Source organism: Adiantum capillus-veneris, chromosome 18, assembly GCF_014529385.1.
Source record: "Adiantum capillus-veneris isolate H3 chromosome 18, ASM1452938v2, whole genome shotgun sequence".
NCBI lineage: Eukaryota > Viridiplantae > Streptophyta > Polypodiopsida > Polypodiales > Pteridaceae > Adiantum > Adiantum capillus-veneris.
Window position 1 is genome coordinate 122499018 of NC_140948.1, and position 72089 is coordinate 122571106.

The window sequence follows — 72089 nt, forward strand, 5'->3', positions numbered from 1 at the left end:
GTATCTGATTCTCTCCTTTGCGTGGTGTACATGCTGCATTTGGTGTCGCATGCATGAGGCCTGCGGTCTCCGATTGTGATTGATTGGTGCATGCGTGTGTTCTACACATTGCGTATCTCCTTCCCGTGATGCACAACGGTGCTTCTCGTCTCCTTGTCAATAACAGCGTTCTTGTTTTCGATATCATAATTGTAAGTAAGGGTCATTTAACCACCACTCCTTGTTAATTAATCACTATTAATTATACTAATTGTAAATGATCACAATGCATAAAACACTTATCTTTGGGTAAGTAGTCTTCTTCGTGTCAGATTGATTGGAGTGTCGCCATAGCTCTGATACCACTGCTACAAACGGAAGGCATGGCGCCCCTGCAAAATATGCGAAATAGCATACTACAACCATAAAACAGACTAATCGACATACCTGACAACCACATAGACGCGTAATCGTGAGATACACGAACAGAGAGAGATAGAGTACGAGAGAGAGGAAGAGAACATGCGTAGGCGCACCTCCGAGAGCGGAGTGCTACGCCTTGCAAGGCGAGAGAGAAGAGAAGAGAGGGGAGAAGAACTACGCAGACACTGGGTGCAATCTCCCCCCGTGCAAGAGTGACCATTTCCCTCTTGCACGTATTTCATTTATAGATTTCTTGAATGGTCAAAATGAGTACAGACTAGCCGGCCGGTCATAGATGGCCAAAGCTCATAAAAGAGCACTTGAATAAATATACATAAAATGTAATTTCCTTTTGCAATAGCGTAGCTCGGTCAAGCCTTTTCCACCTGTCAGTTGCAATAAATAGTAAAATGTCAATACCATAACAATGTGTAACTTATAGGGCCATGAGGCAACTCTCTCTCTCTCTCTCTCTCTCTCTCTCTCTCTCTCTCTCTCTCTCTCTCTCTCTATCTCAAACAATGCCCCCCCATGAACATGCCAAAGCACAAAAAAGGAATTGCTGGTCAATATCTTGATGTTGGCAGATTTTGCAGCCACTTACTATTTTGTGGTAAGGCTAATGCAATGTGTATTCACCTATGAAAGAACTAGTGTGTAACTTGTAGGTCCATGAGGCAGCTCTCTCTCTCTCTCTCTCTCTCTCTCTCTCTCTCTCTCTCTCTCTCTCTCTCTCTCTCTCTCTCTCTCTCTCTCTTACACACACACACACACACACACACACACAAGTTGGCTTATGCTGCCACATGTCGAAGGCTTGTACTAGGACAGATTTGACAGATTTGGTAGGGTTGTAAGCCTTTGTTAATGTATCTTCATGAGAAGGAAGTGCTGAAATAGGGTTTCAAGGAAACACACACAGCTTGGAGAAGATGAAGAAGCTCAAGGCACACAACAAAGATTAGTATAAGTTAGCCCTAGAGTGATGGGCATATATACAATGCACAGGGTAAAAAACCTCCTGCTGAGGGAAAAAAATGCCCCGGTGGTCCTAAGTGTGTTCACACACATCACTATTGCATGTATGTGGTAACCAATCCCCCCCCCCCCCCGGGAGTGATTCGGTGAATCAGAGCTAGCACATAGTGTATAGGGAAATGCCATGCCCTGAGTGCATGATCACTCCACAGAGGGGAGTAAGCCCAAAGATTTGCAAAAATCTTTGAACTTCTCACGAGGCAATGCCTTTGTGAACAAAATCTACAAGGTTGTCTTGTGTTGGCACAGAAGCCAAGCTGATCTCTCCTGCCGAGAGTCTCTCCCTGACATAGTGATATTTCACCTCAATGTGCTTTGTGCGAGCATGAAAAACTTGGTTCCTTGCAATTGTCAGTGCGCTCTAACTATCAATGTAGATGATGATGGCAGTGTCCTATCCAACACCAAAATTAGCCATAAGGCATCTGAGCCATACACACTCAAACGTAGCTGTGAAGACTGCTCTGTACTCAGCTTCACAATTAGAAGTGGCCACATTAGTTTTCTTCTTGCTCAACCATGGTATGCATGAACTACCGAGCATGAGACAAAAACCACTTGTGGACACTTATGTGTCAAAACAACTAGCCCATCTTAATATGAAAAAGTATGTAAATCGGGCGGCAATGATCCCCCCTTGGGATAAAACAACGCAATATGTAAAGTGTCACTCAAGTAGAAAAACATCCTCTTGACAACCTACCAATGCTTAGACCCTAGGCTATACATAAATCTACTGACCTATGAGACTGTAAACTGAATATCAGGCCTCGTGTTGCATACATAAATAAGGCACCCAATAGTAATTTGAAATAGAGTGACATCAACGGGATCACCATCATCATGAAGACTCAATTTCAAACTATTTCCATGGGAGTAGCAATAGGTTTGCAGTCGTCAAGTCCAAACTTACATAGAAATGTCTCTATGTAACTTGTTTGACACAAGGCAATACCACCATCACCCTGTTTAAATGGTATGCCCAAGTAATGATGCAAAAACCCCAAATTTGAAAGAAGTATTCAAATCAGCCTCAAATTTAGCAATATGTGTCTCATCCAATCCAATGATCAACAAATCATCAACATAAAGAACAATGATGAGAAGTACATCACCCTCGTGCTTTACATACAAAGTGCTTTTTGTTGGACTATTACAAAAGCCTCATTTAACCAAATGAGTGTTAACTTTCTCATACCAAGCATGAGGAGATTTCTTCAACCCATACAAAGCTTTCTTACATTTGCACACTTTATCTTCTTGTCCTTTTATGACAAAATCACAAGGCTATGTTACATAATCTTCCTCAAATATGTCACCATTCAAGAACGTAGTAACATATTTGATTGATTTACATCCCATAAAAAATGAGCTGCCAATGCACATAGAAAATTCACAGTAGTCATAAAAAAAGTGGGAGCAAAAATATCTTCATAATCTATGCCTTTCTGCTATGCATAACCTTTTGCAACAAGCCGAGCCTTATAGCGATCAATCTCACCATTTGACTTACATTTCAACTTGTAAACCCACTTTGACCAATGTCCTTTTTGCCAGGAGGCAAATAACATAAAGTCCATGTGTCATTTTCTCTAAGTGCATCATATTTTGATTGTGTGGTAGCCATCCAATTTTTTGAATTCTATGCATCATCAAAAGACAGAGGTTCCTCTACATCACATAAGCTAGAAACAACCAAAGCATAACAATACAATCTGATGCATAAGATGCATGGTGAGAACTTGAACAAGTACGACTAGACAAAGGTGCATCCAACTTACTGTCACGCAAAGTATGCACTAGCCATTTTGGCATACCTCTAGCCTGCTCATTCTTAGTCCTTTTCACGTCAAGTACAACATCATGTACATCCGCATCACTAATAGGCTGATCCGTAGCATTTTTCGAAAGCCCCATAGGCTGTACACTTCTCATTCAAAGTTACATTCAAGTTTTCACCACTAAAAAGAGGCAACAACTTGTCATAAATGTCAAGTGAGCTTACATTACTGTCTCTAGTACATGATAACAAGGACTCAACAGAATCTTCCACAAACACAACATCTCATGAAACCAAGATACATTTTGTTTATGGATGGTACAACTTGTAACCTTAGCTTTCAATACGGTAACCAACAAAAATGCATTTAATAGCCGTATCATCCATTTTTTTACCTTGCGTTTGTGGCACCAAAGCATAAGACAAATAGCCAAAAGTGGGCATGTGATCGATAAATAGCTTCTTATGATGCCATGCTTCATAAGGAGTCATAGACTGCAAAGATTTTGTAGGACACATGTTAAGTACATGAGTAGCACACATGATAGCCTCAAGCCAAAACAAATGTGGCAAAGCTTGACTTTTGACCTTACATTGTGCCATTTTTGTAAGCGACTTATTTTTCCTTTCAACATTTTCTAAGGTGTAAAATGGCGCTGTACATTGGTGTTTTATCCCATGACTTGCCAAAAATGCATTAAACTCATGAGACATATACTCCCCCCCCCCCCTCAATCAGAACGGAGGGTGTCCATAGTACATTTAGAGACATTTTTAGCCATACCCAAAAATTGCTTGAAGCACATAAATACTTTGGACTTAGCTTTCAGCGGATACACCCATGCATGCTTGGAGTAATCATCAATGAAAGTCACAAAGGAAAGGTAATTTCCCAAGGAAGGAGTTTGCGTAGGCGCACAAACATCACTATGCACAAGTTGCAATTTGCATGTAGCCCTAAGTGAACCATCCTTTGGGAACTTTAAATGTTGCATATTACCCAAAATACAACCTTCATAAACATGCTTCACAGGTGCTTCAAGAGACCGCAAAGAAGCAACCAATCGATTTCTGCAAACACAACAAAGTGGAAAAATTCACATGCCCAAAAGATGCATGCCAAAGTTTTACATCTCAAACAACCTTAGAATCCACAGCTGCATTTGCAAAATTTTGTCCACACTTGTCATACAAAGTGAGCATATATAGCCCACAACATGAAATGCCATATGCAACAATTTCATCACCAAAATTGAGATCATGAACTGTACATATGTCATCCACAAATTTCACAACAAGACTAAGTCTAGCAAGTGCAAATACAAACAAAAGGTTCTTTTTTGTCCTGGGTACATAAAGTGCATCAACAAGTATGAAATAACTTCCATTCGGAGTAGTCAACACAATTTTTCCAACTCCCTTGACCGGATAAGAGGCATTGTTGACACAAGTGGTTGTATTCCTATGAGGAACAACCTTGAGAGAGGTAAACAAGTCACGATGTGATGATATGTAATGTGCTTTGTGGCACCACTATCAAAAGTACGACACATGAGAATCTGAAACAACTGACATACATGCATCATGGAAAAAAGAATCATAAGTGCATTTTTCACTAAATTCCCACTCTACATCTACATCAACATCACAATCTCCTTTCGTAGAAGATTCTACAATAGCTGCACTTGTAGTGGAACCCACCTCTTTCTTCTTGGCCTCCTTTGCCTTTAATTTAGGACACTACTGAATCAAGTGATCATTGGCATTGCAATAATGGCAACACATCTTCTTTTTTCCTTTTTCACCAAAATTCCAAGAAGAAGTGTTGCCAACAGAAGCCTTAGGAACAAGTGATTTTCCACTCGTGAAAGAACCATGAGAAATGGCTACATTGGTGTTACCACTTTTTCTTTGAGCAGCAACAAAAGCCTGTTCAACTGCACACTGCTTATCCCTGTTCTTTCTTGAAAGTGACTCTTGCAACAACAATGTGCATAATGCATCAAACTTGTCAACATTAGGATTTCCTTGGGTTATAAGAAGTCTCCAAGTACTAGCAAAAGTATGATAAGAACGTGACAATGCATCAAGAACAGTATGCACAAGGGAACTATCAAAAATGACTTCACCTAGGAGAAATGAGTTCCTCGTTTACATCCTTGATACCAGCAAGGAAAGTTTCCATGTCATCTTCCTCGTGCATAATCTTTGACTCCAACTCTTTATGCAGCAATGAAATTTTAGCCTCATTGCTACTTGCATAAAGTAGTACTAGTTAGAATATCCCAAGCCTGTTTAGCTGATTTAATTGAGTTGATGTGAGGGGTAGTAGCACGTTTCATAGATAATGCAATTATGCATGAGCTTGCGCATCTCTAACATCCCAATGAGCATGTTCAGCCATAGGCAAAACAACTCTAGCAGCAACAATCCTGCCACCAAAACTTGCAACATCCTCAACAAGCCTACATCCACAAAATCAAGATGCACGTCAATGTCACACACAACATCCCAAACTCCCTTTGACACAAGAAAATATTGCATCATGTAAGCCCACATTGGTAATTGTCCCCGTCTAATTTAACCTTAGCAACAAACATTTTGAACACATCTGTGTTGTTGTCAGCCATGTTGAGTGACTTGAAAACTACCCGAAAAGAGGAGAAATGAAGCGAGACTAATGCATGCTATATAGCACAACCTGAAGAAGATTGTAAGGGACCTAATATGCAAGAAATAACACTGGAAAAAAAATTCCACAAAGGGACGAAATTGCTTACGCATTATTGCATGTAGTGGAAACGGAGGCCGAAATGACCTCGAATGAAATTCTTGACATGTTGATGCTCACTAAAGCTCCCCAAAGTAATTTTTGACATGTTGATGCTCACTAAAGCTCACCCAAATCGAAGAAAGTGAGCAGGCGTGTGATGGCAATGCTAACGACTAGGCTCGGTAGGACGCAACCTACTCTGATACTAATTGCTGGAAATAGGGTTGCAGGAAAACACACACAGCTTGGAGAAGATGAAGAAGCTCAAGGCACACAACAGAGAGTATTATTTCCTAGATCACAATGGAAATATAAGTTACCCCTAGAAAGATGGGCATATATATTATACACAAGGGGAAAAACCTTCTAGTGAGGGGAAAAATGCCCCATCGATCCTAAGTGTGTTCACACACATCACTTCCACATGTATATGGTAATAGGAAGGGAGGAATATCTTGAAATTTTCAAGGCATTTTTTTCATGGCTTCTTTAAAACATATTTAAGGGGGATTTATATAGGTACCACAATGACGATAGTCTTCATTGCTTCTTCAACTCACAATGATTAAATTCTATCCCAAGTCACGAGTAGGTCCCCACAATCTTTTTCATTTCTTTTCGTAAGAATCTGCGTAGATGCTTTTAGAGAGTTTTTCTCTGGGTTCAAAGGAGAAGTGGTGATTTTTTCGAGGGTAGTAGTGCTCGGGAAAAATGTGTCAGCTTAATATCGTGCTATTTTCAATTTCCAAAGTACCGCTCGATCGCAAGGGGAAAAGGAGAAAAATAGTGTGGAAACCCAAAAAATAGATGGGTCTACACCCTCTCTATCTCTGGTCCGTTTTGCCAAGTTTTGATCCGACCTTTCTCCTATCATTAGCAATCGTTGGAGATATTTTTCTTGGCTGCAAACATTGTCTTGCAAAGCATGCGAGACAAGTGAAATTTGATATGTCTCAGGAAGGGAAATGTGATGTTGGTTGAATTTTGTGCCATATCATTGGCGCCGGCACCTTACCTAGCCTCTTGCTTTGTGGTGGTTGCTTTCAAAAGATGCCTCCATTTCAAAACTATTAATCCACATTTTGGTAGTATGTGCCTACGATTAAAAAAAAAGAAAAGATGTAAGAATCTCATGAGATGCCTTGAAAAGAAATGGGTGGAAGCAGTGACGTGGATGGAGGAAAATGAGAGGGAAGGGGGGGATCAGGTGGCGTCGATTTGGTCCTCAGGGGTTAACCTTCAAGGCGAAGCAACGTGATGGCGATTGCGCACAAGGGGAAGGCATTGCAGGGCAATAGCCAAGGACCTACTTTTTTTTTTCTTGTTTATGCTGACATTCAGAGAGCACTAAGCAACCGATGGCTTCATGGTTATCGCAACGAATTTGATGTAGCTGACACTACCAGTTCGATTCCAGCTAGGGTAAAGGGGCCAATAGCGTTCAGGATACCAGTACAAGGACACTTGTTAGAAACAAGTAAAGACCACAACAAAACATTTAAGAGACCAAAACAAGGTTACTTTCAAAACGCGGCAAATTTTCCAAATTACGAATCCCAGGTGCACACTTCTGGGTCTCGTGCATCACTTAAACCAATGATGTCAGATTCATCATACAGTAGGAGTCCCCTCAAAATAACTTCACGACCGCCATCTATATCCAGATCGAGTCATCTTCATCATGGCAGCGTGCTATTCATTAACAATCCGCTTCCTGCACATAAACAAATTCCTCAGCAGTTGATACTTCTTGATTGCATTAGTTTAACAACAATCCTACACAAAATCACCAAACATCAGGCACACGCCTGCATTTATCCTTAGCTTTACACCCCTCTCAACATATAAAGCACAGTAGGTTGCACTAAGGAGTCTACACACAACCAAAATCTTCTTCTTACCTCATGTATCCCATCAGAAACACAGAGCTTACATAACTTACCTCAGAGAATGCCTGCACACATGCTTATCTTAACACCCATCTGAGCATATAACACACAGTAGACTGCACCGAAGTGTGCACACAACCATAATCATCACCTAACCTCACACACCAAAGGTCTGCATACAACTACGCTTGTAGGTTCCCATCAGATACACAGAGCTTACACAACTTCCCTCAAAGAATGCCCCAGTTTATCTTATGGCTAACATCCCTCCATGTGAGTGCAAGTCTTGCCTTATAGAACGACATCCTACGCTTGAAGGTTTGCTTTGCACATCTCTCTTACTACACAGGGGAGGTGGACGAGTTTGCTGTTGTGGTTGAGTACATGTGATACCTGTCTTTATGTGCAAAATCCCTCGCAAGAAATCTCCATTCATTTCCCCAAAAGTAGACACTACAATCACTTCTGCAAAGGCACCAAGTCCTAAAACCAGCCCACAAAAGCCTGCCCCAAAAAGATAATTCTCAGTGAAGGAGTACTCGCGTTTACTCAAAGACATACCTAAGTAGTGCGCTCAGCTTTCCCAGGTATTTGAACCATTTGCAAATATTTGTCAAGTATTTTTCAAACCACTTCATATTGTGAGCTGTTTCATTTCTCAAGCATCATATCACATGATATTAACAAAAGAGTGTAATTCAACAAAATAGATGTTTATTGGTTGCATCATTTTCATCTTATCTAGAGATTATTTCCATCTGATCGAGTTATAATATCAATCAGCTCAGCTCATGTATGCTAATCAGCAAACCCATCCTAAAAATTATATCTTGTCCTGACTTACATGCTTATTGACGAAGCCTTGTTCTAATTCAGACATGCTATTGTATACAGCAAGATGGCAAAGAGGAAACAAACCATCTTGTCACCTAGAGGCACAAGAACAAGCAGGCGTCGCAGACTTGGTATGCAAACACCAACAAAGTTGTTCTCGAGGGAGTCAGAATGCAATAATAATACTTCAACAAAGACATCTTCGAAGGCCAGATTAGAAAGTTGCAAGCAAATCAAGCAACCTCCACTAGCTCTCTTGGCCAAGCCTACGTTTCCAAAGCCAAGGATTGCAACAATCAGAACCCCTGCACCAGAAAGTACTCCTCCAGATAAAGCACAAAAACCACCATCGAAGCAGCCTACAAAGCGCACACAACTCACATGGACGGAGGAAGACATGGCAAAAGCTCTCAAGGCACGGGATAATGGTCTCTCCCTAAACAAATGTTCCCTTCAATTTGGCATGAGTCGAACAGCCATTTCCAATTGGGAAGAGGGGAGAACTCAAACCAAGAAGAAGGGCCCCTCAACTCAATTGACAACAGAAGAGGAGGATGCATTACTCAAGTGGATATTCTTGAAGTGTGAGCCAGGGCATGGTGTATCCGTTTTAGATGTGAAACTCAAAGTGGCAGAAATATGTCAAACCAGGCACACACTATTTTCAAACGGAATTCCAGGTAAAAGCTGGTGGGATAGCTTTCGAAAACGCCATCCAAAATTGGTTTTTCGTGTTTCAGAGGGGCTCGATCAATCAAGAGCAACACGCTTTAGACCAGAGATAGTTAAGTCACTTCATGACAATCTTCAAAAATTGTACAACGAGCATAACTATCCACCAACCAATATTTGGAATGCAGACGAGACAGGTTTTCAAGGGTCTAGGGACAAGGGGATGAAAGTTCTTGCAAGAAAGGGTTCAAAAGCTGTCTACGGAATTACATGCAACTCTAGAGAGTGGATGACTGTGTTATGTTGTGTTAATGCTGCAGGTCAAGCTATTCCATCATTCTACATCTTTAAGGGAAGCAGAGCGACTGGCAACTATATAGAGGATTGTGAAGAAGGGGCTGTAATGGATATGCAGAAGAAAGCGTGGATGACAGGTGAGTTATTTCAAGCATGGCTCAAGCACTTAGAGAAAGCAATTACTAAAAGCATAGGGAAAAGTAGAAGACATCTTCTAGTTTTAGATGGTCATGGGAGTCATGTGTCATTGGAAGTTGTTACCAAAGCTTGCGAATCTGGGATATACATACTTACATTACCTGCACACACATCACATAAACTACAACCTTTGGACTTCTCTGTTTTCAAGTCTTTGAAGACTCACTTTCGCAAGGAAAGAGACATATGGCAACAAAGGACATGTTCAAGACAGGCAACAAAATCAGTGTTGGCTTCAATAGTGGCAAAGGCCATTTCCTCTTCATTTACTGAGTCCAACATTAGAGCGGGCTTTCGAGCGACAGGGATTTGGCCTCTAAATCCTTCTGCTGTGGTATTTGAAGGCATGCCTTGCAATCATACCAATTTGACTGATGATCCTAGTTCAGCTATCGAAGAAGACATCTCGCAAGTGCAGTCAACCCCAGTACACGGAAATATTGAGGATGAGGCTATCTTAACATTGAATGATTTGGCAATTCAATTTGACCAGAACTTATTTGCAACAGATCATGTTACGACACTTGAAGACATGCCTGATCCTAAACGGCATGAAACAACTAATTTAGTGAGTTATACACTACTCTTGGAGGAAGATGAGGAATTGTGTGGAAATCAATCAACAGGTTTTGGAAGCCAGCCAACAGATTTAGGGGGAAATCAACAACCAGATGGACCAGACAATTCTCACATACATCGCTCTCAGCATTTCAAATCAGCTTCACTGGGGATCAACTATGAATGTCAAGCAAGCCAGTTTGCAAGTGAAAACACTCCACCTCCGTTGAACACTGAGGAAAGGGTGCGATCAACAGGTTTTGGAAGCCAGCCAACAGATTTAGGGGGAAATCAACAACCAGATGGACCAGACAATTCTCACATACATCGCTCTCAGCATTTCAGATCAGCTTCATTGGGGATCAACTATGAACGTCAAGCAAGCCATTTTGCAAGTGAAAACACTCCACCTCCATTGAACACTGAGGAAAGGGTGCAGTCAACAGGTTTTGGAAGCCAGCCAGCAGATTTAGGGGGAAATCAACAACCAGATGGACCAGACAATTCGCACATACATCGCTCTCAGCATTTCAGATCAGCTTCATTGGGGATCAACTATGAACAACAAGCAAGGCAGTTTGCAAGTGAAAACACTCCATCTCCATCGCACACTGAGGAAAGGGAACGCGTGATTGAACTTCTACGTATTCCCTCGACTGAAGTTTGCATTAGGCAAGTGAATAGAGAACCATTCGTTGACTTTACAAATAGCTTGATACTTACTTCAACACAATACATCAAGAGCATGAAGGCCAAGAACACAAAGAAAGAGGAAGTAGCAAAGGCAAAGGAGGAAAAGAGACTAGAAAAAGAGGCAAAGAAGAAACAAGCACTTGCAGAGAAGGAGACATCACGTCAGAGGCGAGAAGACGCTCAACAAGCAAAACAAGCAAGGCGGAATTGGGAAATCCAACAACAACAATTTGAAAATCGCTTGCGTTCAGTATTATGGGAAGGGGGTTCTTTGAGAGGCCTTGTCTACAAGCCACTTCACATGGATCAACCATTCCATGCTACTGCTCGTAGAAGACGGTTGGAAAAGATGCGTCATGCACGCTTGCAACATCATCAATTTTGAGCAAACTCTTTTGAGTCTTGATCTGTTTTCTTATCTATCCTAGCCAGGCTTTCACATTTGGTATTTTGTATTTTGATGTCCTTACCAAATAACAATCGGCTGTACTTTGGAATTTATTTTCCTATCGACACTATTCACTATGTTTAAGCCAACCAGAAGGGCACTTACTTTGTCCCTATTATGAGGAACTTACACTTCTATCTTTGACATATGGCATTGTCGTCTTGTACAAACAAGCAGGAAATTGTGGCTTTGTAGTCCAGACCCCTCTGCGATAGAGCCCGAAAGGTTATTGTGAGCGAGGTCCAACACCTCCATATACCGAGCATTTTGGCATATATCAATGGGCATCTCCCCTGTTAGAGAATTTTGCCTTGCCCAAAACCTAAACAGTGGCTTCTCTGGAAAATTACCATCTTTTGCAAATTTGGGCTCGCATGCGAGAATCCTTTCAGTGGTACATTGTTGTTAAGATGATCTCTATCGCTCACTACAAGCATAAATGCATAATGTTAAAGTTAAGACTTCATAGATTATGCTATAAGCATTGTGAAAGACTTCCACCTAGTACTTACATCTCAAAGTAGTTAACAAGAACAAGCTTCAACTTCATTATAGCTGAGTGAGAAATTCTCACCTCCATTCAGCCCTTGCGTCTTTGTCTAATCTGCGTTGTTGTTTTCTCTATGACGACAAAATCACAAGGTTTTCGACGTCTAAGAGCTTCGACAAGCATGTCCAATTTCCCAAACCTGGCAAAATCATCCCTGTTACATGAGATTTGGTCAAATTTATGGTTATGACATTCTTCTGTGAACTGTGAAGAATCGGAATTAATACCTTGTTGTGATGCATAGGGATTGTTCCCTACCCATGAAGAAGGCAGTAAACCCACAAGCTTGTTGTCATTGAGGCGACATTTGGCCAGAGAAATAGCCGATCCAAGAGCTGGAGTAATTGTGCCAGGTCTCCTTTTAGCACTTGAGAGCTTGATGCCCGTAAATCTCGAGGCTTGAGGTGCTTAATCTTTAGACTTGAGGCAAGTAAGCTGAGGGCACGTAAGCTGTGCAGGCTTGGTATGCTCCCACGGAGCATCACATTGGTGAGAGTCACGAGAGTCTTTGAAGCTGTGAGGTCGTCGGGTAAGGGATTGTCCTCAACTTGCGAGGGATTGTCCTCAAGAAGCTTCTTGATTTGCACTTTGCGCTGCAGGGGTCTGAGCTCGTCCAATCCGCGAGATTGTCGAGATTTGAGAGGCATCTGTGTGTGAGACGATTGTAGGTTTGAATGCAGGGCAGATTGCGCCTCCAAGCAAGGTTTCTTCTTCATCTTCTTTGTCAGGCATATACTGCTTTTATCATGAGGTTTTAGCTGTGTGTGTCAGTGCACGCGCTCACACCCACAGTGCTTTCTCTACAATGCTTAACACCTACAATGCCTTCAGCACCACAAGGTCGCCAGCGTTTGTCTTTGTTGCTGTAAATTGCTGATGTGAAGCTGTATTCAGAAAGTTGCAGTAGGAGGAGAATGACGCGGAGAACCTCAATGGCAGAGCTCAGCTCCATGCCAGGCCGTGAGCCATGAGTTAGACTGTTGGACATGCAGTACATATGTCGGGTGGAAGCTTAATTAGGGAGCACCCACGAAATATGAGTGGTACTCACCCATCCTTGTACTGGACACTTATTACACCATGGAGTGAAAGCCACCTCACACAATGCAGGGGATGCGTTGTCACGCCATTGGCCCTCATTTTTTTAACACATGAATTTGTAAAACCACAATTCACAACACCTACCCTCACCATTCAACCACTAACTTACCTCCACATGTAGAGGAACACCTAGCGATCCTAGCCAATACCCTAGATGTCAAAAATTTTGACATCTACCTCCCCAAAATACCTCCCTTTCTTAGGTGGCACTCTATTGGCCCCTTTACCCTAATGCATAAAAGTTTTATAGGTAAGCTCTTCATAAAGGGGAGCGATGGGATTCGTAGGAATCTGTGTACAAATGAAAATAATAACGAAGTCTATCACAATACAAACGAGAGAAGAAAGCAATGGGAGGAAGCGAGCGAAGAGAGTCTTCTGCCTATTCTCGTCTACTTCACGACTCTGCAGCTTCCATCGCCGAGACGCTCACGGTTAGTACACCTTGTTTTCTCTGACATAGGTCTGTGTGTTTTCATTTTTTTGCGCCATTCCTCGCTCCTCAGCTTCAGAAAGGGGCGCTTATAGCTGAAGTACGAAATACTGCTGTTTGATATGCACGGAAGCTCAACATTTTCGGAATTTCTGCATTCAAACCTGAGTGTGCTAATGCTGGTATGCCATATATTTTGGCTGGTTTATGACTGTGTCTGTATCTCATAGGATCGATAGGATCCCTCTACATCCATGTTGGCCAGTTTGAGTATTTTTACCGACGGGGTGTGTAGTCATGACAGTTCATGCGAGGCATATTTCCATGCCTGTCTGGTGGCTTCTGCTGCTTGACATGGTAAACACATGAAAGTAACAAAATTATGCATTGCTTCAAGATGGTTTATCTGGGTAGTAAACTTGTTAGTACTGCTCATGGTAACGTTCTAAATAGCTTCCTTACCAGTACAACAAATACAGGAGAAAAACAGCCAGTGATACGGAGTTACAAAAGATGAGTGATATCCCAACTTCACAGCGTCTGGCATATATAAAGACAAGATATTGCTTTTTGTAATTGTTACTTGCACAATTTTTGTTTCTCTTCTACAGCCATTTTAAATTATTTGCATGCTTATAATAGTGCCAAAGTTGTTCATCGTATCGTGCAACCCTTGCACGGGGTAGTCCTTAAGTTCTGAGTAACTCATTTGATGGATATTTAAACGTGACCAACGAGAGGGCCCAAGGCTAAGCAATTAGCCCATGCGGCTAGCAGGCCCATCAGAAGAATGGAGGGTTTCAGTATTTCTTCAAGATTGCCAGTAGATGCTCAAGCAAGACTCTATGTAAACATCATCAAGCAGTGATGTTGATAGTGCATCGTTATGTGGAAGTTTTATGATTCGTGTGGGTGTGTCATATGTAATCCAATGAGTTGTTGGCAAGTACAGACACTTATTTGAGCTTTATGGACATACAGAACTGTTTGCACTCGCAAACTGGCAATCTATGTCTGCTCAAAGTACAAACATTTTCTACTATGGAGTACATTTCAAAGTTACACTTAATGCGTAGTAGCTTTATGATTTAAATTGAATTGGGTGAACTTGTGCATGCTTTCAGTTATTTGCTGAGCCTGCCCCTGCTGGAGTGACAAAAGTTGAGTGGAAAGAAGCCATCACTGCAGCTGAAGGTGTTGTGAGGCATGCAACTACAGGTGAAATGTCTGCATAGTAAGGTTGTCGAATGCTAGTCTTCATTTTTATTATGATGTGTGTGCATGGGGTGTGTCTGTTGAAGTATATATGGATACTTATTACCAAATTCAACAGCCACTAACATCAGCGAGGATGTTTTAGTATTCTAGTTGATTCTATGGACGATGCGTCATGATGCTTATGACTATGTTATCTTGAGAATGACCACCATGGCTTCATGCATAAACACGTAAATGTTGCATTTTTCTTTTTACAATGTGAGGAAGAGTCATACAAATATTTGTTTATGCCATTTTAACAAATTCGTAAATTTTGTATTTAGTTATTGTTATACCAATTGTTTTGTAGTTGCGATTATTCTTTGTATTGGAATATAGTACTTTATTCCAGGCTTCACCATGAGGAGACATATCTTGATGGTTATATTGGTCTTATGGGTGACTGCCATGAGTCTATAGCTGCACTTTCCTTCATAAGTGAATCTGCGCTCTTCCTGGATTCATCTAAGTATGTATAGAGTGGACCTTATTTTACCCATACAGACATGTATTTGTAGTGCAAGTTATGTTAGACCACAACAAGGAGCACTAGGAGGAAATGAAGGGTCTGATGAAGTGAAGAGTTTTGCTTTTGCTTTGAAGCCAAAGAAGGATGTGTTACTGGTTACAATGATATTGATTATGTAGGAAATGTGAGTCCCAATCATGTCGTACATCAAAGAATGTACAATAGATGTATAGATAACATTGGCAATTTCTGACCTTTTCCCGTCAAATTTGGGACGAACCTCTTCGCTAGAGGCAATGGAGTACTTATTTGGCACAAGTTTGTGATGTGGCACCAACTTAAAAGATGGGCCTCGAGGACCAAGGGGTTAAAACCCGACCAACTTACGTACACCGGCCGAGGGGCCTAAACCTTAAAATGACAAAAGTGTAAGGGCTGCAGGAGATTTCCACGGTTTTCACTGGATGCCACGTGGCATTGCTGTATGGAAAATCCCAGAAATTGCGCTAGCTGATTTTGAGCTTTTGGCGCCATGCTTTTGAGAGCAAATGCTTTTGAAGACCAATGCTTTTGAACTTGAGCCTTTGGGGCTTTGCTTTTGGCAACCCTTGTATTGTTTATAAGTGTCCTAAGGGCCACTCTTCCAGAGAGCATTTGGACGTAGAGTCTTGGAGAGAGCTGGACCCTCTGTGAGTTGTGCCTTTGTGAAGTAATAATAAAGAAATACCAAAAAAGGCGCCAATCTTTGGGGCTAGTGCGTATGGGGACAGAACTCCGCCGTTCCATGTCGACTCTCCTCTTCTCTCTCTATCTATATTGAAGTTCAGTTCAATTATTTGTAGTTTTTGTTCGTGTGTTGCTATTGATGTCTCGCTAGTGTCCAAACTTGTAATAGTGGCATCAAAGCTCAAGTGATTCTTCTTCTATGAATGATCCGATCCTTTCTGTAGCACACGTGGGTTCTAGTGGAGAATCCGACAAAGACGACACCTAAGAAAAGCAAAATCCTAGCGGGAAACGAAGGAAACCAATGGGAGTAAGCCTTATTCCGAGTAGTCGAGAGATGTTGGCAATTTTGTGGCAGGGAATCTCGACAAAGCAGAGTACAAATGTCACGTGTAGGTTGACACATGCATGAAAACATTGATCAAGTACTCCAAGGACCTGATCACTTGAAGAATTATCCGCTTGACGAGATGCACTCTAGATGGCATGAGGCCGTCCATTCTCGGCTCAAGTTGGTAATGAAGTAGAAAGTAAAGCCAAGTGCAGAAACGATACTCATAGAAAGAGTTTGATAAAGCTCTTGAGAAGAAGACAAACTAGTAGATGAAAAGCATGAAGCATGCAAAAGAGAAAATCAGCAGATTACCCATGATATTTGGGCCGGAAATCGATCTTGGTGGCTAGCAGATCCAAGAAACGTGTTCGTTTCGAGGATGACCCAAATTTTTCATTGTTTTCAGAGAGTTCTGCGAGTTTGCCTTCTTCTAGTTCATAAGAGGATGGGAAAGCGAAGAAAAAGCAAGAAAAGCAAGAGAAGGAGATATAAGAAAAAGTCTAGAAAGCACAGAAAGCAAGTCCAAAGGAGGTGATCTCATCCTCTTCTAACAGTTCAAAGAGGGGAACGAGACCAAGGAGTTCAAGGATGGGGTTCAAGCAGGCAAGTTTGACACATTTTCAAGCTACAAGGACACCCATTGAGCCCTTGAATTCATACAACAATTTGATGTTGCTTTTTCGGGAGGTCGTTTCTTAGAATGTTCCAAAAGGTACAAAGAGTGACATCTTATTTGAAAGGAAATGCACAGATTGGATTGTTTACTCTGTCGTTGTATAGAGGAGCACCTAAGAAGTGGATAAAATTCACTTCAGCATGGTTAATGGAAGAGTATGAAGAAGATGTCATCACGGCTTCGCATCATCTGAGAATGACGAAGGAAGACACTTTGGATGGAACCAAGAAACCGGTGTGTAGCTGTCACGTGACACATCTAACCCTATGTGTACGTGGACAAGCTACTTCATGACAAGGGTTCAGTTCAGTTTAGTCAGTCTAGAATAGGAAGTGATCTGGCACGTTTGTGAGTGTGTTCGCAGACCGTGCATGTCCAGGCACTTAGAGCTGATGCATATCCTCTGGTTGCACACATCATGATCATCAGCATCTCGAGCATTTTCCAGTGCATTAAACCTATTTTCCCTATTTTTGACATTTTTCACTTATTATTTTTAAGTGACTTTTGTTGGGAACTGGGTAGGGCAATTCGACTAAGTGAATATATAAGCAAACCTAGCGCTAGCACTTATGGGCAGAAGAGCAAGGAGAGCACATGCACCCGTTGCAACAGGCCTTTGGACAGCTTCTCAAGCAAGAACCCCCCAAGAACCCTGGCGTTTTCAGCAATGAACCAGCAGCATTTTCAGCTTTGATGCCTGGCGTTTTCAACCCTAAAGCATCAGCGAATTCAGCAAGCAAGACCAGCGTTTTGAAGACAGCCTTCCAGCATTTTTGAAGCAACAAGACCAACGTTTTGAAGGCTCAGCACTTCAGCGATTGAAGCCAGCACTCAGCGTTTTAAAGAACCTCAGATCACCGATTTAAAGAACCTCAGATTAGTGTTTTTCCCAGCAGCCCTAGCGTTTTTGCATCAGCCTGACACCTCAGCATTTTTGCAGATCTTTGCGATAGAACCAACAAGTAGACCAGCGTTTTCAGTTTTCAGCAGTTAGATCCCGCAGTAGAACTCCCGAACCACGCAGATCTCACCTTCCCGCAGCAGATCCTCGCCGCACGGTCAGATCCCGCGAAGTTTGCAGATTCAGCCCGGAAAACGCAGATTTTGGCATCTGCGTTTTCAGCGCGTCAAAATTCAGCAGATAGAGGTTTGCAGATTTCAGCCCTTAGCATTTTCAGATTTTAGCCCGTCTCGTTGTCGTCCTCATCGTCGGCAAGTCCAAGCATTGTAGAGATTTGTGCAATCAATAGTAGACCGCTCTTGCCACAGAGAGTGGGGCCTTCGGAGGAGGGTTTGACAACATTCTGGTGTCGTATTCTTCTCTCTCTATTTCTCAGTCTCAGCACCTTCATTCACAGTGTTCACCACTTTGTTTGTGTCCATTGCACTCTCTCACTAAAGGAATGGAAGGCTCTCCCTTCCGTAAGTAAAAGGAACCCTTGAGCACAGTTCGGAGCACTCATCTTGAGCAAAGTTCAACATTCACTTCCGCTGCACCTTACAATAACCTCACTAGTGGGCTGTAAACTTTGACTCTCACCCAATCTATATGTTGCTTAACTTTACCTGTACTTTACAACACAAAGTAACTTCACAGGTAAACCTGGTAGTGGAGTTCAACACTTCAAAACAAATCACGACTTGATAGCTAGAGCGCTCCCAAGTAGACAATGACACCCTGTTGGCCCCAAAGACTGGTGCCCCTTTCGGTATTTCTTTACTCTTATTGCACTTGAGAAAAACCTGTAAACTTCTACAAGTTGTTTCACTTTGACTGGGCTGAAATTCCCCTACTCTAGCCCAATTTTGGCAACAAAATGGTAGTAGAAGTCTCCACGGACAAAATCCCAAGTAAATGGTGATTTCCCACGCACTTTAGAGCGCTTTACGGAACTTGGCAAGAAGTTATAGCACACTGAATTCTTTGTTTTTGGTCTCCAATTTGAACACCTGTTTGGTGATTCCTTAGCTTCTCAGAAGCTCCTGGGACTTGTAGGCATCAAAACTGCCCAAAACGCTAAACCTGTAAAAAAACACAGCAGACTGTTATTCCCTATTTTGCATCATCTTGAGTGGAGCAAACACGTTTATGCGTGTCTCAGAAGGTCTGGCATGCACTGGGGCAGTTCCCCTTTGAATTTGATGAGTTTTCACGTAAGAAAACTCTTTGTTTTTGCAATTCTTCGCGATGGAACTGTGTGTACATGTGGGGGATTAGCAATTAGCTAATAAAATTCCTGTAAAGAAGGCTCTTTGCCTTGGCAAATGCGCATCAAACACAGAATTGTACATGCCATTTGAGAAGCCCAACTAGTGGGGCATTACCATATGTGCAAAGGGGGGGGAGAGATGCGTGAGAGAAAATCATTGCGCTACATGAGACAAGGGAGAAGGCAAGCTTTCCATTAAAGTTGTGATCACCTGCACCCACTACTCACTCACACACTGTATTCACTCATGATAAAAAATCAGCCCCCTTCTCACTTTTGGGCGTCCTCGCTTGGGATAAGATATTCTGGAGTGTGTTGGTGTGCATGTTGCTCCCCTAGTGCCATGTATCCACTTTGCTCATTTTGGTTTAATTTCTAGTATCCACCAACTTATCAAGTCCTATCGAGAGGCCTAAATGACTAATTGAGCCTAGACACTTCTTTACTAGTCAAATTTTAGTACCGATCGGCCCAACTATCTTGTGGCTGCTTGGCCTTGACTCCTGTAGGTTAAACTCTCGGCCAACGGCCGTTTCACAGTGGCTATGCAATCCGGGCATTTGTGATTTCAGTGCCGATCGGCCCAACTATCTTGTGGCTGCTTGGCCTTGACTCCTGTAGGTGAAACTCTCGGCCAACAGCCGTTTCACACTGGCCATGCAATCTGGGCATTTGTGATTTCTAAAAGAGGGTCTCAAAAATTAAATAAAAATCAAGGGAAGGAACCCAAAAAATAAAGCTAGTGGTTTTCATAGCCTCATGACAATGACTATTGCAAGAGGTTTTGGGATATCTTTTTGCCAATGTTCTCCATCGGAGGATCACTTTCAAGAACCAAGTTGAGCAGTTTTGTTGCGGTCTACCCAAAGAGATACGGTGAGTTTGCTTGCAAAAGAAGTTTGATTTCATTCAAAGACTAATAGGTCATGTCAAACAGGGTTTTGGTATGCATGTCGACTCATTGACCTATCCTACGGACAAGCCAGTGTCCACCTCAATGGGGCAAGAGTCTTCCAAGAAAAAGAAAGAACCAAGGCAACCAATTGTTAGGTCATGAGAGAGTTCCGAAGAACTAAGGGAACCAACTGATAGTTCATTAGAGAGTTTCGAAGAAGCAAGGGAATCAGCTAATAGTTCATCAGAGAATTTCGCATATTTATATTGATGTACCAATGGATAGGGGAGGCCAGGACAGCATCCGACAGGTCCCAGGGTACAAGAAGCAGAACAGGAAAGGTAAGCTAGGTCGACTGCGAATTTGGTCAAGGGCAAGATTTTCTGGTTCTCGATGCAAAGTGGATGTGCGAAGAGAAGCTATGTTCAGTTTTGAGCTGTATGTCACAGGGCGGGCACCACGTGCCAATAGAAAAGAATAGACTGAACAACTTTAAGCACTTCAAATAACAACTGAACTGAAGTGGAGAGAGAGACGACACGCGACACGGAGTGGCGGAATTCCACCCCAAAGAGTATTGGCCCCAAACCTTGGCGCCCCTTTCGGTATTTCTTTATATTGCATCATCAAAGTACAAGCCGGTACTCCAGACTTTGCACCTTCTCCAGGAAGCATGCCAGAGAATGAGCCCTAGCCTCATATTTAAAAGCCCTTGGCTTGAAAAGCAGTTATAGTAAAAAGCCTTTAAAACTCAAAAGCTTCTGGTTCAAAAGCAAAGCCAAAAAGCTGCCAGCGCAATTTACGAAAATCCGTACAGCCTGCCACGTCATCATGTCAGCGCAATTTTCGGAATTTGTCTGCTGCCTTAGGGTTAGGGTTTTTTAGGGTTTTTGGCAGAAATTAGGGTTTGCAGGTTTTAGGGTTAGGGTTTCCAGCAGTTAGGGTTTTTGGTTTTAGGGTTAGGGTTGGACAAAATTAGGGTTTCGGGCAGAATTAGGGTTTTTGCTCTCGGGCAACCACGTCATCACTTTGTGACACTTCTTCTGTTGCTTGTCCTTCTTAGGGTTTAGGCTCCCCGGCCACATCTGTAAGTTGGCTCCATTCTTTAGGCCTTGACACGTCAGCAGTTTGTTACACTGTACCTTGAACCTTTTGGATTATTAGCAGTGTCTATTTCGAAAGTTACCGACACATCAGCAGGTTGAATCTGGTGCGGTGTGGATTGCACAAGAGGGGAGCCACTCCACTCGTTTGTCACAGATTGGCCAGATCGAATAAAGCCACTAATGTCTCTTTGAGATTTTAGGGATACTGACAGACTAACAATATTTTGCGGAATGACTTTATGAAATATGTACTTTGAATCGTAAATTTCCTAGATTGAACATGCTCTTTCATGTGTGTAGTGTTAAGAGTATGTGTTGGAAAGATGAAAGGTTTGCAGCATTTTGTCTAATGAATGATTTGAACTTAGTGCATCTAGACATTTGTTAGAGATCAATGGGATCTGGATGTGATGGCTAAGTGAATATGAAGTGAATGTGATTCTAGTACATCAAATTTCTCTATGGATGAAATTATTGGATACTATTGAGAGTGCATCAAGAGTTCCGGAAAGATGAGATGGCTACTTCGGGATCTAGGTGCATCAAGAGTTCTGAACTACATGAGATGGCTAGATTGACTGATTGAAACACGTTGTTTACTGTAAACTAAGTGTGTGATTTGTGAACTGCATGCTCTGTGAATGTATTGTCTTGTGGATATGGTCATAGGCATGGTTTGCTTGAAAATATAGAAGAAGGATATGAAGCTAATAGTAACGAGATTTTGCAGATCAAGACATCCGTGAAAAGATCAGCATGGTGTGGATGTGATTGTTGAATATCATGATTTGTATCTTGGACCCTTGACAGAAATGTGATTGATCAATGACTGATGTCTTTATGCAAGTGCTGGAAGCGTGCAGTCTAGTGCATGGGTACATAGAGTTGGTGTCTACTGAAGAAATTTTTTGGCCTTTGTTTGTTTTGCAAGCGTAATCAAGGGTGATTACAATTCTCTCAAGGGGAGGTATGTCACAAGCTTGTGACGTGGCACCAACTTAAAAGATGGGTGAGAAGACCAAGTTTTAGGAGTTTAAAAACTCAAACGTGACCACCTTATGGACACCGGCCGAGGGGCCTAAACCAACCCTAAAATGACAAAAGCGTAAGCACTGCACAAAATTTCTGCAATTTACATTAGGATGCCACTTGGAATTGCTGTACGGGAAATCCCAGAAATCGTGCTGGCTGATTCTAAGCTTTTGGTGCCATGCTTTTGAGAGTAGATGCTTTTGAAGACCAGTGCTTTTGAACTTGAGCTTTTGGGGCTCTGCTTTTGGCAACCCTTGTACTGTTTATGAGTGTCTCGAGGATCACTCTTCCGCAAAGATCTGGACACAGAGTTTCGGAGAGAGCTGAACCCTCGGGGTGTTGTGCTTTTGTGAAGCAATAATAAAGAAATATTGGAAGGGGCATCAGTCTTTGGGGCTAGTGCATCGGGGGACGGAACTCCGCCGTTCTATGTGGACTCTTCTCTTCTCTCGCTATCTCTATTGAAGTTCAATTTAGCAATGTGCAGTTTTTGTTCATGTGTTGCTATTGATTTCTTGCTTGGAGTGTCCAAGCGTGTAACATATTGGCTTCCCACTCTATATTGAAATGTTAAAGTACTTGCGGATGTACTCTTCATGTGATAAGTAAACAAGCTTCCTACCCTTTGCTTCGTGTGGAAAATTGTACAGAGTAGTCAATTCTCTCTTAGTATTCTTTGCACATAAATCTTGAAAGGCCTAATTAGAAATAGTCTCGACCATTGTCGGTGCGCAAACACGTAACGTTCTTCCCACACTAATTTTGTCACCCAAGTGATATGGTGACTATGACATATTTCTATACATGCTTTATGTTAGTCCCTCGCCGGATCCATCCTGCACACATTGGCCTGACACAGTCCATACACATAAACGAATGTAGAGGGCTGACGTAGGAGCACCTCCCAGCCATGGAGCGAGTACGGGCTCACCCCTAAACCTAGGAGCTTGCAACCAATGGGCTAGCCTCTACCACAAGGACTGGTGTCCTATACCACCAAGCCGTCACTGATACGGGCGTACATGTAGAGCTGCCAAGGACCTAGAGTCCAAGTGTGGTGATCACACAAGGTGGCTCACTAATGAGCCTTGGATCCTATTCATAGGATTCCTTAACGGGCCTAACCATAGGGCCATGTTTACACGTGGCCGGAGATAGCTCATGCGACCATCCTTATGTTTGGAGACGTAACACTTCCCCCCTTATTTTTAATTGATTCCCTCAGCAATATTCTCGATTATAAAACCAAGAAAATAACTCTTCAACGATTTTATAGATTCCAGAGTAGCACTAGACTCGTTGATGCTTCTAGTTGATCAACTACTCGCGAAGGAAGCCTTTCAAGTGGAATGAAATGAGCGGTGTCCTCGAAACTTGGGACAAGGAACGATTGGTTCATCTTGTCCCAACTGCTCCTTCAATCGCCCATCATTCGACGATTGCGCACTCTAGAGGGGGTTGTGACTTGTGGTTTGCTATGGACACACCTATGCACTCATCAGAGGAGTTCACACAAGATATGACCATGCTCATGGCATATGGGATTCCGACATTCCCAGAGAGGACACCACCATCTTGGATAGACACTTACCACTTGATCTCGACAGGTCAAATCACTTGCTTACACAGGAGCATCTACATGGACTTAAGGAGAGGATCTTGGATCTCTTCTTGGACAGGTTCATTGCTTCGATCTACAGCCTGGAGCCACCTGGCCACACTAGGCTATAGGTTCATGCATTGACAGGATTCCGGTCTTTCTCATGACGGTTCCCATTTTCTCCAGATGTTTTGACTACAGACACCACATATCCTATTGGGCAGGACACTTGCAGGTCTATTGGCACTTCTTTTATGACAAGGAGTTATTTTCACACTCAGCTCGGGACCTTCACGCAGTATCTTCACCCTATATTGGCGAAGTACAACAGTTTGCTACACAGCTCGTGACGGAACTTTACCATGGAGATTTCTTGGCGGTTGGGACACCCCAGATTGCTGCTACACTCGCGGAGTTTGTCGGTGTATTGTCCTTCAATGGACATGACAACAGACATCTTCATCGTTTGCCTCACATCTTCGGGTTCATGCGATTTGTTCAGCATCATGTGCTGAGAGGGGGTGTTAAGACTTACACCACTCTATTGCTTCTGTTAGGTGGGGATGATGATGGAAACCAAAAACGCTGGGGTATCTGTGGCGAGGATGGAGACCAAAAACGCCAAGGGTGCTGATGGGGGTTCCTGCTGAGAAGGTGCGTGTTGAGCGGGAAGCTCCTGTTGCCTCTTCTGCCAGAAAGTGCTAACTTGGGTTTTGCTTATATATTAACTTAGCAAAATTGCCCTACCTACTTTTGTTGGAAAGTCACTTAAATTAATAAGTGAAAAATACCAAAAATAGGGAAAATAGGCTAAATGCACTGGAAAATTCCCCTGATTGAATTTGATGGATTCTGAAGGGAATACTGATGATCATGTTGTGTGCAACCAGAGGATATGCATCTATACCAAGTGACTGGGCGTGCACGGTCTACGAATAGACTCACAAAAGTGCCAGATCACTGCTAATCTAGACTGACTGGACTGACTGAACCTTGATCATGCTGTAGCTTGTCCACGGACACATAGGGTTGGATGTGTCACGTGACATCCCCTCCTTTTCAAAGTGGGGTACTGGTACCGAACTGTATGGCGTCGAGGGAGATCGCCAATAGCATCCGGAATCCTGGAAGGGACTCTTCGCCGGCCCACTCTGATGTGTGGGTCATGCGGTACTTGAACTTCATAAAGGTTTGCAACGCTTGCTTCTTTGGGCCGCGTCGAAAGCGACAGTCTTCTGTGGCTCCTTCGATGCTTCAGCTTCGTCTAGAGTCGTGCTGCTCCCTTCTTCAAGAATCTCCACGACTGAAAATTCCTGAAACCATTTCCAACACAAAAACATGAACATACCTATTCCATGTAAAGTGAGTGGAAAAAATCCTCCTCAAAGATTGGGCATGCAATGTAGATGAACAAAGAGACGGAGTGACCACCCGTTCATCGAACACATGCAAACAATGAGATCGAATCTTTCTCTTATGATCTAGAGCAATCAATTGTGGCAAAACACCATGGAAATGCCCACGCTTGGTGCTCATACTTTCATGTGCTCGTTCGGAAACTGTGTCATGCCAAGGAAGAGACATGGAATGTGACTTCGTTACATACATACTTTTCAGCTTTTCATGAAAAACCCGCATACATTCGTGCTCATCCATGAGAGAAACGTGCTCAACATACATTATGTCATGCCTAGGAAAAGGGATCACATAACGATGCTGACTAAAATACAGGAAACGATCACGAATGAAACACTCGAACAATGCGTGCGTATCAATCATGCGAACACATATTACTTCCTGTGAGGGTTCTGTGGACCTAGGCTCGAGAGCCAAGATCGGTTCTTCCTGAATGATCGAATCGTCCTGTGGGGGTTCTTTGGACCTCGACTCGAAAGCCAAGATCGGTTCTTCGTGATTGATCGAATCTACAACGAGGTTAGCTTCGCTAGAAAAAGCATCCACTAACACATCATCCTTGTGAATAATCACATCTTCTTTATGCAACGCATTATGCTGGTGAGAAATCACACCTTGATCATGCAAATCATCATGCTTGTGAGAAATCACATCTTGATCATGCAAATCATCATGCTTAGCAATATCATTCAAATCATCATCATGCTTCCCACAATCATGCAAATCCTGTGTGTCATGCTTTGGAGAAGAAGAGACTGAGAGGGTCTTCTTTTCCCGAATCTCTTGCATCTGTGCTTGAGCTTGAGAAAAGAGTCGCAAAAACTCTTCCCTTCTTGCTTTGATCTCGTGATCAAATTCTGCTTGTCATGCTTGGTTCTCTCGATCAAATTCTGCTTGTCTTTCTGCGCACTCACGATCCAATTTGGCTTGTCGTTCTTTGGCTTCCAAGCGTGCTTGCTCGCGCTCACGCGCTATGGCTGCCATTCTTGCTTCGCGTTGTAAATTCTGTTCCATAAACAACAGCTCCAACTCCTCCATTGGAGTTAGTGCAATCGTTGTCGTAGATGGGGAAGGGGGAGGGTCAGAAAAACCTCCTGGTGGGGAAAATTCTTCTTCGCCTCTCTCATGCTCATCACCTCCAAGCGAAGTATCCATTCCGCTTCGAGTGATGATCATTCGGAAGTCGTGGGTTCTTGTGGGTTCTTGTGGTATTGGGTTCTTAAGTTCACGAAGAACTTGGGTTCTTGAGGGTCTTGAGTTCTTAAGTTCACGAGGAACTTGGGTTCTTGAGGTTCTTGAGGTTTTCTTTCACTTGCAAATCGTGTTTGAGAAGGATCTTCTCTTCACCCGAGTTCTACTCCTTTTCGCGGGCGCACCCCTTCGCGGCCTTGCGCTCACACCAAGGTTGCTTTTTCCCACCTCACGTCGATTGGCCGGCCACTAAGTGCACGGTCCGCTCTCAATGAGTGAAAAGAGACACAAGGGGAGGTTGGACAAGCCCTTCCTTCTTGGGATTCCTGTCACTCTTCAAAAAACACGATTAGGAATCGACACGCCCAAGCAAACTTGGGTTCGTGCGACCGCAACAAGCAAAAAAATTCTTGTGATTCTTGTGGTTCTTTCCTTGAGTTATACAGAACACTGCCAAAGCTCTGATACCAATGTTAGGTGCAGCGGAATGATTGTTTGCGCTTTGCTCAAGATGAGTGCTCCAAACTGTGCTCAAGGTTCCTTTTGTTCTTATGGAAGGGAGAGCCTTTCGTTCTTAATGGAAAGTGCTATGATCACAAACAAAGTGAATGGACACTGTGCGTGCAAGTGTATGAGACTCAGAGAGAGAAGAGAGATACGACACCAGAGACGTTGTAAAACCCTCCTCCGAAGGCCCCACTCTCGTCAGCGAGAGTGGTCTACTTATTGATTGCACAAAGTGGTACAATGCGGATGCAATGGACTGATGCAACTTGGGGACTATGCAGATGACGACGACGACGACTTTAGGGCTGAAATCTGTGGTCTTCTATCTGCTGAATTTCGGGACTGTTTTGGGTGGCTGAAAATGACTGTTTTGGCTGCATTTTTATGGGCTGAAAATGGGGTTCTTCTGCATTCATCTAGGTCGTGTCTAATGCTGAAAACGCTGTCCATCTGCTTCAAATTGGGCTGAAAACCAAAAACGTTGATGGCTGATTGTAGCGTTAGTAAAAACGCTGGTCAATTCTGGGACTGTGGCGGTGAAGCAAGCTGAAAACGCTAGGGCACTGCGGGAGATGCTGAGGATATGCAAAAACGCCAGGGCTAGGTGGGGATGATGATGGAAACCAAAAACGCTGGGGTATCTGTGGCGAGGATGGAGACCAAAAACGCCAAGGGTGTTGATGGGGGTTCCTGCTGAGAAGGTGCCTGTTGAGCGGGAAGCTCTTGTTGCCTCTTCTGCCAGAAAGTGCTAACTTGGGTTTTGCTTATATATTAACTTAGCAAAATTGACCTACCTACTTTTGTTGGAAAGTCACTTTACCAAAAATAGGGAAAATAGGCTAAATGCACTGGAAAATTCCCCTGACTGAATCTGATGGATTCTGAAGGGAATATTGATGATCATGTTGTGTGCAACCAGAGGATATGCATCTATACCAAGTGATTGGGCATGCACGGTCTACGAATAGACTCACAAAGTGCCAGATCACTGCTAATCTAGACTGACTGGACTGACTGAACCCTGATCATGTTGTAGCTTGTCCACGGACACATAGTGTTGGATGTGTCACGTGACAGCTTCACAGGTCTAGGACATGCATGTACGCCTAGTGTGACTCCGGGCTTGCCACCCTTTGCATATGCATTTAGACCAACGAAACCGCGAAACGCGTTTTGGCAGGCCTGAAACGCGAAACGGGTGAAATGGCCGAAACGTTTCACCTGCAGGGTAAACGCTTGGAGTGAATCGACTTTTTTAAAAAAATCCCTTTTGAGAATTTGGGCATTAAATAGTTATTTATTTATTATGTATATGCTATTTCAAGGTTAACATAGCATGTGTCTCTCCTCACTGTACTGTGAACACCTATTTTGTCTACACAACACTATATATACACAAAATTGGCGTTTCGGTCTGACGCTTTAGCGAGGCCTTAGCCTAGGGTGAAACGTTTCGGGGTGAAATGTTTCTGGTCTGAAATGTTTCGGGGTTACGCTGATTTAGACTGCATCATTGTCCGGCTGCCCACCTTGTTCGTGCGTCCTCATATTTCATGTATTTCTTTTTTGGGTCGTTGGGTATTTTCCAGGCTTTGCCCTACCTCCCCTTGGGCACCTATTTATGGGGCCAACGGGTACCCACTTCCACAGATCACAGATCTCATCTAATTGTTGTGTATTGGGTCTTCTGCTCATGGTAGTCATGGGGGGACTGATCGCTCCCTCTTCACCATATCTTGCGTTTGTGTTCTCTCTCTCTCTCTCTCTCTCTCTCTCCCCCCCCCCCCCCCCCCCCCCCCCCCCCCCCCCTCCCCCACGCTTCCGCACACGCGCACTCTCATACCATCTGGGTAACCTGTGTCAAAGGAGAGGAGTGACTCCCCTCTTGTGCAGTCCCATCTGCACCAGATTCAACATTCAACCCTGCTGATCTACGAGATCTCTCGGTATAGTCAAAGCTAGACTGAAAGCCGCAAGGTAAAATTCCAATATTTGAGGAGTATCTGCTAGGTTCTCCTCCTCCATCCACGCATTCAATGCCGGGTAGTTCTTGACTAAGAAGCGCCGTTCACTTTACCTTTCTCTTTCCTTTCCTTGTGAGCCAGTATCTCTTCCGGAACGAGAATCTCCTCTCTCTCTTCTACTTCGTGTTGCTCCTTAGGCTCCTTGTCGACTAGCACCTCATACTTGAAAGATTTCAAGAGACTCACATGAAAAGCATTGTGACTCTTCCAATATCTGGAAACTTCAGTCTAAAGGATACAACATTTATCTTCTCTTGAATCTGGAAAGTGCCATAGTACGGCATTCTTAGCTTCGGAAAAAGCCGCTCCTTTCCCTTTCGTTCCTTAGACGTGCTTTCTCAAGTAGTAAGAGCACCCAATCATCTTCCTTCAACTGCAAGTCGCGTTGATGTCTATTAGGTGCCTTCTTATGCCGTGCTTGAGACTTCTCAAGAGCCTCTTGAACCTTGGCAAAAGCAGTGTTCAAATCTCTTGTATACTACTGATCCGCTTCAACAATCTTATCCTGGGTCTGGGGAATTTTTTGATCTACCAGCTAATTCCCTTTTCCTTTCTTTCCTTGTGCCCTGGGACCTGTGGGTAGCTTTGCTAGCATCCCTTGTCCATTGGCACGTCAGTTTCAATCATCGGACCCCTGAGACGCACTATTATCTGATCCCCTTTCTCCGAAATCCTCTGATGAACTTGCATCTGGCTCCCTTAGTTTGTCGGAAGCTTCGGATGTGCTACCATTTGATTTTTTCCAAAATCTTGTGATGAGCTGTCATCCGGTTCCATCTCGAGTAAATCTCATCAATCGGGTAATTCTTTAGGTATTTCGCCAATTCGGGTCTCTGGAGTACTTGATTAATCTTGTCACACGTGTATCAACCTGCAGTTGACGTTTGTACTCCGCTCTGATAAACTTTTCCGCCAAGAATTGTCCAAATCTTCATTCTTTTCTTGAGTACTTGCGCCAAATTTCAACTTTTCTTTGCTTGCCCACCGAGAGGTGTTATCTCTGTCAGATTCTCCGCAAAACTCGTGTCTAATCCGGGGTTCTTTATGGCTTATGCCTTATAAGACAGAGCGATGAAGACGGGAGTGCGCCCAATGCGCGATGAAGTAAGGGTGGGAGTGGCTAATAAATCCGGTCGGGCCACGAAGATTCTCTCACAAAAACTTGCGTGTGCTGCAAAAAGGATCGGATCCTCCATAGGAGAAGAATCTTTCTGAGCTCTGATACCATTGTAACAGGCTTGGACACTAGGTGAGAAATCAAAACCTGCGTGTGCTGCACAAAGGATCGGATCTTCCATAGGGGAAGAATCTTTCTGAGCTCTGATACCACCGTAAGAGGCTTGGACACTCCAAGTGAGAAATCAATAGCAACACACGAACAGAAACTTCAAAATCACTGAACTTTTATATATATATATATATATATATATATATATAGAGAGAGAGAGAGAGAGAGAGAGAGAGAGAGAGAGAGAGAGAGAGAGAGAGAGAGAGAGAGAGAGAGAGAGAGAGAGAGAGAGAGAGAGAGAGAGAGAGAGAGAGAGAGAGAGAGAGAGAGAGAGAGAGAGAGAGAGAGAGAGTTGATGTAGTTCTGTGCCCAGAGGTATTGGACCCCAAGTCTGGCGCCCCTTTCTGTATTTCTTTATCATTAATCATTGTAAAGTACAACTCCCGAGGGACCTCCGCTCTCAAACTCTGCGTCCAGATGCCCTGTAGAGTGAGGCCCCAAGGGCTCTTATAAACAGTACATGGGATACCCAAAAGCAATCAGTTCAAAAGCACTTTCACCCAAAAGCTCTGGTCCCCAACAGCTAGCGCTGGAGATCCCCAAAAGCATCCAGCGTAATTTGCGAAAATCTGTATAGCTTGCCAGACCGTGCAACGCAAATTGTGGAAATTCAATACGGCCCTGCCACGTTAGCATCTGTACGATCTGCCACGTCAGTATGTCAACGCATTTGACAGAAATCCCATTCAGGGTTCAAGCTTCTGTCTTTTAAGGTTTCGGGCACCACGATTGGTGCTTCATAAGTTCTTCAAGTAGTCCGTTCAGTTTCTCTTGTTCACTTGGCCATTTCTCTGCCAGATGGTCATGCCACGTCATCACTTTGTGACAACCTATCGGGCAGGTCCGTCGTGACCCAATGAGCTCTAGTGGTTTTTTGCACAGTGCCATGTCGAATCACAAGCAAGGAGAAGCTGTGATACCAATGTTAGTTCCTCGTCGGATCTATCTTGCACACATTGACATGACACAAGCCATACTCATACATAAACGAACGTAGAGGGTGGATATCAGGCACACCTCCCAGCCATATAGCCAATACGGGCTCACCCCGAGGCTAGGAGCCTGCAGTCAACGGGCTAGCCTCTACCACAAGGGTTGGTGTTCCATACCACGAAGCCCACATCGATACAGGTGTGCGGGTAGAGTTACGAAGGGCTTAGAGTCCAAGTGTGGTGATCACACAAGATGGCTCACTAATGAGCCTAGGGTCCTATTTATAGGATTCCTTAACTGCCTAATCATAGGGCCATGTTCACTCTTGGCAGGACATAGCTTAGGTGAACATCTTGATGTCTGGGGAAGTAACACTTCCCCCCTTATTTTTAATTGCTTTCCTCAGCAATATCTTCGGTTATAAAACAGAGAAAACTAGTCTTCAATGATTTTACCAATTCAAGAATTGCTGAGTGAGACCACTTACATAATGTGGGATACAATTGGCACTTTGGCCACATATTTATACCTCTCCTAGCTCAAGAGCTAACTTCCAAACGATTTTTCTCAAGAGGTGCTAAATGCAACCTAACTCAAGAATTCATTGGGAGAATCTGCTTATAAAGCATGTGTGGAAATATGCCATGTTAGCATGCCACGTTAGCTGGCCCGTACAGTGAGTCATGTCAGAACATGGTCACATCATCAATGTGCGTGCGAGAGAGAGAGAGAGAGAGAGAGAGAGAGAGAGAGAGAGAGAGAGAGAGAGAGAGAGGGGGGGGGGTGGGTTTGATCAACCCCCTACAAACACCATCAAGCATGGAGAGCTAGGAGACAAATACAAATGACAGAGTGCTCCTAATGTACCACATGCCCTTGCCTATATCAATGTTTGAGGTGTAGGTAGGGAAAATCACCTAACAAACCGTGCAAAAATAATTAGGGCACCCATAAAATAAATGGGTGGGTAATTATGGGCAATGGACATACAAGGGGCGGTCCAAAAGTGGGCAGTCCCGGACAAGATGCAGCCTAAATGCTATGTAGTGGGTGGCTAGCCTAGGTGACACACTAGCCATACAAGTATGCCCTAGACCAAGGTGAAGCAGGAGGAGTGCTGAATATTCTTAACACCCCCTCTCAATACTTGATATTGAACAAAACCGCTACAAGTCAAAGATGTGAGGCCAACAATGAAGATGTCTACTGCGATGTCCACAAGAGGACAATACCCCCGAGTGTAGCAACAGTGTGGTGAATAACAACCGTCATCAATTTTCCTTAGTAAGATGCTGTCACAAGCATTGTAGAGAACTGTTGTACTGGGCTTTGCAAGGGAAAGGTACTTATCGAGATAGGTCCCGAACTGAGAGTGAAAAAAAACTACTCTTGAGATAGACACGTTGGTTGTAAAAGGAGGCCTACAAAAGTCACGTCCTGCAAGGAACCAAGGGTTTGTGGTGTGAGTGATTGACACCTTACATGGACTACTATTAGATGGTGTCCTGTCATGTCACGTGCACATCTAACCCTATGTGCATGTGGACAAGCTACTTCATGACAAGGGTTTAGTTAGCTTAGGAAGTGTTCTGGCACCTTTGTGAGTCTGTTCGCAGGTCGTGCATGTCCAGACACTTAGAGTAGTTGCATTTCCTCTGGTTGCACACAACATTATCATCAGCATTACCATCAGATTCCATCAGGAGCATTTTACAGTACACAGAACCTATTTTCCCTATTTTAGCCATTTTTCACTTATTATTAATAAGTGACCTTGTTGGGAAACTGGGTAGGGCAAATTGACTAAGGCAATATATAAGAAAAGCTAGCTCTAGCACTTTCTGGCAGAAGAGGCAACAGAGACCCAGTTGTCTGGCAGTGCACCTTCTCAGCAAGACCCCCGGCGAAACAACTTAGCGTTTTCAACCATCAAGAAAGGCCAGCGTTTTCAGCGTTTTTCAGCCATTGCAGATCAGCCCCAACGTTTTGCAGTTGCAGATCAGCCGGCGTTAGCAGATTCATAGCAAATTCCCTAGCGTTTTTGCAACAGATAGCAGATCAGCCTAGTGTTTTTGCATTTGCAGATTACCATCAGCGTTTGCAGATTCTCGGCGACAAGTATCCCATTAGCATCAGCGTTTTGCATTTTCAGCAGTCAGACTCCGTACCGCATCCCCCAAACCTTGCAGATCTCACCTTCCTGCACCAGTTCCTCGCTGCACGGTCAGATCAGCCAATGTTTGCAGATTCAGCCCGCTATTCACAGATTTCAGCATCTGCGTTTTCAACGTGTCGACGTCGCATCGTCGTCGTCACCAATATAGAGTCAAATTCAGTAGATACAAGATTTGCAGATTTCAGCCCCTAGCGTTTTTCAGTTTTCAGCCGGCCCTTGGAGGAGGGTTTGACAACATTCTGGTGTCATATTCTTCTCTCTCTATCTCTCAGTCTTAGCACCTTCATTCATAGTGTTTACCACTTATTTGTGATCATTTGCACTCTCTCACTAAAGGAACGGAAGGCTCTCCCTTCCGTAAGTAAAAGGAACCCTTGAGGATAGTTCGGAGCACTCATCTTGAGCAAAGTTCAACATTCACTTCCGCTGCACCTTACATTGGTATCAGAGCTTTGGCAGTCTTCTATATCACTCGAGGAAAGAACCACAAGAAATTTTTTTGCTTGTTGCGGTCGCACGTAACCCAAGTCCACTGGGGCGTGTCGATTCCTAATCGTGTTTTTGAAGAGTGTCAGGAAACCCAAGAAAGAAGGTCTTGTCCAGCCTCCCCTTGTTTCTCTTTTCATTCATTGAGAGCGGACTGTGCACTTAGCGGCCGGCCAATCAACGTGAGGTGGGAAAAAGCAACCTTGGTGTGAGTGCAATGCCGCCAAGGGGAGGGCCGGTGGGAAAGAGAAGAGCTCGGGTAAGAGAAGATCCTTCTCTAACACAAATTCCAAGCTAAAGAAGAATCTCAATCACCTCATGAACTCAAGACCCTCAAGAACTCAAGAACCCAAGAACCACAAGAACCCAAGTTCCTCGTGAACTTAAGCACCCAAGACTTCATTGTATGGTCATCACCCGAAGCGGAATGGATACTTCGCATGGAGGTGATGAGCATGGAAGTGGCGAAGAAGAATTTTCCCCACCAAAAGGTTTTTCTGACCCTCCCCCTTCCCCATCTACGCCAAGGATTGCACCAAATCCTATGGAGGCTTTGGTCAAGACGATGATGGACATGATGATATGACAAGAAGCGCAATGGGCCACCTTGGAGCGTGAGGCCGAAGAAAGAACGGTAGCCTTGGAGCGTGAGGGTGAGCAAGCACGCTTGGCGGCCGAAGAAAGAACGTCAGCCTTAGAGCGTGGCGCGAGCAAGTGCGCTTGGCGGCCGAAGAAAGAAAGGCAGAATTGGATCGCGAGCGCGAAGAAAGAAAGGCAGAATTGGATCGCGGGCGCAAAGAAAGAAAGGCAGAACTGGATCGCGAGCGCGAAGAAAGACGGTTAGCCTTGAAAGCGCGAACAAGCGTGTTTGGCGGCCGAAGATAGATGAGCGGCCTTGGAGTTAGAGCGTGAGGTGCAGAGAGACCAACGCATGCAAGAGTTGGTCCTACAGGTACTTACCCCGAAACCCGAGCCAACCAAAGATGGTGGTGGTTCATCAAGTGGCACAAGCTGAGATTTGGACTCCAACAACGCCGTCACCAAGAAGTTGACATTCAGTAAGTACGATGGTAAGATAGATGCTAGCGTTATTCATTCTTGGTTGCATCAATTTGATGCTTATTTTGCGACAACTAAGAAGAAATAGCAAGGTTTTAACGGTAGCCATGTACCTTGCCAGTGATGCCATTAATTGGTACCGTGCATGGCAAGAGGCACAATTGGCCGCACACCTAGAGGAAGCCGACGGAGACACGCCTCTTTCCTTCAATTGGGCCGACTTCCAAGACAAGCTCAAGGCGCGGTTTATGTCTCCTCGGTACCTAGCGCGGTTGAAAGAAGATTGGCGCAATCTCAAGCAGAATGGTATGCAAGTCATGTCTTTTTCTAACCGTGTTTTGCAGCTCGGAACCCAATTACGCAAATCAGATGATGAGTGCAAAGAGGCTTTCCTTTTTGGGGTGAACGAATATATCAAGTTTGATGTACAAGTCTTCGACTCTGTGGATATCAACAAGGCGGTAGCAATTGCTCTCTCCCAAGAGATGAAGCACAACAAGGGAAAGCCTAAGGAGAAAAAGACTCCGTAAAGTACCTCTCAGAATCCTCAGCACGGTAAGAACGGTAAGAATGGTAACTCTTCTAACCAATCTTCATCTAGTCTCTTAGAAAAGAACTCACAAAATGAATCTAAGGGTAAAGCTAACACAATGGCTAAACCTAAGCTCACCCCAAATGAAAAAGCAGCATAAGGAATTTTAGGAGGATACATCACATCATAAGAACAAAGCATTTATTCTAAGGAAGGTCGATGTTATCATTGTCACATCAAGGGTTACATAAAAAGAACATGTCCTAAGATTGAATCTAGCGAATATAAAGAACCCACAGAACCCACATCCTCTGTTAATGCCATAAATGAGAACATGAGTGTGACCCAAGTTTCTCATGATCCCCCCATTGATGAGTCTCTCATTAAGTGATAAGTGAGACTCTTGTCAAAAGAGCCCGCTTGGAGGTTAGCAAGACATCTCCTTTCGAGGTGTCGGGCTTTGCTCCCAGTATGGACTCTCTCATTACACGAGAGTGCCTTAATGTGTTATTCACGGTTCAACAAGCGTCCTTCTGCAGAAAATTTGTAGTATCTCCTCTTTCAGGATGTGATATGCTTTTAGGCATTCGATGGTTTCGTGAGCATAACCCTCTCATTGATTGGGCAGCCAATACTTTCAATTTCAATGCCAAAGTGACTCTCCCATTGTCATTCGTGGGGAGAAAGTTGTTCATTCTTCGTCTCTCATTCTAATGTGTAGGTGAAGCTTGAAAAGAATCAGGAGAAGGAGACTCTCTGTCTTGTCTTCTCCAAAGCACGACACGCATGATTTGCATGTTATAGATGTGATTATTCACAAGCATGATGATTTGTAGGATGAAGATGTGATTGTTCACAAGGATGATGGTTTAGTTGATGCTTGTTCTAGTGAAGCTAACCTCATTGCAGATTCTATCAATCACGAAGAACCGATCTTGGCTCTCGAGTCAAGATCTAAGGAACCCCACAGGAAGTATTGTGTATGCACATGATTAGTCAGCACGCATTGTTCGACTATTTCATTCGTGACGGTTTCCTGTATTTTAGTCACCGTCTTTATGTGATCCCTTTTCATAGGCATGCCATATTGTACGATGAACACGATTCACTCATGAATGAGCACGGATGTATGCGGATTACTCATGAAATGTCACATGCACATCTAACCCTATGTGTACGTGGACAAGCTACTTCATTACATGGGTTCAATTCAATTAGATTAGGATGTGATTTGGCACTTTTGTGAGTCTGTTCAGACCGTGCATGTCGAGACACTTAAGAGTAGATGCATATTCTCTGGTTGCACATAGCATGATCATTAGATTTACATCAGAACCCATCAAGAGCATTACAGGGCATAGACCTATTTTCCCTATTTTTGACATTTTTCACTTATTATTTTTAAGTGACTTTTGTTGGGAACTGGGTAGGGCAATTTGGCCAAGGACATATATAAGAAAAGCTAGCGCTAGCACTTTCTGGCAGAAGAGGCAACAGGAACCGAGTGTTCAGCAGGCACCTTCTCAACAAGACTCCCCTAGCATTTTCATCAAGAACCAAGCCTGGCGTTTTTGCATTGCAGTTCAGCCCTGACATTAGCAGAAGCAGCAGATCCAACGTAGTTTGCAGTTTCAGCCCGGAAAACGTAGATTTCAGCGTCTGCGTTTTCAGCGCGTCGTCCTCTCATCGTCACCACCCATCGCCATCGTCGCCTACATAGAGTCGGAATTCAGCAGATAAAGATTTGCAGATTTCAGCCCTTAGCGTTTTCAGATTTCAGCCCATCTCGTCGTCGTCCTCATCGTCGTCATCATCATCGCGGCAAGTCCAACCATTGTAGAGATTTGTGCAATCAATAGTAGACCACTCTCGCCATAGAGAGTGGGGCCTTTGGAGGAGGGTTTGACAATATTCTGGTGTCGTATTCTTCTCTCTCTATCTCTCAGTCTCATGCACCTTCATTCACAGTGTTTATCCACTTTGTTTGTGATCGTTGGCACTCTCTCATTAAAGGAACTGAAGGCTCTCCCTTCCGTAAGTAAAAAGGAACCTTGAGCATAGTTCGGAGCACTCATCTTGAGCAAAGTTCAACATTCACTTCTTCTGCACCTCACATGAAAAGATGAAATGTTTGCATTCAAGGAATTCACATTCTATGTCTCTTCCTCGGCATGACACATTATCCGAAAGAGCACAAGAAGGATTGAGCATCAAGCATGGGCAGTTCCATTGTGATTTGGCACAGTTGATTGATTTAGATCAGAAAGTCAAGATTCGACCCCATTTTTTGCGTGTGTTTGATGAACGGTTTGACACTCCGTCACTTTGTTCATCTGCATTGCATGCACAGTTTTTTTAGGACTAGTATTTTTCCAGTCACTTTACATGGAATGGGTATGTTCATGGTTTTGTGTTGGAAATGGTTTGAGGAATTTTCCTCCCCGGAGACTCTTAAAGAAGGTGGACCTACGTCCATAGACGTAGTTAGACCATTGACGCAGCCACAAATGATTTTGTCTCTTTCGACACGGCCCAAAGAAGCAAGCGTTGGAGACCTTTATGAAGTTCAAGTATCGCACGACCCACGCATCAGAGTGGGCCGACGAAGAGTCCTTCCCAGGATTCCAAACATTGTTGGCGATCTCCCTCGACGCCATACAGTTCGGTACCAGTACCGCACTTTAAAAAGGAGGGGATGTCACTTGCACACCTAACCCTATGTGCATGTTGACAAGCTACTTCATGGCAAGGGTTCAATTAGCTTAGGAAGTGTTTTGACACCTTTGTGAGTCTGCTCGAAGGCCGTGCATGTCCAGACACTTAGAGTAGTTGCATTTCCTCTGGTTGCACAGACACGATTATCAGCATTACCATCAGATTCCATCACGAGCATTTTACAGTGCACAAAACCCATTTTTCACTTATTATTAATAAGTGACTTTGTTGGGAAACTGAGTAAGGCAAATTGACTAAGGCACTACATAAAAACCTAGCGCTAGCATTTTCTGGCAAAAGAGACAGCAGAGATGCAGTTTTTAGGTAGTGCATCTTCTCAGCAAGACCCCCGACAAAACAACTTAGCGTTTTCAGCCATCAAGAAAGGCCAACATTTTTCAGCCATTGTAGATCAGCCCCAGCATTTTGTAGTTGCAGATCAGCCGGCTGTCACGTGACACATCCAACCCTATGTGTCCGTGGGCAAGCTACACCATGATCAGAGTTCAGTCAGTCCAGTCAAGTCTAGATTAGAAGTGCTCTGGCACTTTTGTGAGTCTATTCGTAGACCGTGCATGCCCAGTCACTAGGTATAGATGCATATCCTCCGGTTGCACACAACATGATCATCGGTATTCCCTTCAGAATCCATCAGATTCAGTCAGGGGAATTTTCCAGTGCATTTAGCCTATTTTTCCTATTTTTGACATTTTTCACTTATTAATTCAAGTGACTTTCCAACAAAAGTAGGTAGGGCAATTTTGCTAAGTTAATATATAAGCAAACCTAAGTTAGCACTTTCTGGCAGAAGAGGCAGCAGGAGCTCCCCGCTCAACAGGCACCTTCTCAACAAGAACCCATCAACCCTAGCGTTTGCAGATTCCCTCTCCAAGCCCTGGCGTTTTTGGACATCCTCAGCAGTACCTCCCCATTCCTAGCGTTTTGCATAGCGCCAGCAACCCCCAGATCCCTTGCGTTTTCCAGTCTCCCATCATCGCCAGCAAATCCTCAAGGACCAGCGTTTTTCACTAACGCTCAGCAGTCAGCCAGCGTTTTTCATTTTCAGCACCTTTGCTGCAGATGTTCAGCGTTTTTCAGCATTAGACACAACAGCAGATTCAGCCCTAGAAGCATTGCAGATATCCCCATTTTCAGCCCTCGAAAACTCAGCCAAAACAGTCATTTTCAGCCACCCAAAACAGCCCCAAGATTAGCAGAAATTCAGCAGATAGAAGACCACAGATTTCAGCCCTACAGTCGTCGTCGTCATCACCGTCGTCGTCATCGGCATAGTCCCAAGTTGCATCAGTCCATTGCATCCGCATTGTACCACTTTGTGCAATCAATAAGTAGACCACTCTCGTCGACGAGAGTGGGGCCTTCGGAGGAGGGTTTTACAACGTCTCTGGTGTCGTATCTCTCTTCTCTCTCTATCTCAGTCTCATACACTCGCACGCATAGTGTCCATTCACTTTGTTTGTGATCATAGCACTTTCCCTTAAGAACGGAAGGCTCTCCCTGCCATAAGAACTAAAAGGAACCTTGAGCACAGTTTGGAGCACTCATCTTGAGCAAAGCGCAAACATTCATTCCGCTGCACCTTACATTGGTATCAGAGCTTTGACAGGGTTCTGTATCACTCAAGGAAAGAACCACAAGAACCACAAGAAATTTTTTTGCTTGTTGAGGTCGCACGAACCCAACTTCGCTTGGGCGTGTCGATTCCTAATCGTGTTTTGTTGAAGAGTGACAGGAATCCCAAGAAAGAGGGGCTTGTCCAGTCTCCCCTTGTGTCTCTTTTCACTCATTGAGAGCGGACCGTGCACTTAGCAACCGGCCAATCGACGTGAGGTGGGAAAAAGCAACCTTGGTGTGAGCGCAAGGCCGCCAAGGGGTGCGCCCGCGGAAAAGAGTAGAACTCGGGTGAAGAGAAGATCCTTCTCAAATGCGATTTGCAAGCGAAAGAAAACCTCAAGAACCTCAAGAACCTCAAGATCCTCAAGAACCCAAGCATCCAAGAACCCAAGACCCTTAAGAACCCAAGTTCCTCGTGAACTTAAGGACCAAAGATCATAGTGCATGGTCGTCACCCGAAGCGGAATGGATACTTCGCATACAGGTGATGAGCATGAGAGAGGCGACGAAGAATTTTCCCCACCAGGCGACTTTTTCGACCCTTCCCCTTCGCCATCTACGCCACGAGTTGTAGTAACTCCTATGGAGATGATGGTCAAGCAGATGATGGCCATGATGGACAAACAAGAAACAAATCGCCTTGCTAGGGACCGCGAGCAAGAAGCAAATCGCCTTGCTAAGGACCGTGAGCGCAACGAAAGAGACTCAAGACTTGCCGCACAACAAGAAGACAATCGCCTTGCTTTAGAACGCGAGCGCAACGAACGCAAAGAAAGAAAACAACAAAGAAAGGCGGAAGAGGCGGCAAGAAGCGCGGCCTTGGAGGCCGAGCGTACAACTCAAAGATTGGCTTTGGAGAACGAGCGTGAAGCTCAAAGAGAGCTACGCACTCAAGAATTGCTTCGACAAGTGCTAGCCTCGAAGACCGAACCACCTAAAGATCGTGGGAGTTCCTCAAGTTGTGCAAGCCACGACGTGGATTCCAACCATCCAGTCACAGAGAAGTTGACTTTCAGTAAGTATGACGGTAAGATGGATGCTACGGTTATTTATTCTTGGTTGCATCAATTTAATGATTATTTTGCGACAACTAAGAAGACAGGAAATAGCAAAGTTTTGACGGTAGTTATGTTCCTTGCTGGTGATGCCATCAATTGGTACCACGCATGGCAAGAGGAATAGCTAGTCGCGCACCTAGAGGAAGGCGACGGATTCACACCCCTTTCCTTCAATTGGGCTGATTTCCATGACAAGCTCAAGGCGCGGTTTATGCCACCTCAGTACCTTGCACGATTGAAGGACGATTGGCGCTCTCTCAAGCAAAATGGTATGCCAGTCATGTCTTTTTCTAATCGTGTTTTGCAGCTAGGCACTCAATTACGAAAATCGGATGATGAGTGCAAAGAGGCTTTTCTCTTTGGATTGGACGAGTTTATCAAGTACGATGTTGAGGTTCTCGATCCAATTGATCTCAACAAGGCGGTAGCGATTGCTCTCGCACAGGAGATGAAGCACAACAAGGAAAAGCGTAAGGAGAACAAGACTTCCACAAGTACCTCGCAAACTTCTCAGAACCCTCAGAACGGTAAGAACGGTAAGACTGGTAAGAATGGTAACTCTTCTAACCAATCTTCCAAGAGTCTCTCAGAAAAGAATGCTTCCAATGAATCTAAGGGTAAGGCTAACACAATTGCTAAACCTAAGCTTACTCCAGATGAAAAGGTAGCACAAGGAATTGTAGGAGGATACATCACGTCGGAAGAGCAAAGCACTTATTCTAAGGAAGGTCGTTGTTTTCATTGTCACATTAAGGGTCACATAAAAAGAACATGTCCTAAGCTTGAATCGAATGAATCTAAAGAATCCACAGAACCCACTTCCTCTGTCAATGCAATTAATGATGACACGAGTGTGCCCCAAGTTTCTCAGGACCCTCCCATTGATGATTCTCTCATTAAATGTTATGGTCGTACGTCGGGGCACCGTTTTGTCATATTGTTTGACCCAAGTAGTATGCATGATGTGTGTAACAAACTGCTGATGTGTAAAAGCCTAAAGAATGGAGCCAACTTACAGATGATGTGGCTGTCCGAGAGCAGAAACCCTAACCCTAATTTCTACCAGAAACCCTAACTACTGAAACCCTAATTCTGGAAACCCTAACCCTAAAACCTGCAAACCCTAATTTTGAAACCCTAACCCTAAAACCTGCAAACCCTAATTCTAGAAACCCTAAGAAGAACAAGCAACAGAAGAAGAAGTCCTACCAACTTATGGGGATCCCGTCCGATGGGGCCCCAAGTGACATAAAGGCATTAAAATAAAGCAGAACACACTCAAAAGACTTTGCACATCAAAATATAATGATGTGGCACCTGTACGGACGTCCCGGAATTCGCGGCTGATTTTTAGGAAAATCCCGAAATTTTAGGAAAGTGATTTTTTGGGGTCAGCTTTTCATATTTGATGCTTTTAGGCTTTGGGCCTTTAAATATGAGCCTTGGGGGACCCTCTCTGACACTTTTTAGCGCGCAGATTGCAAAGCAGGTGCTCCTCGGCTGTTGTACTTTGTGAATCAGCAGTAATATAAAGAAATACCGAAAGGGGCGCCAAGGTTTGGGGCCAATACTCTCTGGGGTGGAATTCCGCCACTCCGTGTCGTGTGTTGTCTCTCTCTCTCTCTCTCTCTCTCTCTTTCAGTTCAGTTGTTATTGAAGTGCTAAAAGTGTGTTCAGTCTGTTCTTTTCTATTGGCACGTGGTGCTCGCCTTGTGACAATGTGATCAGTTCCTCTCTTGTTGAGAGATCCCGCCTCGAAGTTAGTCCGAGATCTCCTATCGAGGTCTCTGGCTTTCGTCCCGGTATGGACGCTCTCATCACGGAGGAGTGCCTTGATGTGTTGTTTGGAATTCAACAAGCTGCCTTCACTAGAAGATTTGTTGTTTCTCCTCTCTCAGGATGTGATATGATTTTGGGCATTTGATGGTTTCGTGATAATGACGCTCTCATGGATTTTTCGGCTAACACTAAAACTCTCAATGCCGATAGTGATTCTCCTATTGTCATTCATGGAGAGGACATTGCTTATTCTCCATCTCTCATTGCTAATATGCAGGACAAGATTGAAAGGATTCAGGAAAAGGAGACTCTTGCAGTCTCTTTTTCTCCACAGTACGACACACAGAATTTGCATGATTATGAGAAGCATGATGATTTGAATGATAATGATTTGCATGATGGTTTGGATGCCAATGACGAGCATGATGATTTGCATGATCAAGATGTGATTTCTCACAAGCATGATGAGTTGCATGATGATGATGTGATTGTTCACAAAGGTGATGTGTTAGTGGATGCTTTTTCTAGCGAAGCTAACCTCGTTGCAGATTCGATCAATCACGAAGAAACGATCTTGGCTCTTGAGCCTAGGTCCAAAGAACCCTCACAGGAAGTATTATGTGTTCGCATGATTGATACGCACACATTGTTCGAGTGTTTCATTCGTGATCGTTTCCTGTATTTTAGTCAGCGTCTTTATGTGATCCCTTTTCCTAGGCATGACATTGTATGTTGAGCACATTTTTCTCATGGATGAGCACGAATGTATGTGGATTTTTCATGATAAGTTGAAAAGTATGCATTCATGGAAGTCACATTCCATGTCTCTTCCTTAGCATGATACAGTTGTAGACAGAGCACATGACAGTATGAGCACCAAGCATGGGCATTTCCATTGTGAATTGCCACAGTTGATTGCTTTAGATCATCAAAGAAAGATTCGATCTCTTTGTTTGCATGTGTTTGAGGAACGCGTTGTCACTCCGTCTCTATGTTCATCTACATTGCATACATAGTCTTTAGAGAAGACAAGATTTTTTTCCTTCACTTTACATGGAATGGGTATGTTCATGGTTTTGTGTTGGAAATGGTTTCAGGAATTTTCAGCCATGGAGATTCTTGAAGACAAAAGAAGCAGGACTCTAGACGAAGTAGAAGCATCGAAGGAGCCACAAAAGACTTTGTGTCTCTTTCGGCGCGGCCCAAAGAAGCAAGCGTTGCAGACCTTTATGAAGTTCAAGTACTGGACGACCCACACATCAGAGTGGGCCGGCGAAGAGTCCCTTCGAGGATTCCGGATGCTATTGGCGATCTCCCTCGACGCCATACAGTTCGGTACCCGTACCTCACTTTGAAAAGGAGGGGATGTCACATGACACATTCAACCCTATGTGTCCGTGGATAAGCTACACCATGATCAGGGTTCAGTCAGTCCAGTCAAGTCTAGATTAGAAGTGATCTGGCACTTTTGTGAGTCTATTCGTAGACCGTGCATGCCCAGTCACTAGGTATAGATGCATATCCTCCGGTTGCACACAACATGATCATCGGTATTCCCTTCAGAATCCATCAGATTCAGTCAGGGGAATTTTCCAGTGCATTTAGCCTATTTTTCCTATTTTTGACATTTTTCACTTATTAATTCAAGTGACTTTTCAACAAAAGTAGGTTGGGCAATTTTGCTAAGTTAATATATAAGCAAACCTAAGTTAGCACTTTCTGGCAGAAGAGGCAGCAGGAGCTCCCCGCTCAACAGGCACCTTCTCAGCAAGAACCCATCAACCCTAGCGTTTGCAGATTCCCTCTCCAAGCCTTGCGTTTTTGGACATCCTCAGCAGTACCTCCCCATTCCTAGCGTTTTGCATAGCGCCAGCAACCCCCGAATCCTTGGCGTTTTCCAGTCTCCCATGATCGCCAGCAAATTCTCAAGGACCAGCGTTTTTCACTAACGCTCAGCAGTCAGCCAACGTTTTTCATTTTCAGCACCTTTGCTGCAGATGTTCATCGTTTTTCAGCATTAGACACGACAGCAGATTCAGCCCTAGAAGCATTGCAAATATCCCCATTTTCAGCCCTCGAAAACGCAGCCAAAACAGTCATTTTCAGCCACCCAAAACAGCCCCAAGATTAGCAGAAATTTAGCAGATAGAAGATCACAGATTCAGCCCTACAGTCGTCGTCGTCATCACCGTCGTCGTCATCGGCATAGTCCCAAGTTGCATCAGTCCATTGCATCCGCATTGTACCACTTTGTGCAATCAATAAGTAGACCACTCTCGCCGACGAGAGTGGGGCCTTCGGAGGAGGGTTTTACAACGTCTCTGGTGTCGTATCTCTCTTCTCTCTCTATCTTTCAGTCTCATACACTCGCACGCACAGTGTCCATTCACTTTGTTTGTGATCAGAGCACTTTCCCTTAAGAACGGAAGGCTCTCCCTGCCATAAGAACTAAAAGGAACCTTGAGCACAGTTTGGAGCACTCATCTTGAGCAAAGCGCAAACATTCATTCGGCTGTACCTTACACCGGCGTTAGCAGATTCACAGCAGATTCCCTAGCGTTTTTGCAATAGACAGCAGATCAGCCTAGCGTTTTTGCATTTGCAGATTCTCGGCGACAAGTATCCCATTAGCATTAGCGTTTTGCATTTTCAGCAGTCAGACTCCGTACCGCAGCCCCCAAACCTCGGAGATCTCACCTTCCCGCAGCAGTTCCTCACCACACGGTCAGATCAGCCAACGTTTGCAGATTCAGCTCGCTATTCACAGATTTCAGCATCTGCGTTTTCAGCGTGTTGACGTCGCATTGCCGTCGTCACCGATATATAGTAAGAATTCAGCAGATACAAGATTTGCAGATTTCAGCCCCTAGCGTTTTCAGTTTTCAGCCCGTCTTGTCGTCGCCATCATCGTCGTCGACATCGTCGGCAAGACCATTGCATTTAGACCATTGTAGAGATTTGTGCAATCAATAGTAAAGACTTCTCTCGCCATTGAGAGAGGGGCCTTTGGAGGAGGGTTTGACAACATTCTGGTGTCGTATTCTTCTCTCTCTATCTCTCAGTCTTAGCACCTTCATTCACAGTGTTTACCACTTGTTTGTGATCATTTGCACTCTCTCACTAAAGGAACGGAAGGCTCTCCCTTCCGTAAGTAAAAGGAATCCTCGAGCACAATTCGGAGCACTCATCTTGAGCAAAGTTAAACATTCACTTCCGCTGCACCTTACATGTCAGTACCATCTCTTCTTGAAAACATCATGACAAGAGAAAACCGGACGTAGGAGTCTGTGCTGTGGTGGTCCTATAAGAAGAGGAGAAGCCAGACTAAGCAGTCTGCGCCATCAAGAGTCTCTGAGAAGAGGGGTGGCTAGACGAATCAGTATGAACCGGCCTATGTGTATCTCTAGACTCCCGTCTCCAATTCTCCGGTCAACCAAAGCACAATCCACAGTAGCATAGCCACCAACTCGGTGTGGCTCTCAATTTGCATGAGCTGGGAGAGAACATCTGACCAGGTTGAGGGATAAGTCAGCTGTGAGGTTCCCGAGGGTGAGTGTAAACAACTCTGAAGGTAACAATCCAATCAATCAGGAGAGTAGAAGAGCAACGGCCCTGCCAACCAAGACAAACTCCGGGCGACTCAAGATGCAGCCAGTGGATGCATGCGCCTTTACCCCTAAAATGTGTGCGCGCGTGTTCATGTTTGCACGCATTTAATAAAATTAGTTTTACACCCATCATGGGCGACGATGGTAAAGCTGATACTCATATGTTTGGGGATAATCCTAGTCTTATATATTACACTTTCATAAGGTGAGTTCATAGATTAATTTTTCTATGTATGTGCTTATTCTTACTGCATAATCTGTTTTTATTTCGTCTTTAGTGCTCTAATGTGCTTTTGGAAGCCCGAGTCACTGTATTTTTTGAACTCTCAACATCTTGCTTTTTTCTTCTAATATGCAGCCGGAGTTTTGTGGAAAGGAAAGGTAAGCAAGAAAGAGGGGATGGAGAATATCAGATCTTATGTTCAAGCATTGCATGGGTTTCTTTTACTCAGCCATGGAAGCACAGCTGGAGCTGGGCCGACCTTGCTGTCATGCATTGGTCGTCTTTCCAGACAAGTTGTTAACTCAAGCTTGAGCTTGTTAAGGGGTGCAGTTGCTGGTATGGGTCTAACTATTGACATCCAGAGGTATGAATCGCTTGTCATGAGATTCTGTTTGATTGTAGGTTTTTCAAATAGCGTGCAAGATACAGACCTCGCGGTGCTAGTTGGTTGTGTCTGGGAAGCATGTGAAGCTGTGAAGAAGGCCCCTGTCAGCAACCGTGTTGCAATCGGGCGGAGTTTAACCCAAGTTGCAATTTCTGTTAAGGATGTTATCAGAGAAGTAGGGGAGTTTGAGTGTGGCACCTTGGACTGCAATTCTGAGACAGTAAAGGAGGATACGACAGAGTTGTGCAGTAGTGATCAAGAAGGTGTTTCTGAAGCTGAGGGTGAAGCAGAGGCTTCAGATGAAAGCACAGAGCTTAGCAATAGGCTGTCTGCAGAGGAGATGCAAGTGGTTGAGTCAGTGAAAGCCTTTGGATCATCTTTATTTAGTTTGATAAAGCAGCTCCTCCACATTGTTGCGGGTACCGGTAATGCCTCAAAAGAGGTCCAGATGGCAGATGCTAAGGCAACACCTATTTTGGAGAAGATTCTGGAGCTGAGCAAGGCTCTAGGGGTTGCAGTAGATGAACTTGGGGCTTCTCTTTATCCTCCACAAGAAATCGATATCCTCCAAGGAACGGTCACAGAGATTGAAGGCCTGATCGAACACTTGCAGACAGAGGTTAATTCTTTGATTGGATTAATGCCGGAAGATTTTCTTGTTGCACTGAATGCCTGCAAAGATGCTGCCGGGTCTTTGAATAAAATCTTAGAGGCAGCTAGAACTCCATGACTTCAATTGTGGTGACATTTGTGGAGAGTATGTCCTGCGACTACCATCTCGTTGTTTTGGCTGCAGTTCTCAGACCTTATAGTCAGAAAGGTGATGAGATGAAGGGCGGGTGCTTATTCGCAGCATTTTGGCAGGAATCCTGAGAGATAACCAGGCTGAAGTTATTTTACACAGATCTTTGAAGACGACACACTGTCCGCAATATTGAAGCGGCATACGCCCATGACACGAGAATTGGGTGAGCACGCAGGCGATTTGGTAAGCAGTTTGAAGCAGGAGAGATCAATCTAGACAGTAGCCATGTCAATATTTTTGCAAATGTAATGAGTGCATGAGGTGTGTATGCTGATGGCTTGCTCTTGGAGAAATGGTCTGTACGTAAGGATGATTTTCTGTTATTCTGTCCTGCCAAATGTTTGTGGTGTAATACTACTTGACATGTTGTATAGATACACTCTTGACAAGGAAGATGTCCTGTCCTTCCTGGGCTCCTGATCCTGGTAACAAGAAGAGAAGAAGACTCATGAAAAAGGAGATTCTAGTCACTTGGTTAAGGAATGTCCTTTTAACATCTAGCAGCGACAATAATGCATGTTTTGAACAGTCGAAGCCTATTGTTTGATATAGCTTACGGTCTAGCAGCATCAGCCATTCACCTTCCTGTCTCTGTACTTAACATGTTCAAGCCAGTTCTACTTAAATTTTCAATTGTGGCGTAATTGTGACATTCTCGTCTTTTCTTAAGAGGATTCTACAACATGTACAATGCATTGGTTAATTGCAATGCTTGAAATGAAACTTTTTCTGAAACTCGAGAAACCTACACGGAATTGTTTAAGTGGTGAATTGATATTTTTGAAGTACTATTAATTTCTTTAAATTTTATATGTTTTCACCTTCAAATTTCTTTAGGTAGTTCAGAATTTGTAGGTGGGTTTACACTATACCTAGGTTTATTTTAAGCACGGGTTAATTTTTGGGATGTTTGTTGTACTTTTCATGAAATGAACTTTGACTCACTTTCTACCTCTTCTTGAGTCATGGCTGTGAGGATTCTTTCGGAGTGATATGCCTAGCATGTTCGCAGCGATTGTGATTTTGGTTACGTTTGAGCAGACAAGACACATCCAAAGAACCCTAGAGCTTGAGTATCTGATTGATGCTAGCCACATTGAGCTAAATGAAGCTGGTGGCTGTTAACCATAGTTTTGTAAATGGGCACTCTGGTGTCTCATCAGACGAAAGTGTATTGTTTTCTTAATACTTTTTAATTTTTAGCTAGGCCATAGATGACAAAAATGAGGGAAAAGAAAAAACCATTAGTGACATGCATTAGAGACATGCTTGCTCGACCACCTCTTTACATAAACTATAGAAAGTCCTTTGAATTTCCAATTTCATGAGCCTTTTCATTTCCTGTACTATGGTCTTTCACTTTCCCAATCCACGTTTGACCACCTAATTTTCATAGACTTCTAATTTCCCACTCCACACCTCAACGTTTTATCCTATGTTCTTTTTCCAAAATCATGGGGATCTGAATAAAATGTACAATGACTAGCCCTCTCCATCACCATCACGATCGAATCTTCAACAAGCTAGAGAGAGAAATGAAATGAAATGTTATATTAAACCTCTGCAAAAGGCCAAAATGACCTATGAGACCAAACTGATACAATCCTTGTGGATCTAATCCAATGTTTGGGTACAAAAATAAAATGAAGTAAAGTGAAAGACTTAAATCGTCAGCTTGAAAATCATCATCATCATCATCCATGCCCGAGGATGCCCAACATAGAGCGTTGTCCGAGAAAGCATTGCATCGGTTGCTAAAGAGCTTTGTCAGTGTCCGCCTCTGTAAATAGTCGTAATGGGCATTTTCCATGTCGTGCTAGAATAGTCCTGATTCTTGGGTGCAGCCTTCGTCGATGTCGTGGTCGCCCTTGTAGATGTGGGCATCTAGCTCTCCTAAGCTCAGGGGCTATCCACTAAAATACCTCTGGTAGAAGTGGCCTCTAAAGTCTGCTATGAAGCATGCTCATCCGGCTGCTGAGTCCCTGTTCTAAAGAAGTCATTGATCTCCCTCTGTGAATGTCTCCCACTACTTGGTCTCCTCAAGAGACTTTCCCTAACTATTTCAAACACTCCCAAATGTTCCTTATGACATAAATGGCATATCCTGGCTTCTACTGGTACTCTCCTAAATTTGCTAGTATTAATCTCTAGCTGATGTGATGATGTGAGTATAGAACCAATAGCACATCGTATCCCATAGGATAAATGAGTGTCTATATAGGCCGGTTTGATCACACAGATCCATCCTCTGTTAGTTGGAGGAGATGCTCTCTATAGAAAGCCATGCCCAACTCTTGTACCACCTGTATCCATATGCTTCCGGTATCTAGCTGAATCAAATCTGATGTATAAGTCTAGTGGTTTGTGTCCGTGTGAGAGAGAGGGAGGGTGCATCCAAGGAGTACTGGAACGAAGGCAGTCTATCCATGCTAAAGCCATGTGACTAAAACCATGACGTCATCTGTCCATACCAACATGTTGTGTCTCCTTGTAGCGCTAGCTTCAGGATGACTCAAGTGCTAGCCAAGCACATCTGTCTCTCGGAAGGTCCCATAAATTATGCATGAAGGAAACTGATTTAGTAAGGGCCTCAACTACGAGAGGAGGGGTAGCTAGCTCAACCCGAATAATCTCATCTGGCAATGAGGCCTTAGCCCGAATCATCTGAGAGATCATACTGAGACAGAGGACGAGGTTGAGACAAGTGAAAGTAGCTCTATGGATGCTAACAAAGCTGGGAGACCGACTCATCTCAGTCAAGGTATGATGAGGTTGATCTCTTGCATGTGAGTATAGATGCAGTGAATATGTGTAGGGAGCAGGGTATGGTGCAAGCCGAATTGCCCAACGAAGACCACGTGGAGGAACCCAAGCCTACAAGTGAAGCCATGTGAGTAAAGGTGATGTGCGGTGCCATGCTAATGACCATGCTGGTTAAGGTTGCAGTGGAGAGTGCCATAGTGGTGCAACAAGTACATGGTTTGGCCAAAAGGGATGGAACAACCTTGCCTATGGAAGAAGATGAGGATAATGCAGTAGAGAATGAGTTTCTCTCCTCCTTGGCGGAGCATGATGCCGCGGTAGAAGAGGTGGTCCAAGAGCATGTATTTGAAGCCGATAAGCAGGTGGTGCTAATCGCGATACCTTGAAGGGGCAATTGAAGGCGACGAGCTTGATGATGCTGGGATTGAATGCAATGTAGGTGAGAGGGCAAGCACATAGCCAAAAATAGAAGAGTTTCCAGTGCAGCAAGTGTGCTCTATGACGGATGATGCGGATTCTCAGGTGGTGTCGAAGCTTTCCAAAGAGGTGTTAGAGTGGTGGTTAAAAGGGATGTTGGTAGGTGCAGCTATGCAATGGGCCGTCAAGCAGGTACAAAACCCATTGGAAGAGGGTCTCACTTTACATGGTTGGGAGACAGGGTCAGGTATGTCTGACGAGGGTGGTGATGTGCTTGGTGGTGTTTTTCTTTGGAGGTGGGCAGTTTTCCATTGGATGCTCGGAGCAGTGAAGATATGCTATGGGTAGGTCATGTGGATGATTGGCTATGTGCTAGGGTGCAACACTATAGGAGGCTGTTTGCAGGTGGATGGAGCCAATAGCAAGTGTTTGACCTAGGTGGAGGTCCAATTGTGAAGCAAGGGGTTGGGAAACCTGCTTGAGTAGTGAATGCGTTTGACATGTGCCAGGTCACGTACATATGGTAGGCGTTTTGTGGTATACAAAGTGCTTGTTTGGGTGTGCAATTTTTTTGATGCCATAAGCCTATGTGTGGTTGAACATAAATGTTCAACAAGGGGGTGGGAAATGACGGTGCAAGCAAAGTAAGTCCATGCTGGGAAGTGTATAATGCCAACGGAAGGTTGCAGATAGGTACAAGACAAAGGGCTAAAGCATGTATGAAGGCCCTGGGCAGGCAAGCTGCAAAGATGTATGTGTGATGTGGTTTTTTAGGCCAAGAAGGCTTCAGAAAGGGCCTGTTGGGATGCCAAGTCAAAGTGTTCGAAGTGAAAGGATAATGTTTGGGAATGTAGTGCTTGAGATGCTCTAGAAGCCGGTCCAGACAGCTTGTCAAACGGAGCCACAATGTGCGAGATACGGTTGTTTAATAATGGAAGACTTTGCAGATCCTTGACGGATAGGGCATACATGGACATGTGGGTAGACCTGGTGTGTGTGGATAGGATCAAAGAGCTAAAATTATGGGGCGTGCCGGTCTTTTCGGATCTTCAATTGAAGCTCTACATGGAAAGTTATGGCCAATCAAAGATTTGTCGGGGCTAGGAGTGCGTCCACTTGACCACATTAAAAGTTGTGCCATCTGGAGTTTTTTTTTGGGATTGACGAGGTCTTGGAGGGTAGTACGCGTCATCGGAAGTAAGCGGGAAGTCACGGCTCGAAAATTGAAGTCTTGATGAATGAGTTATGTCCATTGAAAGTTTGATAGCACTCGTTGGCAGAGCGGTCTTGGACGTTTCTCCTCGGTTTTTGTGGCCATGGTTTGTGGCCTCGACATAGGTCAAGTGCAGCGTGGATTGGCAAGCTTGGACTCCGAATCGGCGGCATTTGGTAGCATTTTGCGGCTCAGAAATCAATGCACGGAGCACTGACTGCATGGGAAGCATGCGTAAAAGACCCCTTGGTTATTAATTGTAAACCCCTTCGTTAGTAATTGTAAAGGCAAGGGTTGGCTGCACTTGGGGAAAAAAGAAAGGGAGTAAGATTGAAAGGCCAAAGTGGAAAAAGGGAGAGAAAAAAAGGCTTGAAGGCAAATAGCACAAGCGACAGCGCTAGTGCTTGGCCTCTTTTAGAAAGTTGAAAAAAAAGAAAAGTTTGAGAAAGGTGGAGAGTTTATATAAAACCCATTTTCACACTCTTTTTTTTTTTTTTGGGGGGGGGGGGGGGGGGGGGGGGGGGGAGGGGGGAGATCAAAATGAGTTTTTTGGAAGGTGGTTTCCATGGAGGAGGGTGCCCGTGGAACCGGACGGGCTTGTGAAGCCAAAGGTGCAGTGGGAAGGCAACGAGGGCTCGCCCCCATGTTCTTTTTGCGGAGTGAAGCTTTGGATGATGTTTTTTTTGGCGAGCCGGCCGTGTCTTGGTGCTTGTATGCTTGTAAAGAGTTTTCGGTGATGAATTGAAGCCTACATAGCTCCACTTTGGTGTTGATTCTCCCTTGCCCCCCTTCTCTTTCTCCTACTCTCGCTTCGTGTCTGCGATATCGGCTTGTGGAAGTGTGTGCCCACATGAATTGATGGTTCTTGTCTGTAGAGAGAGCGAGCTAGAGTGTTGGTGTGTGTGTTGAGAGGGTAGAGACGGACGACGATGAAATGTGAGTGCAGTGTGGTGTTTTATCAACACGTGTGTGCGTCGTGTTGTGTGCAATTGGTGGTTTGTCTATGTGAGTGCAGAGTTTCGAAGGTGAACTCTAGTGGATTGAGGTGCTGTGTATATCTTGGGCTATAGAGAGGCAAACATGCCGTACTAAGCATGCAAACATGAAGCGCGTCCCTTGACCTCTTGCTAGCAACACCTGTTTGTGAGCACACCCTATAGAGAGCAGACACCGCTTTGATCCATGCATCTAAAAAGCCCTCAAAGTAGAGAAGGAACACCACAAGATCCTCTCCTCGCAAGCGAATGAGGGCAATCGCCTCCCAAAATGGGAAGATGTTGTCAAGGATACGAAGCTCGTTGACATGCACTACATAGGTTCCGTCCAAGCACCTCCCAATACTCCAAGAAAAAGCTGGAAGTCAAACTATTCTCTTCTAGGAAACTACCATGAGGGAGTGCTCTGAGAGCCTCTTGAAGCTCCTCTGACAAGAGAGGGCTCTCAAGCATCTGTCGCATCTCCTCATCGACGAGGCAAGGCATTTGTGCCCAGATAGTGGATTTGACCACCGGGTTCATGATTATACAAAGATCATTTTGAAAATGCATAATCTTTTGAAAAAATGACTCATGATGATATGGAACACTAAGATGCCTTTTAAATGTTACCTTTTTCTATGGCGTTGCTTGCTTGCTGTTCTTCCAGCTGGATCTTTTCTAGAAAGGCACCATGTGGCATCCTCTCTTTGTTGCATCTGTGGTGCGTCTACAGTTCCTCACATAGGCCTTCGGCGGACTCTCTTTCTTTCTCTCTCCCTCTTTATCGCGTGCACAAGGGCTTCTTTCAGTTTTGAAGTTTAGCCTTCATGCCGCAGATTTAGACACGTGTAAAAGGCTCCCCCTTCCGCCATATTATGTTAATTTAGATTGTCGTGCCCTTGCAATTTGTTGGATCATATAGCAAGGCCTCTTCGAGCTGGTTTCCCTTTTGAGTGGTTTGAGAAACATATTTGGCTGTTTGGCATTCTTCCTTTTGCTCTTAGGCATTTTAGACCTTTCTACTTTTGGTGAGTTGACGATTCATATCTTTTTCTTCTTTAGACAATTTTTACATTAATCTCTTTATAATTATCTGTCACTAAGGAGATTGATCCATCATTGTATGCCCTTTTCTCATACGTGTTGTGACTTTGCCTTTGTTAGCCACTATAAACATGGGCTTTTCTTGTATATGATTTACTCTCTCTGTGGGTTATCCTCATTTTGGAGGTTTCCCACTTGTAATTTGAAATTGATTTACCAACACAAAAAAAAAAAAGTGTGTGTGGGCCATGGATATTATTTGGAACACGAAACATGCTAAAAAAGACCTTCACCTCATGTCTAATAAGAGGCTTTGCTCTTCCAAACAACGTGGTGGTTTGACTGCTCCTAGCACACATTTTCATGCACTGGTACAAAAAATCTCTTTGCTGCTCGAGTTTGCATCTTAGAGAGTCCTCGGCTATTATGTTGGTAGACATGTGTTAAAACGTCTTTTACATCTTTGTGGCAATTGGACGGTCACGCATTGGGATGCAGTTTTTGGTCATTTTGATGGCAAGGTTCTTAGTTGTCCACTCTCTACAAAGCTGATTTTAGCTTGGAAAAAGATTGCAGAGTTATGTTAGTGTGGACTCCTCAATTGCATAATGGTCCTAACACTTCGTCTAGAAAGTACTCATTGGAGCAAAGTCCTTTATGAACCATTGGTTGTCCAAGAGCTTAGGCAGGCTTATTTTCTATCGCAAAAAAATTCATAAAAGATGTATTGGATGATCAAGGTCAAGTGGTATCTTTTGTAGAGGCTTGTGCTAAATTTGGTCTCCTTTATGGGAAAGATTCATAATTGGTTGACACCTTTTGAGCCCTTCCCTCCAAAAAGAATAGCGGATTAGAGCCTATATGGGGCTACGCCTACTTGGGGCCCTTTGAGTGTGCGTTGGCTTTCTGTGCATTCGGTTCACATTCTTCGTCCTTGGACTAAGGGTTCATGATTATGCAAACGTCATTTGGAGAATGCATAAGCCTTTGTCTTGGTGGAGAAAATGACTAAGGATGATATGGAGTAGTAAGATGTCTTTAAAATGCCGGCTATTTGTATGGCATTGCTTGCTTGTAGTTCTTGCAGTTGGGTCTTTTCTGGCAAGGTGCCATGTGACATCCTCTCTTTGTTACGTTTGTGGGGTGTCTTTTGAAACAGTTGCTCGTTTATTATGAAATTTTAATGCCTCTTGTTGAATCGTAAAGTAGCTCTTCTTCTAGCTCATTTCCCTTCTACGTCTTTTGGGAAACATCTTTGGCTCTTCGGCATTCTTGGTCTTGCTCTTATATAGTATACAACTTTTGTTGATTGGCTATTGTACTGGGTCATGTGGACAATTTTGTAGTCCCAGAATCGATCTGTTTTTGGTGAGTTGTGGATTCATACCTTTTCCTTTTTTGAACAATCTTTGCATCGGTCTCTTTATGATTGTCTATATCTACAAGAGATTGAACATCATTGTTTGCCCTTTTTGGACTACATAAGTAATTCTTATAGCAAAGGGGCGGATTTTTGGTGCAATTGTGGACCATTGGATAAAGCTTGCGGATTAGTGCCAAATGGCAAAAAACTTTCTCTTTTAATATTTCTTCTGGGTCTTTGTGAGAGGTGTTGACATATGAATACCTCTCTTGTTAAAAAGGGCCATTGAATATTGGGTCACAGACAATCTCTCTCGGCCTCTTCCATCTTTTTTTTCATTCAATTTGCTACAACTCTTCTAGGTGGTTTTTCAAACATTATTTTTTATGTTTTTGAAATATATTGTAGTCTAACAAATAGTTTATTGTTACATTTAAAAAAAAATATTATTTTATTATGATAACAAATATTTTTTGAAAAATTTCACCTTGTCTTATATATGTTTTGACTATGCCTTTGTTCACTGTATTTCTCGTACGATTTCTTTTGTGGGTTTCCCTCATTTTGACGTTTCCCATTGATATTTCAAAAGTGACCTATCAAAAAAGTCGGCGTGTGTGTGTGTGTGTGTGTGTGTGAGTGAGTGAGTGAGAGAGAGAGAGAGAGAGAGAGAGAGAGAGAGAGAGAGAAAGAGAAAGAAAGAGAGTTGGAGAGAAGTACTATGACTTGCTTTAGCTGCTCGCACTCTACTCGTCGTTTTGTCATGCAATCTCCGCGTACATATTTTTTTTTAAAGTTTCATCAAATTTTAAAGTTCTACAGTGTGGTTTTAATTTAACTTCGTTGCGAGCTTTTTTTTGCCATCGTTGTTTTTTGTGTTTTCTTTGTTCCTCGCTTTGTGTGTATGCGTGTGTTGTGTGTGTGTGTGTGTGTGTGTGTGAGAGAGAGAGAGAGAGAGAGAGAGAGAGAGAGAGAGAGAGAGAGAGATTCAGATTTTTATGTGCACTGCCCTATTGGTGTGTGTTTGTATGAGTCTGTGTGAGAGGGAGTGATCGTGGTTGTGTCAGACCTTGCAATGTCAATTTGTTCAGTAGTGTGGTAAGCATAGCACACACACACAAATACTTAAAAAACTTCCAGCATCGGGGGTGGTCTGGAAGTTTGGCCTCTCATTTTGGACTAATGGGCACCCTCTGTTGTGAATGCACACCCTCTACTTCCAAGAGTGCTTTCATAGGTGCAATCACATCAAACTTGAATGAAGTAAAAAAGAGTAAGGAGATCCCGTAAATATCTTTCTCTAGAAATAGAGTTTTTCTTAAAAGGCTACGTTTAAGTTTCTATTTGTCTTGTTGAAAGTATTTTCTCTTTGATCAATATCATTCACGGAGGAAACATTGAAGGTTATTTTTTCATCATGTTCATGTATCAAAGATCCAATCGTGCACACAGCGGTAGTAGACGGAAGGGTAAAAGTCACAAAAGTGACTGCCCTTTCGTCGAGACGCACAACACTCTTTGGTCTAGAGCAATTGTTCTATTTCAAACACACTACACAAAGATCCTTTTGCTACTCTTGCATGAGGGGATATTGAGAGAGAGAGAGAGAGAGAGAGAGATGCTTTTATGGGGCAAATGTAACCTATGGCACAAAAAACTAAGTGAATGAAATGGGGCAAGCAAATTAACCATTTTGAACATTTTACAAATGATACAATTCACTATAACAAAAGTAAACAAGTAGCGCATGTACACAATGCTACATCCAAAGACATGGTGGTAAGTGGGGTGAAAATAAAAAATGCGTGGGTGGGGAGTCTTTCTGAGATTGCAACACTTGATGCTTATTGTATGTTACAGTCTTTGACTCTTGAGTTTGTGTGTATTATTGCAAAGTAATGGATGTGTGAACATGCTTATGCAATCAATTTGTATTCCATTTCTCTTGCTATACAAAGGCCTATGCATTTTGTCCCAAAGCTAGTTCAGGTCTCTCTGTTTAAGTCTCTCTTTTCCTTTCTTTTCCTAAAAGTTTTTTCTCTCTTCCTCTCTTAAGTTGTGTGCTCTCTCATATCCCATCTTTTATCTCTCTACTCTCCCTTACTCCCATTTATCTTTCTTTGTCTTCCCTCAATGTCTCATCATCTCTCCTACCTATTGTGTGTGTGTGTGTGTGTGTGGATTTTGCATTGGTAGACCCATTCAAGACCCTTTAGCAATGAGTCGTGCCTTGTATTTGGGTTTATTATCATGAGGTGTAAATTTTTACTTACACCCCTTTGCATGGTAATTCTTTTTACCTTTAGGAAACCAAACCAACTTCAAGTTTGATTCTTATGTAGCCACTCCATTTTCAATTGCATATCTTTCTCCCACTTTGCCTTGTCAACCATTGACATGGCTTCCTTATAGGAGCTAGGCTCTTGGCAATCTATCAACATTTTGTAGCCCAATAAGGGAGTAAATCTATAAGGAGACCTTGAAAATCTTGTAGATCTTTTTAACTGGTTGAGCTTGTTGTCCCTCAGAATCTTGTATTACAGGAGGATTGCGTCCTTGTTGTCTAATATGATCCCTATTTCAAACAACTCCATCTTCTTGGAATATAACTCTCTTGACATCCACTTTATGCACATGCTTCTTATGCATCTTCTCTTCATTGAAGTACATGTCATTGTTGCGAACAATCTTTTTAGCTTCAGGATCCCAAAACCAAAATCCCATTTTGTCAGGATTGCCACAACCAAGAAATATGCATTTTTTTGACTTAGGAGCCAACTTGCTTTGGAACTCCTTAGGAAAATGGCAATATGCTTCATAGCCAAAAACTCTAAGATGCTTGTAAGAAAGTGGCTTCCCAGACCAAAGCTCTTCAAGTACCTTCTCATCTAAAGTCTTGTTGTTGGGAGTTCTATTAATACAATGGACAACTATTGCTAATGCTTCCACACAAAATTCATTAGGCAACTTTGCATTATACTACATGATATGCAACTTCTCTTGTATGGTACGGTTCATCCTCTCAGCAACACCATTTTGTGGAGGGTTATATGGAGCAATCAACTCTATTCTGATAACTGTGGAATCACAAATTTTTTGAAAGGTTCTAGTGACATACTCACCACCATTGTCTAACCTTAAGCACTTGACTTTCTTGCCAGACTGATTCTCCACTGATGGCATAAAATTCTAAAATTTTGAAAGAACCTCATCCTTCTTCTTGAGAGGATATACACACACTTTTCTTGAGAAGCAATAATATCCTACATCATCCAGTTGTCCTGTACTAATCAAGATTTTAAGAAGCTTGGGCACATGTCTCAGATTCTTGAGCATGAATGAAGAACCATTCTGAAATTTCAGTTGCATATCGTCGACACCAACTATGTCATAAGAAAAATTGTTGCCAAGACAAACACAACCTTTACAAGCTGCATCATATATACTAAATCACTCCCTGTGAGGAGTCACATGAAAAGATGCACTTGAGTCAAGCACCTAATCCTGTAAAGCATAGTCATCAATGGCAACCAAAAATGATGAATCCATGGTAGATGCAAGATAAATATCTCTATTAGAATCTTCAACAAAAACATTGTTGATCCCTTCAATCTTTATGCTTCTGTTATTCTTGCATTCTCCTGCTTCTTGTCTTTACCTTTCTCTTGTTTCTACGTTTGACAGTCTTTCTTCATGTTATCCTTTTTGTGACAATGATAGCACTTAATGGCTTTTCGGCCACGTGATTTTCTACGATATTTTTCTCTCTGATCTTGCTTGCCCTTTCTTGTGATCGACCATGAAGAATGACAACATTGCTAGTACCACGAGAAGAATCAAGATTTTTGGTGCTAACCTCTTCAGTAAGCAAACTTCCTTCAACATCAACACATGTCAAACCATTAGGAGGTGCTAAATTACTTATGGCTACGCAAAAAGTATCCCAACTTTTTGGCAACGTAACTAGCAAAAACATTGCTTTGACCAAATCATTGGAATTAACTTCCTATGCAGAAGATTGAATGAATATTGTGTTGAACTCATTAGACGGCTGCACATGGGGGTGCCCTTCTCCATCTTCAAATCAATTAACTTTTTTAGCCAATAAACATATGATGCTGCGCTTTGCTTCTCATACAAATCACGCAAATTTTTCCGCAGCTCATAGTAGCTAGTCTTTTTCATGTTCACATTGAAGTACACATGCTTTAACAAAGTCAACATGATGGTGGACCTAAGAAGCTCATCCAATTCTTGCCAATCATATTCATCCATATCCTTAGGCTTTATCCCCTTCATATTTATCGGCACTAACCAGTTGTTGGTAGTTGATCAGAGCTAGAGTCTGTTGTGGAAGGAATTATTGATCGGTGATCGGAGCCTGGCTCTACGTATATGCAAGTCAAAATAAGTTAATCATTTCCATGGGTGGTCCCTGGTACAACCCTCTAACTACTCGTCGCTTTACTGCTTCTTGTCAACCTTGAGCTGGGATAAACTTCATACCGCCTAAATTTTTTCATATTTGTCTCATTGGTTTTTGTTTTCCCACCACATGTCATTTAAAAAGGACGTATCCATCTCTTCCCTTGGACGTCAAGAGGGTGATGCAGCCTTTTTTCATGAAGGTCAAAGAAGTATAGCGGAACAACGATTGATTTTGGCTTCTAATCATGCAGTTTTGCCTCTGCTAGAGACGATGTGTGGCCACATCCTTTTGTGTGACAATGAAAATCAAAGCATAACGGCTTTTAATCTTCACCATGAAATGTCGTCTCTTGATTCTGATGTGCTCGCTATGTTGGAAATGATGTGGACACATTCTTCTATGCAACAATGAATATTAAATTATAATGGCTCTTGTTCTTCACCATGAAATATTGGCTCCTAATCTTGCTGTGCTCATCGTCTTCTATGGAAGCAAAACAGCAAGATTAGAAGCCAAAATCCACTATACTTCTTTGACCATCATGAAGAAAGGTGGCAATGTCCTCGATGTTGAAATGAACAATTGGATACGTCGTCTTTAAATGATATGCGATGGGAAAACAAAAACCTATCAGACAAATATCAAAAGAAGTTAGGTGGTATGAAGCCTATCCGAGCAATGTTTTTGTTAAAGTCGTTTAAGTGTTTTGCAAGTGAACCACTCTCTACCCTTTTAGATTGAATAAGCGCTTTATGAGAAATACCTTATTGGATGTCGATGGTTTCTCATAGAGGCCGTCCATTGAATTCATCAAGTCCTCCGTGGTCTTCATCTCTGAGCTCACCTAAAACATAGCACACATTTAGTATACATAACAAAGTAGCATGATTCTTGCTCTATGAAATTACTAGCTTAACTACAAGCTCCTCATACACATTCCCAAGGACCCAACATCTTGCTATAATAGCTATCTCCCATTGAGAGTCTGTTACAATGCACTTGGGCTCAGTTGTACAAACAACAAAAAGCAGAAGGGATGGTCCTTATGGACACATGGAAAATAAAAAACCCAAGTTGCATGTTTGCTTGATTACGCTTGTCCACAAGCCACACAATTTCCACCAATTATAACAATATCAACACTTGAGACCGACTTGAAAGGTGGAGTAGGCATTAGAAGGGTCCTACCTTCTCTCTTTAATAATTTGCATGAGTCCTTCATGAAGGAAGCCTGCCTTCTAATCTCACGGAGCACCCTCTCCATTTCTTGAAATGTTGTCTATACAAAATGAAAAACAAAAGAAAAGTATAAATTGCACAACCAATCATGAAGCTTGAAGTTATCATGGATCATTACCTTCAAGAACTATCCACGGCACTTGGAAGCACAATGAAGCACTTATAGAAACTTTCAAGCACTTTAGAGTGTTTTATTGTGTTAGGGAATGCTTTCAAGTACTTCAAAGTGGTTTCAAGTGCTTGAAGATGCTTTGAGGAAGAAGAGTTTTCAAGTAAATCTTAAGCGCTTGGAAGCACTTTGAAACACTTTAGAGTACTTCAAAGCACATTGTACTACTTTATAGCACTTGGAAGAAAAGACTACCATAACACCTTTTCAAGTAGGCTTTGTTATAGGGGGGCCACATTTAGACCGAGAAGCTTTAACATGCTCTAGTTCTGGCGTGTATGATGGGGTCTGCTGAACAGACGTAAATCTTGAAAGGGTCCTTGCACTTCGTGGTGGGTGTGGTCTTCTTGGAGGTGGGAATGCTCATCTCTGTATTGAGCGAGAGCAGGGTAGCTTCTGTGAGAATGGTGGAGAAGAGGAGAGCCAGACAACTTCTATGAGAATGGTGGAGAAGAGGAGAGCAGGGTAGATTTTGTGAGAAGGGGGAGAAGAGGAAAGCAATTTAGCTTCTCAAATAGGCGTCAAGCGGGGCCACATCAATTCTTATTGAGCTTTGCATGCAGCATGAAAGTTCCATCTATCTCTCTTTCCCACATTTAAAAAACAATAAATTTCTCTCCTCCTAGGAGCTATTGGTGGTACCACCAAAAGGTGCAAAAAGTGGTACCACCTATACATGCTTCGACTTATATAAACACCACACGACAAAAAAATTGACAACAACAAAGATGCATACAACATCTTTTGACAAAAAAATGACGACACATAAATACATTAAACACCACGAGACAAAAAATTATGTGACTGTGTGTGTGTGTGTGTGTGTGTGTGTGTGTGTGTGTGTGTGTGTGAGAGAGAGAGAGAGAGAGAGAGAGAGAGAGAGAGAGAGAGAGAGAGAGAGAGAGAGAGAGAGAGAGAGAGAGAGAGAGAGAGAGAGAGAGAGAGAGATGCCAAAATCTAGGCTTCTACATCGTGTGAGCCTAAAAGGAGGAATAGAGCTTTCCTTTGCAAGGATTGGGACTATTAAGATACTAGAAAATCTGGCATGTTGCATGGGAAGAGCCTGCATTGAGATCCAAAGCTTGCTTAAGCGCATTATAATTGTTGCATACACATATGTTTTACGATCTTCCTGTAAGCATGAGGAGAAATAACTCCACAATGTCCTCGAAACTTGCAACATTTACAATAGAAATTCAAATGCAATGAGTTTGTAGGATACAAATTAGGTGCCATGGGACAGACCGCTTGTCACCACTGAGATACGTTTCCACTATATATGTATTCCTATAAGGGTGGTACCATGAGTGGATAAGGGTGGTACCATGAGTGGGTGGTACACTTTTATGGGTTGAAAGCTGTCTTTCCATGACACCTAGCTTAAAAAAAGTCACGTTTAAATAAAGTCAAGAAAAGTCATTAGCTGCTAAATATAAAAAAATCACTGTTGAAAAATTTTCAAGAAAAGTAGTGGGAAACTGGCTTAAGCGTGTAAGAGAGGGGGGAGCACTCTCCGCGGATTTACATTCTTGCATGGGTAAGAATTCTACAGGAAGGCAAGGAAGTCTTGGTTTTCCTATAGGAACAACGCGTGCTATGGCTCTAAGCTTCTCTCTCTCTCTCTCTCTCTCTCTCTAAGGAGGTTGATAGAGATGCTGCATCCATGCACATTCTCAAAAATGGAAGGAGATTGAATTGTCTACATAAGCTCCTCATCTATCATGATCACACTATCATCACTATAATTAGCATTACTTGCATGGACTGTGCTGCAAGAGAACTCAAATCTTGTTTCTCAATGGGAGCATCGGTACTAAGAGTGGAAAATATGACCATCTTGTCATCGTCATTAACCACCAAAGCTTGTACATGCTCTTTTGCAAAAGAGCTTTGTGATGCTATGTGAATGGGAGTATACATACCTAGAGGGCCGGGTGTTCAATGTGTGCTCAATTGCCTTCTTGTCTCTGCATCAACAACATGTTCATTGATCACCGTAACTTGCAAAGAGTCCCTTGTGACAGACCTCAAAGCTATTGTGTGAATGGGAACAAAACTAAGAGGTGCAATTGCTCATGATGTTCTCATGTGCAGTCTGTGTATTTGTGTCTATGTGGTTGTTATTTGCTTGTTATATGAACCTGTGTCATTGTGCATGTCCATGTGTGTGGTGTGTGACCTGTCATATGCTTCATCTTTTGTTGCTAATGTTATGGTCTTCATCTTATTATTGCTATTGTATATTCAGGTGGACCCCACCTCCATACACCAAAATCTAGCATGCAAAGGTTTCACTACAAAGTAGGAGTCTCATGAACTTTACAATCTCAGCTTGGATAGGGTTGACAGTATGCATATGATGGATGTCTTAGACATATATTGGCTGTCCGTGTTCACGGTGGTAAGAGGAAAAGGGCAGAAAGTGAAGCTCTGCACCTTATAGGCCAGAGTTTTTCAACAAATTCATGGTGCTGTATCAAATGGTCTACCAGGAGTTACCTATAAACGACAAGTGTGCTGCCTGGTTTGCAAAAGTGTTTGCCTTCAAAAATTGCCAACGGGCAGAGTTGTCTGAGGACAAGTCCGTGGCTGTGAGCTTAGTCAGTCGGCTGGGAGCACACAAGCAGGGTCTCTCCAACAAGAGGGCTAGATTAATGACGTGCATGAACGAGGGGGAGACGATGAGCACATTATCATTGGGGATATTGCTTTTGCAGTGGGAGTTGTTAGCAGATATAAGTCAAATCCAAGCAAGAAACATTAGGAGGCAGTGAAAGGGGTTATGCAATATTTGAATGGTACAAAAGACATGTGCATTTTCTTTGGAAGAAAGGAAGCATGTGTAATGGGTTACACGGATGCATATTATGCAGGAGACTTGGACAAGAGAAGGTCCATTTCAGGCTATGTTTTTGAATTCATTGGAGGTGTAGTTTCATGGCGATCTTGTTTGCAAGATTGTGTTACCTTGTCTACTACAGAGGCTGAATATGTTGCAGCTTCAGAAGCTTGCAAGGAAGCTATATGGCTTGGTCGGCTGGTGGGAGACTTGGGAATCAATGTTGAAATTCCCGTGTTACATTGTGATAGCCAAAGTGCAATACAATTGGCAAAGAATCCAGTGTTTCATGCAAAGACAAAGCATGCGGATGTGAAGTATCACTTCATTCGTGAGGTGCTTGAGGACAAGGGATTGCAGCTTGCCAAGATTCACACCACTAAAAATCCTGCTAATCTTCTAACAAAGGGATTACCTTCAAAGTGGTTTGCACATTGTCAGGCACTCATGGGCATTGAGTAGATGATCATGGTCATTGTCTACATGTATTGTATGTATATATACATTGTCACCCCAGCTTAAAGGCACATTGTCCTTTAAGTGGGTGGTTGTTGGGGTGGTAAAGCCCAATGTGCTGCGCCTGAGTGTTGGGTGGCTGAAGACTAACTGGGAACTAACATTGACCATTCATTCTACATAAAAGAATAAGAACTCATAACCCTAACACTATTGTGATTGGAGTCCACCCAAACCTGTGTCTCCTCTCTTCTTATCTCTTCTCCGTTGATGCGCGCGCGCGTGCACACACACACACACACACACACACACACACACACACACACACACATGCTCTCTTCTTCCCTCTTATCCATTGATACACACACACACACACACACACACACAGACACACACAGACACACACACACACACACACACACACACACACACACACACACGCTCTCGCACGTGCACTTCAATTATTTCCAAATGATCATTTGTAGACTGAAGGTAACAAACCATCAAAGTTTGATGATTTTAAAACACCTTTTTGTGACTATCTGTGCATGGTTAATTATACTTTTGCATCCCCCAACTAGTGAACAAATCTTGCCTTGATTTTATCATCAAGGTACATAGATCGCGATCCATGTTGGGAAGTATTTTGAAATTCCAACTAGTGGAGGTTGTTCTTGGTCATATGGGGATGCTATGTGCAAATTTCTCTGATATTAGGGTTTGGGGAACATGGATCGCGATTCATGTTCCACCACCTTTTGCAACTGTTTTTGCACCCATTGATTCTACCAGTTACCAGGGGTCTGCTGATGATGAAAAGGTTTTGGTTTTGGGTAAGTTTTGAAGTCCCCCATTGGCCTTGACAACTTGTAGATTTTGTGACTTTGATCTGTTGTTTTGGTAATGTTGGTGCAGTGTGGAGCATACACAAATGTTCTTGTAGGGTTAATGATCATACTTGTCAAATCCTGTTGAGTAACAGCTACCGAGGTGGTCGCAGCAGACAGAAACAAAGCAAAAATCCCTATGTTTTTGTGGCTCTCTCTCTCTCTCTCTCTCTTTGAATGCAAATGAGCTTATGTTGCCCCATTTGGCTATATATTCCCAATCTACCTGGAATGCCCCATTCATACTTACCTTCATTAATCATATCTTGCTGTTCATATCACTTGTAGTTCGAACCACTCTTTCATTCTAATATTCGGTCGACAAATGGCTTTCAATTTGCAGTTTTGATCCTTTAGAAGTTGGCCCAAAAATTTGTTGTGTGCCGAATCTTTCCATAATTGCCATGTTTGAAGCTCTTGCTTTAAAGTTTCGACATTTTCTTTTAAAAGTCAATTCCAAATTTCCTAGGTCAACTTATTAATTTTTGTTGTTCCATCAACAGTTATTGGTAAATTTACATGTCCCAGACTGTCCATTGTGCCTTTGTTTGCCACTTTGAACCCCATAGTATTTGGCGTTAGAGGTTCCTTTGTTAATTTCTTAAAAGTGGAGTAGTTGACAACATTTCTCTTGCCCCAGTGTCCACTAACGCACGCTCAGTGGTGCCATCGGCAAGTTGCAACATAATGCATAGATCTATGCCACCTAACCATGTAGCCTCCGTTTGTATGGATGCTATTGGAGGGGAATTGATACAATTGTCTTGTTGAGTAGATCTCTGAAGGTTTGTCTGCTCCTTCCACTTTAATATTTTGATTTTGACTTCTTGCTATGCCTGTTCTCGAATGTCATGGGCTTGACTTTTGCACTGATCTTCCGCATGTATTGTTTGGAGTTCTTTTGGTGTCAACGCAAGAAGATATTTCTTTAATTTGCATTCACTCATCCAATTAGGCATCTCCTCAACTGCCAATGTTGCAAGCTTGATGGCACCACTTTGTTATATATCATGTATTACAAATGGCCCCAACCCTAGCTTTTTGAGTTTTTTGGACTGTTGTTTAAGGGTATACACCAAAAAGTAATCCCCTTTTTGGAACTCCTTGCTAATCACATGGTCATGGAAAGCTTTCATTTGTCTTTTCTGAGAATATATCCCGGCTACCGCTCTCAGTCTGGTTTCATCTAATTGCTCCAAGGTGTCTGGTCTCTCCGATAGCTCATGTCCTGTCCATCCTAATTGTGTTGCAATTCGTAGTGTTTTAATTAAGAATTCCATGGGTAGAATTGCATTAATCCCAAACACAATGTTAAAGGGAGTCGTCCCAATGAAAGTTTTAAAAGCTACTTTGTAAGCCCATAATGCAGTGTGCAGCTTTTGATCCCAACATTTCTTGAGTCACTGACTTTGGTGAGCACCGTGCATATGATTTTGTTGGTGCTCTTGACTTGTCCGTTAGCCTATGGGTGATAGGGTGCTGATTTGTGATGGATCACCATGAATTTGTCAAGTAAGATTTCAATGACGTTGTTCAAAAAGTGTATTGCCCTATCGCTCACTATTTCAATGGGTAGACCGTATCTGGTAAAGATATGTTCAAAAAGGAACTGATCCGTAGTTCATGCATTGTTTTTCTGTGTTGCCTTTGCTTCCGCCCATTTGGTCATGTAATCTATTGCTACTATGATGTATTGTGCAGGAGGTATGATGGGGCCAATAAAGTTGATGCCCCATTTGGCAAAAGCGTACTCCCATCATTGGCTGTAATGGAATGTCATCTCTTCATAAGAGTAGTTTTTTGCATTGACATCATCACATCATTTTACATAGGCCTCTACATCCCTAAACATGGTTGGCCACCATATGCCTTAGTGAAGTACTAGCTTTGCCGTTTTATCACAACAGAGAAATGCCTCCCTGGCTGGCCCGAGTGTGCTTGTTCGAGGACAACAAATATTCTCTTTTCATAGCACACAGTCGTAGTTGTTCGTCCTTTCCCGCCTATACAGTTTGTTTACAATTAGCAGATAATGTTTTTCTTCTTCTGCTACAGTTGTCATTCTTGCGTTACCCCATCCCTCTGGAAAAGGTCTTGTTTTTTAAGTACTTAGTTATGTGGGTACTCCATTTGGGTGCTTGTACTAATCAAAACAAGGTGGCATGTTCCACGGAGGTTGCTTTATACAGATATCACATGATTTTACATAAGTATGGATGCTATTTTCCATGTTTCGCTAGTGAACTCCTAGTCTCTTTAGTATTTGGTAGGTTTGTGTTTCTCCATTGTGAAACCCTGTATGTTGTATATGAGCCTGTTTGAGGTAGTATTTGTATTCATCCGATTGTACATGCAGTCTCAAAATCCCATCTTTACAGTGCTTCTACAGTTGTCTTGCTAAAATCTAGAGATTTCTTGTTTGATGTATTATTGATGGTTGTCTTTCCACCTATAATGATCCGAATGTGAGTAGAGGGATGACCTCTTCGCTCCACCTCGGAACCATTTCAATGTTAAATAGGTACGAATCTGGAAGATCATCATCAATACCTTCAAGTGCTTCCCCATGGAGCAATATCAAAAGATGATCTACTCGTGTATGTGTAGTCTCCTTTTTTATGACTATTGTGAGGTCAAACTCAAGAAATAGTATAAACTAGCAAACAATCCTTCCAGTGTTGCAAGGTTTGTCTACCAGATATAACAATTCTTGGTGATTTACGAAGAAAATGGGCTTGTTTGCAAGAAGGTAGTGTCTAAATTTCTTGACAACGTATATCATTCCCAGACCTTCTTTTTCCGTAGTGGTATAATTTTTGTCTACGTTGTTCAGTTGCCTACTAGAGCAGCAAATGGGAAAATTCATTTTCTTCTCTCCTTGCTGGGATAATATGCATCCTATGGAAAAGGTTGATGCGTCAACATGAACGTGAAAGATCTTGCTCCAGTCGGGGGCTTGCAAAATTGGAGCAAAAATTAATTGCTGCTTCAACTTGTGAAAAGCCTGCTCGCATTCTTCTATCCATTCAAATTTAGCAATGAGGGCATACAACGACTTAGCTATTACAACATACATGTATATGAAGTAACTATAGTACCCACAATGTCCCATAACTACCTGCACTTCTTTCATTTTCGTTGGTCGTGGTAGTGCGGCAATTATTTGTATCTTTTCTTGATCAATGACAATCCCGTTTTTGAACACAATGTGGCACAAAATTTTACCTTGTCTTAACATGAAGACACATTTTTTAGGATCTAAGCAAATACGATAAGTTTTGCACTATTCAAAGACTTTCTCTAGATGCGTTATGTGATCACTTTTCAGGTGAGAATGGACACAAAGATCATCCATGTATATCTCCAAAAATTGTCTGAGATATTCCTTGAATGCATGACGCATTAGTCTTTGAAAAGTGGTAGGTGCATTGGTCAGACCGAAAGGCATTAAACCCTGTATGAAAATATACCCCAGTCTGTTGCAAAAGCTGTCTTATGATGATCTTTTGCTTTGATGGTTAATTGGTTGTAGCCTGAGAAACCATCTAGAAAACTATAGGCCTCCTTCTCCGCATCTCTCTCAATAACATAATCTGTTATTGGTAGTGGATAGTTGTCTCTGATGGTGGCAAGATTTATCCTTTTGAGGTTTACACAAACATGCAATTTGCCATTCTTTTTGGGTACTACCATAATCCAAGCAGGAAACCTAATCGGTGTGTTCAATCTCGTGGATAAACTCAACATCTTTCAGTTTGTCTATCTCCTCCTTAATTTTCTTGGCAAAAGTCTCGTCGTACGCATAAAGATGTTGTTTGTGTGGTCTGGAATCACTTTTAAGGGGTATCGTGCGCGCTGATAGATCTCTAGATCTATCCCCTTTAGGTCTTTGTATGACCAAGCAAACACATCTTTATACCATTTGATTGTATCTATTAGAAGCCTCTCTTCTTCTTCGGTGAGGTCCGTGGCAATGTATGCCGGTTTAGGTTCCTCGCCTGGTTCTGCTAAGTTTATGCATTTGGATTTTTCTAGTCCATCATATGAAGTTCCAGGCTCTTTTGGGTTTTTGCACCACAATTTTCTATCTTGAATAGTATACTTTTTGTTGTGGAAAGGTGCATCAAACTTATCATCGTTTGATTCATCATCAGTTTTTAACCCTGTTGTCCAAACTTCTTTGAAAGCTTGTTTCAATTCATTGTACTTGTGTTTGCGCTCGGTTTTGGACAACTTCATTGCTTTTTTGAAAATACTCTCCATTTGTGGTTTTTGTTTGTTCTTCTTTTTCAATTTATTTTTGATTGAGGCAGGTTTCATGTATCTCTTTGATATCCTGTCTTTAAGGCAATCAGTTGCTTCCACCAACCTTAGGTATTGCGTTTTGTCGATTAACAAAGGTACTGAATATTCTTTTGTTTTGTTTGTTCATGCATTTATTCCAATATCTATGCTATCTTCAAGGATTTTGGTTTGGAAAATCATAGTAGATCAAACGTTGATCCTTCCATTTGATGTCCTGATTTGAACCACTGGAAAGCTCATCTTGTGCGTTGTCTTCTAACAACTTATCCGTGGAATCTTGGAATGCTTCCTCATCAGTTCGGTCAAGGTCCTTTACTGCGATCTCATCCACTATGCATCGGCATTCTGCAACCCCTTCCCTGTCAGGGACTTCCAATTTTGATGTTGCATTCAGGATGACACTCATCATCTAGAATGGAATGATATCATATCCTTCCTCATCACAGAATTTGGTCAGGGTCACCTTATTCACGCACACATCAAGAGTGGCTAGTATCTGCTGCCATCCAAAAGGTTCAAACCTCTCTTCTGGGAATGGCTCTCATACATATGCCTCTTCTTGTATTGACCTATCATGAATGCAATCCTCTTTTTTTAAACTACGACCCTTAGAAGCTTCACTTGTCCAATTGTGAGCTTTGTTTTGCAGCCAAGTTAATATTTCTCCTCCTTGGTCAGTTGTGGAGTTTAGTTCCTCTCCTGGGGTTTGTTCCACATCTGTATAACTATGGTCCGTGACACTGATTTTCAAAGTGACATCCTTGTTTCTTAGGTAGATATAGTCATAACCCAATCTTTTACCATTTTGAGTTGTTGCTTAAATGGTCTACCCAATATGATATCAAAATTGCTGCTCTCATTGAAATTCAGAATAAAAAATGTGTGTTCATATGCACTTCTACAAGAGGTTACTACGATCTGGTCCAAAATACCAACAGGTCTCTCCAGATACCCATCTGCTAATTGAAGTTTCATTCTAGTTTTCCATAGAGCAGGTTTTTCCCATTTTCCCACATTTCTTTGGTGGCTATGGCTATTTCAACTCCACTATCCCCCAATATTGCTATCAACTTTACGTCTTTGTATTCCGTAGGCAGGGTCGTATTTCCTTCTTCTCCTTCACAATAATCTCCTACCTTGTTCACTGGCACTCGCTCATGTTTATTTTGTTTCGAGGTTTGGGTATTCAACGTTTTGGAGAAGCATTTGGTGGCGGAATTACGAGCCCTATTTTCTCCAATTTTTTTCCCACCTCTCCCCAAAGATGAGGTCCTATATGCAGTAACTTTGATAGAGTTAGCATACAATAGATAGGCGATGACATCAGCTCGTGAAGAGTTTTGGTATCCATCATCTTAGGATTGGCCTTCCATTGAGATGGTACTTTCTTTACCTATGATCTAGTTTCATGGTTACCAATAAATGAAGTTAAATTCTTCAATGACTGAGGTTTGCTGTCTTTCGATATTTGCCTACCTGCATCACCATACAGTGACCGGATATCATTTGGGTAGAGCTCATGTTCAAGGTGGATCTCCATGATAGGGGCTGACTGAAGCATTGCACTTCCATCTTTTCTATTTTTGATATGCTCTCACAAATCCTTTGGTCATTGTTCTTACACTTCAGGAATTGGTAGAGGTCCTTGCAAATACATTCCATCTGTTGTATTGGCTGCTATCCTGGTATCCACGGGCTTTTCCTTTATAGAATCTGTTTGGTCTCCATTTTTGATTCCCTGCTCCTTTAACTCTTGAATTTTTTCGCGGATTAATACCTCAGTTTCTGGGACCGTTGGAACTGGTGGTTCCGTAAGAGCTTGAGTGGCTTCAATGAGCTCCTTGCACATCTTTACCCTCTCTTTTTCATACCCCGGGTGAGGGTACATTAGCCACCTATCTATTGGGCTTGGTTAGGCTTTAACCTAGCATCGTAAGCCTTTAAGATTGCGTCTAAGGGTTTAACACTAGGTTGGTAACCTAACAGGACATCAAAATGTCCTTTCAGGGTTTTGAAAAAAACCTCCAAAACCATAGTAGATCCACTCATTTTGTAAAATCCTTTCATGAGGTTATAGTTCAAGGCCTACTACACATGGAAAAAATAAGAAACTTGTAAAATTTCTCATCTTGGTCACACCAAGCCTCCAAAGTTGATGGACTAGTACATTTTCATCAAAACAGTCATTTCTTAC

General features: G+C 42.9%; 1 protein-coding gene and 1 pseudogene across 4 annotated transcripts; both read left to right on the forward strand.

Annotated features, from left to right (window-relative positions):
• The first annotated feature begins 8948 nt into the window (after positions 1-8948).
• On the forward strand, positions 8949-10914 carry LOC147436334 (uncharacterized; annotated as a pseudogene).
• A 2601-nt stretch (positions 10915-13515) lies between these two features.
• On the forward strand, positions 13516-48542 carry LOC147436335 (uncharacterized). 4 transcript variants are annotated; one of them, XM_086489261.1, is made up of 4 exons: positions 13516-13667; positions 14791-14900; positions 46740-46762; positions 47007-48542. In XM_086489261.1, the coding sequence occupies exons 1-4, from the start codon at positions 13584-13586 to the stop codon at positions 47717-47719; spliced, it is 930 nt and encodes a 309-aa protein (XP_086345387.1). In that variant the 5' UTR covers positions 13516-13583; the 3' UTR covers positions 47720-48542. The 4 variants fall into 4 exon arrangements, with proteins under 4 accessions (XP_086345387.1, XP_086345385.1, XP_086345388.1 ...); XM_086489259.1 differs by having other exon boundaries at positions 14791-14884; positions 46740-46940; XM_086489260.1 differs by having other exon boundaries at positions 13529-13667; positions 46740-46940.
• The last annotated feature ends 23547 nt before the right edge of the window (positions 48543-72089 follow it).

Excerpts from the sequence above, each read along its gene's own strand:
- LOC147436335 (XM_086489259.1), top strand. The coding sequence starts at position 13,584 with ATGGGAGGAAGCGAGCGAAGAGAGTCTTCTGCCTATTCTCGTCTACTT. Across the intron at positions 13,668-14,790 it reads CCATCGCCGAGACGCTCACG|TTATTTGCTGAGCCTGCCCC; the intron begins GTTAGTACACCT and ends GCATGCTTTCAG. Across the intron at positions 46,941-47,006 it reads GTTAAGGGGTGCAGTTGCTG|GTTTTTCAAATAGCGTGCAA; the intron begins GTATGGGTCTAA and ends GTTTGATTGTAG.